General features: G+C 39.8%; 2 protein-coding genes across 2 annotated transcripts; both read left to right on the top strand.

Annotated features, from left to right (window-relative positions):
• The first annotated feature begins 10,326 nt into the window (after positions 1 to 10,326).
• LOC120914547 (mucin-5AC-like) lies at positions 10,327 to 23,094 on the top strand. The gene is made up of 6 exons (XM_040325224.1): positions 10,327 to 10,396; positions 11,340 to 11,366; positions 15,051 to 17,135; positions 19,710 to 19,778; positions 21,532 to 21,608; positions 21,735 to 23,094. The coding sequence occupies exons 1-6, from the start codon at positions 10,327 to 10,329 to the stop codon at positions 21,948 to 21,950; spliced, it is 2,544 nt and encodes an 847-aa protein (XP_040181158.1). The 3' UTR covers positions 21,951 to 23,094.
• A 9,194-nt stretch (positions 23,095 to 32,288) lies between these two features.
• On the top strand, positions 32,289 to 65,846 carry LOC120913478 (mucin-2-like). Its single transcript, XM_040323442.1, has 4 exons — positions 32,289 to 32,417; positions 56,920 to 59,535; positions 61,255 to 61,340; positions 65,079 to 65,846. Exons 1-4 carry the CDS (start codon positions 32,354 to 32,356, stop codon positions 65,280 to 65,282), a joined length of 2,970 nt encoding a protein of 989 aa, XP_040179376.1. The 5' UTR covers positions 32,289 to 32,353; the 3' UTR covers positions 65,283 to 65,846.
• The last annotated feature ends 6,243 nt before the right edge of the window (positions 65,847 to 72,089 follow it).

Raw genomic sequence — 72,089 nt, 5'->3', positions numbered from 1 at the left:
AGTGCTCTGTTCTGACTGGTTTCCTGTTCATTCACAAACTGAAGCATATTAAACAGTTTACTATGTTGCAGTTATAATTAAACACAGTGAGCGAGTGTGTTCATTTAGAAAAGGAAACGGCTGGTAAATTACATATTGGTTAGCCCCTTCCCCCACTTTCTATCTGGAAAACATCCCATGCAGCAGCTGGGGGTAAAGGATGGAAGCCAACACGGGGGGCTGGCAGTAGGTAAAATTGTCACCGAACACTGGGAACACCCCCTGCACATGCCTAAGAGATGAATGGAATCCTCAACTGCTTTGTTCATAAACAGAATGAAGTGGCTGGGAGTTGTCATTTTACCAGCAATAAGCACACTTTTTACTTTGTAAATGTCAGTGTTGCTGTACTAGAGTGTGTAAATCATACAAATGTGCCACTTCACAGGCTAGGTCAAGGCATCTCCCCAGGTATGTTATTTATTCATTACAAAAATCACTGCTTCTAGCAATTTTTGTTAATACTTGTTAACCTTGGCAGTGCCCAGCCTCCAAGCACTTTGTTTTAATCTCCCTTGCCTATTAGTCTAGAAAATGGGCAGAACTGTTTTTTAACATTCATCTTTAACATTCATCTTCAGCAGCCATTGACTTTAAAAAGATATATAACACCATTATTATCTTCCCATTGCACAAGTTCCTGGAAAAGGCATATAACAAAATGTGCCATGCTGAATAAAACAACAAGAAATCTATTCCACGTTGCGGAATAATCAGCAGAAAAAAAAGAAAATAAATGCTTCAATAATGTGCAGTGATACTCAAATAATATAATGTGTTATAAAGATACTATAAATATTCCAAAAATACATATGTGCACGTAACCATAAATAAATCTTAACTCAGTCCATGACAAAACGTGAAAGTCCTTCCAAAACGATTCAACAATCAACATCTGGGATCCGTCTTACCGGATAAACTAACTTTTATATATAAGAAGTGTAATTGACCCCCCCCCCAAACTCCTTTGAATAGAAACATTGGTTTCTTGTATGCTGTGATTTTCCAAAGTAGTGGTAGATGTCGGACATGCAATACATTTAAGAACAATGTGTGGAGGATAAAACAGTTTGAAATATATAGCACCAAGAGGTGATATGAATTCGGGATCTAATAATGTGTTATACTGAAAGTGCCCCTGCGGTCTACAATATTTTGTTGTTTCATTCAGCTTGACATATTATGTTATAAGCTTATTAGAAAGATATTTTAAGGAAATGCAGCTCTCTGTATTACATAAAAAAAATAAAAATAAACATGTGCCACACTGTTTTTACTTCTGTGTAAATACTATTTACAGATGTGCCAATACATAAAGTACAAATGCTAATGATAAAAAGTAAAGTGACAATATATATACTGATAATGCTGATGATAAAAAAATATTGTGACAATATAAGTACTGACTAGTGTGTAACCACTATATCTAAGTATCTCTATTATAGAACATAACCACTTAAGGACCACCTCACACCGATATACGTCAGCAGAGTGGCACGGCTGTGCATAAGCACGTACAGGTACGTTGCTCTTTAACAGCCCAGCCATGGGTCGCTCACGCTGCCGCCGGAACGCTCGCGACCCGGTCCTGAGCTCAGTGACCGCGCAAACGGGACATGCAGACCCAATCGCCGCCAGTGTCCCGAGTTCGGATCACACAGCTGAAGAACGGGGAGAGGTAAGTGTAAACAAGAAAAATAAAATCCCATAGAAACGCCAGACAGGGTGTACCCAGGGATAAGAGGGCTACAAAGGCAGTAACGGACAATCATATATGTTTACAAAAGGTTTATTTATAAATAAATAAATATAAGTATACAACTTAATGGAATGGATAGTATCAAAGGTTCAAAAAATTCAAGGAGTTTAATATTAACCAATCTTAGCTAAAATACCAACTACCTATGGCCGGCCAATGCTGCATCAATGAACCTAGTTTATTGCATGTTGCAAGCAAACAACACATAAAACAAGACTGGGACAAACATAGACAACATATATCTGTGGCGGTCCGGACGCCTTGTGAAGAGCACCCGTTGAAATTCCCAAGCGGTAAAAATTACCATCTATTGAGTCAAATGTATTAAAGAAATAAGGGAATTATCAGCGGGGCGTCCCCACGGGAGATTGGGTAATCAACTAATTATCTAGGGCAATGAGCAAGGTATACTGGTAATGAAATGATTTACTGGCGAGGTAATTGTTGTAACAAGTACGCTTCCCTCAATACCATCAAGGCTTGTCGTTCTGTTTTAGAGAGATTGTCCTGGTTATGAATTTTCCAGGGCAGTTACTCCAAATCTCTTTGAACCACCTCCAGGAAGATGTTCAACCACCTGAGAAAGAAAGAGACCCTGAGAAAGGACATGAAAGTCTAGTAGCGAAACACTTTGCACTATGTCATGAAGGAAAAACAGATGGGCTGAAAGTTAAAGGCATCTACTCCTTAAAGTTGCCAACTAGGAGGGGAGATTTCGATAGGATCTTGCTCCAAATGTAGAAATGGTGGATCTTCACCTTAAAGTCCCTCGTGCCCTTGGGTATGAACACAGAATTAAGCATGCAACCCTTTCTAGAATAGATATATAGGCCCATCTTGCGGTCCTCTAAACATAGAAGCGAATGGAGATGTTCCCCTCCATTTTACCTCACTGAGGCCATATAATCCAATCTATTTGCCTTTATTGCACTCCTGCTCTTGCTCCCTTTGGAAGTGTGTCTTCAATGAAACATACAAATATCCTGGTTTCTACTTCATAACAATTCCAGTTTCTTTCCTTATATGCACATAGGTACAAGTAAACATATGTGTATATTCACATATTTTCTTACCTTTTTCCTTTCCCATCTCTTTTTTTTCCTCTCTTTCTTTCTTTTCCCTCCCACCCCTTTCATTGAAAAGACTTGCGGGTCTGTAAAGCATATGTGTATTTACCTGATGAGTGTACTCACTCCTGATTCACAAGGGTGTGCAATTTATTAGAGAACTACAAGTTATTTGCACTACCTCTCTTTCGCCACTCACCCTCATAATTAGTACCAATGTGTGATGTCTATGTTACGTTTTTGTGTTTTCTGTGTGTTAGCAAAGATAGTAGTAGGGATACATGGCAATCAATGCATAAAATATAGGGAAACCTATTGGTCCACACTCCAATTTACCCTTTACTTTTTGAAAGCTGGACGTGCAGTGATAGGATAAAAAGGAGCACTGCACGCCACGTTTTGAATGTCCAGACGAAGCTACGCACCCTACGTTGCAAAACGCGTTGACGTCACGCGGTGTCGGATGCCGCAGAAGCAATTCCCCGTCTTAGCGGGAGTTTTGAGAAAACCTTAGGGCCTGGAGCAAAGAAATGAAAATGCAAAATACTAACAGCGTGTGCTAGACACACTACTCAAGCAGGCGTAAGGACTTTGAACTTTGGAGAAAGTACACAGGCACGCCGATAGCAGCACACCTTTCTTAGAGGATGTCAGATATGCGATCGAGCCACACATCACCTCACCCCTAACCACGGGGACTGGTAAGATCGTTCTAATCATAAGTTAGTCATTAACAACCCCGGTGCCTGTGTTTGTATGACACGACAGTCTTGACAGCTTAACCTCCCTGGCGGTATGATTCAGAAAAAAGATGCTGAAAGCGGTACCATTATTTGCAAGGAAATTTGGTGTTTTATACTGTAGGTCTGTAATTTTTAGGAATAACTCACTTAAATCTGACCAAACAAGAGACTAGTAGGCATCCCGGGTATGACATTTTTTTAAAAACAAAATTATAAATTATAATATAATAAATAATTATAAATAATTATAACAAATAATAATATAATTATAATAAAAATTATTCAATAATGTAATCAACTCAAAATCACTGAAATTTGCTCAGTTGCAGAATTGTCGCTGTCATTATTTTATTTTTTTATGACGAATTTCCCCACAAATCGCTATCGCACAATTCTGCAAGTGATTATAATTTATTATCGCTGTTTTCTAGCTGATCTAAAACCATTTTTGACATAAAGGGACACTTTTGGTTGCTATGGAGAATCTACAGTTTGCAGGGAGAAAGAAAGGTTTTTATTATATAAAAGTACATGTAGGACACTGGGCAGACCACTAGGGACAAGGGGGGGTGTGTATTTTTTCCATACAGTACTGTAATCTATAAGATTACAGTATACTGTATGTATTGTGTTTGTTTACTTTTTTGAATTTGGCGCCGTTCTCCGCTCCCGTGCGTCATAACGTTGCAGGGAACGGAGATCGGCGGCACAGGAGAACGCTGTGTGAATCGAGTGAGGTCCCGCTTGCTCACACAGTGCGGTGGCATCGCTGGATCCAGGGACAAGGTAAGTAAACACAGTCTGTGGATCCAGCGAGGCGAGCCCGAGTCTGACTCGGGGTTACCGATTTTGGTATGAAAATCTCACCCCAGTCAGACTCGGGAATACCGCCAGGGGGGTTAACTCACAAACTCTGGAATATGGCATATAAATGCGCTTTGCACCTAATAGAAATGAACGTATTGGGACTGTGAACACTAATGAATATGTGTGAACTTTTGGCTCCACATTGGCCCATATATAAGACAATCATCTCATTGCAATCCGCACGTGTACTACAGCTCTGAAACCTTCTTTGAACTGTGTTATTTCTCCATATATACTTGTTACAACAATTACCTCGCCAGTAAATCATTTCATTACCAGTATACCTTGCTCATTGCCCTAGATAATTAGTTGATTACCCAATCTCCCGTGGGGACGCCTCGCTGATAATTCCCTTATTTCTTTAATACATTTGACTCAATAGATGGTAATTTTTACCGCTTGGGAATTTCAACGGGTGCGCTTCACAAGGCATCCGGACCACCACAGATATATGTTGTCTATGTTTGTCCCAGTCTTGTTTTATGTGTTGTTTGCTTGCAACATGCAATGAACTAGGTTCATTGATGCAGCATTGGCCGGCCATAGGTAGTTGGTATTTTAGCTAAGATTGGTTAATATTAAACTCCTTGAATTTTTTGAACCTTTGATACTATCCATTCCATTAAGTTGTATACTTATATTTATTTATTTATAAATAGAATAACAGCCTGTAACAACACCTTGTCTGTATGTTTCAGTTTGGTATATTGCTTTTCATTTCTGTATCTGCTGGAAAACCTTAATAAAATATTTGAAAAAAAAAAAAAAAATTATAAATAAACCTTTGTAAACATATATCATTGTCCATTACTGCCTTTGTAGCCCTCTTATCCCTGGGGACACCCTGTCTGGCGTTTCTATGGGATTTTATTTTTCTTATGCATATGTTTAGGCTACGGCGGTGACCTCCATATTGGAGGAGTGACTACCTATATGTTCATGGGAACAGTATCTAAATTTGTTTATAAGGAGGTGCTCACCTTTTTGTGGTATTCATAGTAAGTGTAAACAAACCTTTCCCTGGTTCCCCGTTCTGCCTAGTGTGAGTGTCACTGATCATCTGTTCCCTGTCATAGGGAACGACGATCAGTGACGTCACACGCCAAGCCATGCCCCCACACAGTAGTAATAACTCTCTAGGAAACACTTAACCCCTTCACTGCCAGTGTCATTTTCACAGTAATTATTGCATTTTTATAGCACTGATTGCTGTAAAAATGACAATGGCCCCAAAATAGTGTCAAAAGTGTCCGATGTGTCTGCCATAATGTCGCAGTCATGATAAAAATCGCTGATTGCCGCCATTACTAGTAAAAAAATATATTAATAAAAATGCCATAAAACCATCCCTTATTTTGTAGATGCTATAACTTTTGCGCAAACCAAACAATAAATGCTTATTGCGATTTTTTTACCAAAAATATGTAGAAGAATACGTATCGGCCTAAATTGAGGGAAAAAAAATTATATATATTTTTGGCTGATATTTATAATAGCAAAAAGTAAAGAATATTGAATTTTTTTCAAAATCTTCGCTCTATTTTTGTTAATAGCACAAAAAAGAAAAACCGCAGAGGTGATCAAATACCACCAAAAGAAATCTCTATTTTTGGGGAAAAAAGTAAGTCAATTTTGTTTGGGAGCCACGTCGCACAACCGCGCAATTGTCAGTTAAAGCGAAGCAGTGCCGAATAGCAAAAAGGGGCCTGGTCCTTTAGCTACAAAATGGTCTTAAGTGGTTAAACAGCCAATGTGATACCAAAGTGTAAATGCTAAATCAAAAAGTACCTAAATACTGATACATAAATGAATAAATATATTGCAAATTATTGCAATTTTTTCTATAATTATTAATTCACTTCAAACAATCCAAAGAGCGATAATGTTTTTACTTTTTGCTATAATAATTATCCCAATTTTTTTTTCCTCAGTTTAGGCCGATATGTATTCTTCTACATATTCTTGGTAAAAGAAAGATCACAATAAGCATATATTGATTGGTTTGTGCAAAAGTTATAGCAACTACAAAATAAGGGATAGAATTATGGCATTTTTATTATTATTTTTTTTTTTTACTAGTAATGACGGCGATCTGTGATTTTTATCGGGACTGTGACATTATGGCGGACGAATCGGACACTTTTGACACATTTTTGGGACCATTGACAATTTTAGAAATGCAAGGATTACTGTAAAAATTTCACTGGCAGTGAATGGGTTAACACTAGCTAGTACTAGTACTTTGAGGCCCCATACACACGAGAGGATTTATCTGCAGATACGGTCCAGCGGACCGTATCCGCGGATAAATCCTCTCGAGGATTTCAGAAGATTTCAATGCGATGGCGTGTACACACCATCGCATTGAAATCCGCGCTGAAATCCTCTGCCGATGACGTGTCGCGCCGTCGCCGCTATTATGACGCGGCGACGGGCGCGACGCTGTCATATAAGGAATTCCACGCATGCGTCAAATCATTACGACGCGTGCGGGGAATCCCTTTGGACGGATGGATCCGGTAAGTCTGTACAGACGAGCGGATCCATCCGTTGGAATGGATTCCAGCAGATGGATTTGTTGAGCATGTCAGCAAATATCCATCTGCTGGAAATCCATCCCAGGGGAGATTTATCTGCGGATAAATATCCGACGGAGTGTACACACCATAGGATCTATCCGCAGAAACCCATTTGATGGGATTTATCTGCGGATAGATTCTATGGTGTGTATGGGGCCTAAGGTTCTATCTAGCCAGTGGAACACATAATCAGTGCAGCTAGCAATGGAGCACATTCATTACTTTTAGGAGCGCTCACTCCCAACTGTGAAAATATATAACCTCAAAATAAATAGGCACAATCCCCTTTCAGCAGAACTCATTTTTAGGAAGTAGCTATTATATAGGGTGGTGGTTCTCCCCATTTTTTTATTTATTTTTTGCTATTTTATGGTGATAGTATAAATTGTGTATGGTGGTGGTTCCCACCTTTTTTTTATTTTTGGAATTATATTAAGGATATTTAGTATTTAGGGAGTTTAATGTTTTTGTTCTGCCAGAGCTTTTGGATTTTAAGAGTACCATTTTGTGGGAAATAGAGCAAATTATTGGGATGTGTGGGCTATTTATTATTATTTTTCTAAATAATGCTGTTAATTATCACAGGGTTCTTAGTGCCTCCCATCTCCATGTAGCCTAGGCCGGGTGCCAATAGGATCTGATAATTATTTTACTATCACTATAATGCCACGTACACACGTTCGGAATTTCCGACAACAAATGTTCGATGGAAAATCCAACCGTGTGTATGCTCCATCGGACATTTTCTGTCTGAAATTCTGAGCGTGTGTACACAATTCCGAAGCAAAAAATTCCATGCATGCTCGGAATCAAGCAGAAGACTGGCTATTGAACTTCATTTTTCTCCGCTTGTCGTACATGTTGTACATCACTGTGTTCTTGACGTTTGGAATTTCAGACAACATTCGTGTGACCGTGTGTATGCAAGACAAGTTTGAGCCAACATCCATCGGAAAAAAATCCACGGTTTTGTTGTTGGAATGTCCGATCATGTGTCCGCTGCATTAGTGTTTTTTTTTTGGTATCAACTGCTTTAGGTGATTACACTTAACTATGTCCAGGACATTTATGATCCTATTGTGTATCAATATATAATAAATAAATAATAAAAATAAAAAAATAATAACAACAATAACATATAAATTATATATCTATATAATAATATCCATGATTTCATCAGGACGCAGTCGATAAATAATAAGTAATATGAATAATTATTACTACCATTAATTGTTATTTCCAGACCTCCCTGTACCCAGAGGGGCTATCTATGTATAATATACCAAGATGACACTGTGGGGATAGAACAGATGTCTCTTTATAATCAGGTACATGTTTTTATATATATATATATATATATATATATATATATATATATATATATATACACACACAAGTAATAATATCTATATTCCAATATATTTTACCACCTGGCCACTTCATGTGAACCAGAGGAGAATATGAATAAACTGACATATGTCCAATTTAAATATTTTACCCAGGTTGTACCAATTTATGTGGGTTGCTTCACTGGACCGGGTTCTTGGCCACTTACTTGACACACGGTGAGATTTTCTTGAATGATGGTTATTGGCAGATGGATGTACTCTTATCTAAATAACTGTAATAATAATATATTTTCCACAATGTATATATAAAAATACTAATGTTTATTTCCTTGTTTTTAGTTTTGTGACATATCCCATATGCATCGTTTAATGAATGATGTGCCTATGTATGGCTCCTGAGGAAGCGGACACCAAGTAACCGCGAAACATGCAACATGTAGAGTTTATATACACTGCACAATATTTGATGTTTTGTATACATCATTATTAATACAATGTTAATGATAAGCTGATTTATGGTTGTCGCAATCAATATTTTATTGTAAATGTTTAGAAACTTCTTTTACTTTGTAATAAAAATATTTTTACATTATAATTTTGACTGTCTATCAGTTACTCATACGATGCCATTAAAGTCCAATACAGCCTCCCTTTTCTTTACAATATTTTAATGGGACGAAGGCATCATTTTGTAACATTAATATACCTTAGCATTTTAATACAATCAATATAAGATATTGAAGTTTCATATCTGTCCCTAGGAAATTACTTAAAGTCGGCTATGTGCTGATTAATACAATTTGATACAATATTAAGGCTTTTTTTCCCTCTTTTTATTTGAAAAAGTCACTGATTAAACGTCTTCAATTTATATCAATAGCCCTGAAAAGGGGAACCCCTAAAACATGTTGGTTTAACCTTAAAGTGTAAGTTCACCTTTATAGAAAATCTGTAAGGTGAACTTACACTGGACCCCTCCCCATTCCCCCCCAGTTCCAACTGACCTGGAGTCCCGCAAACACGCTTAACCAGTCCAGGGTTTTGAAATGGCTTTCTCTCCTCTTCTCCAGGATGGTCTAGGTGGGTCCTGATTAGTCGGCACCATCCATGTGATGGCGACCAATTAGAATGCCTCTTATACGTACCATTACAAGGTATGTTTAGAAGATTAACCTGCGGAAATTTAAAATCCTCTGACTGGTGAAGCGGCAACCCGATGTGTCGTGTCACAGTGGGTAATTGCGGGACTCCAGGGGGGGGTGGGGGTCCAGTGTAATTTCACCATACAGTTTTTCTGTAAAGGTGAAATTACCCTTCAATGATTGCAAACAGATGTTATTCTAGACTTTTTTAAGTGTAGTGGAACTTCTTTATATTGTAGCAATAAAAACCTGACAAGGGTTTTAATCCTTTACCCTCCATCCACAATTTATTTAAACACATTAATAGAAGAATTCTGAAACCTCATTTGTTGCTATGGTTTACTGTGAATTCATGTTTTAGTTAGTTTGTTTGTGATTTATTCTCTCTGCCCTTATATCTCAATGAGCAATTGTTTTTTTCAGCAGTAGACACACCTCACATATCTTGTCTAAAACACCTAAACCATCTCCCTCTAAACTTCGTCATATTTAAGCCCAGTCCACGCACTTATTTGTGAAAAAATCACATATTTATTTCATGCATCATAGGTACTACTACGGTGATTGTTAAACTACTTATGACAATTGAATAAATAGCCAGAAGGCAGTACATTGGTTAAAAGGAGCATAGGGTGTGTTATGACCTAAACAATTTGTCACACCTGAGCATAAAACCCCTCTGTAGTTACTGCTCATATAATCTGTATCCTTCTTTGCACTGTGGCTATTGCTTGTGGATATCTAATCATTTTTATATTGAAGAAAGATTTTGGGAAACACCATGGGGATCTTGAATCTTTGTCTTTTGACTAGAACTTTATTTCTCATAGCCGTGTTCCTCAGCACTGCAGGTAAGCCAACAAAATTAGCTGCAAAAAAATATAGAAATTGTTAAAAAAAATAGCATTTAAGAATAATGAATAATCACTGCAATAGTTATATGAATTTTATCACAACATTTTTGAAACATATAAGAAGTCAGCTGTAAATATATGTTTTTATACTATGTATGTCTTAAGAAATGGTATACCAGAGAGTTGTTTTGGTTGTTTGTCAGTTTAATATTGAAACTATATTTTTTTAATAATTTTTATTTTAGTTTGTATATATATATATATATATATATATATATATATATATATATATATATATATATATATATATATATATATATATACATATATACTGAAATCCTGGACAGAGATATACAAAGGGTGGGGGAGTGAAAGGTCTGACTAGTAAGCGATCTTACATGAATTATGAATATAGGCAAAAAATAAGTAGAAAACAGTGGATTTTTTTAAGGAACTTTCCTATTTGACATGTATGTCACAAATGTATTTAATTATTGAATTAAAAAAGTCAAAATCACCTAATTCAGATATTTCATATATATGTAAGCCCTAACTGAATGATGTTTATTTTTACTGAAGCATTGTGCCTTTTCTGCTAATCTTCTGCATCCTCTTTCCAGTCACTTTCGTGCTAAATGCATCCCAAATACATATGGATGGCATTTCTAAATTCTTTTTTTAAATAAACTACGGTATATATTTATTTATTTTTACAACTGAGACTACTAAGACTAAGACTTTTAAGACTACTACTTATACAGATACTAATCATTATGCATAAATCAGTGAATGTAAAATAAATATATATATTATTTTTTTACTAGAATTATTATTAATATTAGCTAACTTGATTTCAATAATGAATGTATGCATTCTTGTTTTAATAAAAGGGGAATAGTCTGTTGTTATGTTATTAATCTTTTTTTTTTTTTTTTTTTAGGTGCCCAAACAAGCACAGCAGCAGGAGGTACAGTATGAGCATTTCTCAAATCATTCTTTTGTCTCAAATCACAATTTTTTCACAATAGAATATTTTTTTCTGTGATAAATTCCTCTAAGATTCTCAGCCACATCTAATATTTGTATCTATGTAGATACCCTCTCTACTTGCATCAGTTATTTAAGCATTAACAGAACTGTGCAGAATAACTGATACATCATTACCACAAAAACAATAGCTTTCCTTTACTTATTTAAGTGACTCTGCTGAATGTAAATACCTACCTACTGCATGCTCTGCTCTGTTTAAAAGAAGATACAAATAAAGGGTATGAGGTCACAGATCCCGGGACTTTGAAGGTGTCAAGTGGGTAACAACCAAAATCACTGATTGGCCAAAATAGATTTAGAAAAAACTTTTATTACAAAGAATTGATTAAATACATGAGATCAATACAAATCATATATCAATTGTTTCCTTTATACAGCATTTGAATAGACGATACTACTTTTTCTCTAAATGTTTTGCTCGGAAGAGCTTCTTCAGGAGATTAAACCATGGTGTCTATTATGCTGAAGGCAAACAGGGAAAATAAATGAATACTCACGTTAAACATTAAAAAACAATAATGTTACATGTTGGCATAGCCAAAATGAGTATGCAGTTTAAATCAAATGAATATATAATACTATTGTATTATATATTCATTTCCCCTGTTTGCCTTCAGCATAATAGATGCCATGGTTTAATCTCCTGAAGAAGCTCTTCCGAGCGAATCATGTAGAGAAAAAGTGGTATTGTCTGGTATCGTCTGTTCACATGCTGTATAAAGGAAACAATTGATATATGGTTTGTATTGATCTCATGGTTTTAATCAATTCAAGTTACCCACTTGACACCTTCAAAGTCCCAGGGGCCTGTGACTTCATACCCTTTATTTTTTTCTCCTTTTGGGATGTGGTGTTTGATATTTGCATTCCCCCTCTAAAGAGGAATTTCCAAGTGCAGTCTGCGCAGAAACCCAAAATATGGAGAATGTTGACATTCTGGTCCTCCACATTGCTCAGTTGTTTGCTGACCCCCATGTCACTACGGAATATAGTGGTGACATGGGAGTCGGTGGAAGGAACCACTGAGCACTGCAGGGAAAACCAGAGATTGACACTCCTGAAAGTTTAGGCTACTACACAAACATCAGACAACGATTCCTCTTCATCAAAGCACTTGTGACAATAGTTCACTTTAAAGGATAAGTGCACTTTTAAACAAAGTGCGCCTATTTTTTTTTTTTTTTGCCCTCCCTCCCCAAATGCAAACTTACCTTTAAGCCTCTGTTGCTTGTTTGCACCCTGTGCAGAAAGGCTTCCATGCACTGCCTGTGCAAAATAATGAAGCCTACCTTAACTACAGGGAGATAAGTGGACATAAGTATTATTTAAGTTTAAGCAGCCTTAAAGAGGAAGTAAACCCTGATGGGTGTGTGAGGCTCTGTGAGTGGCCGGAGTCGCGTGACGTCAAGTGATGGGAGCCGCCACTCACGGCATGACCCAAGTTATAAGCGGCACAGCGCGCTCTTTCTAACTCGCAGAAGAAACATGCGCAGAAGAAATCGCTGTACGGCAATTTGCAATCAGGTCTGGGAGATATTTCAAGCACCTATAAGTAAGCCTTAATCTAGGCTTACCTGTAGGTTAAAGTTGTTGTAAAGGGTTTATAAGCACTTTAAGACAATTAGCTAATTGTGCATGGGGTGAGGGTGCAGGGCCGGAACTCTATAAAAGGTCCATTCTGAGGTAAAATCTTCACTCACCTGTGGAATAACAGCTTCAGAAGACTTGCCTGCCGGCCCTCCCTGTTTGTTTAAGGTTGGTTATCACAGCTTTCACAGATGTTTTACCTTTCTAGTGTTAATGCTTCCTTTAAAGGGATATGGTCTTGAGTGGAAGTTTGATCAGTCTAATGTCTATCTGCCACTCATGGTAACAACAGGCCTTTTAGACTAGGTCAAGGTAATGTTCAAGAGTGCTCACAGTACAACTGTGACTGGCACAGGTTAATCCCCTATACTAGTTAGGTGTTTATGTTGGGAATGTCAAATTAAAGGGGTTGTAAAGGTTTGTTTTTTATTTTCTAAATAGGTTCCTTTAAGCTAGTGCATTGTTGGTTCACTTACCTTTTCCTTCGATTTCCCTTCTATTTTTTTTTCTTTGTCTGAACTTCTCACTTCCGGTTTCTTCTCAGTAAGCTTGCCCCCATCATCCGAGCGGTTCTGAATGGGGGCTAGTCTGCCAGAACAGCTTACTGAGGAGGAACAGGAAGTGAAAAAATTCAAACAAAGAAAACCAAGAAAAAAAACCATTTAGAAGGGAAATCGAAGGAAAAGGTAAGTGAACCAACAATGCACTAGCTTAAAGCAGAGGTTCACCCTAAAAATCATCTATATACCATTAGATCCAGCATACTGCTGACATCTACAGTATGCTGGTATTTTTTTTTTTTGCTGTACTTACCGTCTTATAGTTCTTTTCATCCGGCTCCGAGTTCTCACTCCCGCGGGGAGTAGGCGTTCCTATGAAGAGTGGTAGATGATTGACGTGCGGGTAAGGCACGTCACGCGTTTCGAAAATAGACAAACTAGGACTCGGCGCTATACGGCGCCTGCGCCTGCTGTGTAGAGCTGACTGCGCAGGCGCCGTATAATGCCGAGTCCCAGATCGTCTATTTTCGGAACATGTGAAGTGCCTTACCCGCACGTCAATCATCTACGCATCTTAATAGGAACGCCTACTCCCCGGGGCAGTGAGCACCCGGAAGCCGGGTGAAAAGAACTATAAGAAGGTATGTAGCGTGGAAAAAAAAGAAAATACCAGCATACTGTAGATGTCAGCAGTATGCTGGATGTAACGGTATATAATTGTTTTAGGGTGAACCTCCGCTTTAAAGTAATCTATTTAGAAAATAAAAAATTAACCTTTACAACCCCTTTAAGCTGTGGCCTTGCCCTTTCCAACTTAACCTGTCTCAAGTATAATTTTTGGGGCAAGGTTATTGGTTGATGTGGTTTTCTAGCTTTCAGCCTATGCTCCTCAACAGTCAAGACTTATATGGAGCTGAATTCATTGTATCTCAATGTTTGAAGTGGAACACATTAGAAGTCCTAATGTGCAAAACTTTACTTTGAACTGTGCTGTACAATTCCAATGAAAAGTAAAGGCACCCATCATAGTAATGTGACTAGAAGAGTATAGAAGCTCATCTAGAAGAAACACTAAAGCTTACCAATAAATATGCTTCAGTTAGTGTAGCTTTCAAAATTGAACTAGTATTTTTAAGCTTCAAAACTGTGTTATGTCGTCCATTCAAATCAGCTAAGACTTTTAAAGTACCCATAGGTATGGCTGACCTTTGGACAAGAGAATTTACATTTTGATTGCTCTATAGGGAAAAAAATAGCCTGGGCAAATGCACCTGTTTCAACCATATACAGACAGGTCACTGATTTTACCTCTGTGAAATATTTTTTCCCTTTAAATCTCCAGAACTTTAGACCTTGTAGTTTCTTCACTGGTTAATGGTGACCCATTAGCATATCACTGTTCCCCTACTAAACTCTATAAATTGCTTATAGTACTTCTGTACTAACAGGACCATCTCCCACAGAGATCACCAGAAACAGTTCTATTATTAATGCATTATTATTATTATCCTCAGCCAGTACAACTCCATCTACTACTACCGGAAGTACAACTATAACAACATCAATCACAACTGGCTCTACTCCTTCAACAACTACCACCACAATAGGTCCTACTACTTCAACAACCTCCTCCACAGTAGGATCCACAAACAGTGAAGCATCTACTTCAACTGCTACAACAATAGCACATACGTCTGCTACAACACCCACTACTACTAGTGGAAGTACACCTTCAACAACATCAACCACAATGGGCTCTACTACTCCAACAACTACCGCCACAACAGGCTATACTGCTACAACAACTTCCACCACAGTAGGATCCACAAACAGTGAAGCATCTACTTCAACAGCTACAACAATAGCACATACGTCTGCTACAACACCCACTACTACTACTGGAAGTACACCTTCAACAACATCAACCACAATGGGCTCTACTACTCCAACAACTACCGCCACAACAGGCTATACTGCTACAACAACTTCCACCACAGTAGGATCCACGCACAGTGAAACATCTAGCTTAACAACTACAACAGTACACACATCCCCTACAACACCCACTACTAGTACTGGAAATGCACTTTCAACAACATCTACCACAATGGGCTCTACAACTCCAACAACTACTATCACACCAGACTCTACTACTTCAACAACTTCCACCATAGTAGGATCCACAAACAGTAAAGAAACTATTTCAACATATTCAACAACAGCACTTACATCCCCTACAACACCCACTACTACTGATGGAAAAACACCTTCAACAGCATCTACCACAATGGGCTCTACTACTCCAACAACTGCCACCATGGTAGAATCCACAAACAGTACATCAACTAGTTCAACATCTGCAACAATACTTACATCTACTACATCACCCACTACTATTATTGGAAGTACAACTTTATCAACATCTACTACACTTGGATCTAGTACATTAACAGCTTCCACTACAGGAGGATCGACTAAAAGTGAAACAACAACTAGTCCAATTAATGCTACAACACTTGTCACTTCAAGTGGTTCCACGTCTAGTACAACAATAACTACTACTCAAACTACAACAGATAGCATGTCAATACCCATAAGTACTGTAACATCCCTCCCAGCAGGTTTGATTACTTTAACAAATTCCACTATAACAGGATCTTCTCCAGCATCCACTACCCCAATAAGTGCAACAAATGCCACCAGTACTGATGGTAGTACTTTAACACCATCTGTAATATCACAAACTCCAACTAGCTCCACAGCTAGTACAGCAGTTGTTTTAAACACTACAGCAGGATTGACTGGGAGTGAAACTACAAGTTCAACAAATGCTACAACATTTGTCACTTCAAGTGGTTCCACATTTAGTGCAACAACATCTACTACTCAGTCTACAAATTCTAGCATGTCAACACCCAATAGTACTATAACATCCCTTACAGCAGGTTCAACTACTTTAACAAATTCCACTATAACAGGATCTACCCCAGATTCCACTATCCCAATAAGTGCTACAAATGCCACCAGTTCCTTAACATCATCTACAATACCACAAACTGAAACTAGTACAACAGTGGTTTCAAACACAGGATCCACTGTGCCAGCGTTGACTGAAAGCACAACCAGCACTTCTTCTATTGTTGCACCTGTTGAACCTGGGGCCAACAGCAATACATCTACTACTCTTGGAGCAACAGTTACTGGAACCATTGCTACTTCCATTGCAACTACACTATTCTCAGCCACTGGGACACTTTTGAATACTACCACTATATCAGGATCCACTGCCATTGGAACTATGACCAATACTGATACATCAACCGGTACATCATTTGCCACTACTGGATCAACAATTACCACTTCGGGACCATCTTCCAATGAGACCACGATCAGCAGTAGTGCAACAGGAACTATTGTTTCTAGTGGCACGGCAACAACAAGTACGCAAACACCTGTTAGTAATGTCCCTACCATAAGCAAGAATAATAATACTGCTGCTGCAACACAACCTACAGGAACAATCACATCGGTCAATGTTTCTGTATCTGCTGGAAGTAATACAGCATCTATTTCTACAGGTCCCACTGGAATAGTCACTGGTAAATATATTTCAAAATATTGTTTTACATTTTATTAAAGTAGAACTCTGGACAAAAATATCAAAGCAAAAATACATATAGCCAGATTCAGAGAGAGTTACGCCGGCATATCAGTAGATACGCCGTCGTAACTCTGAATCTGCGCCGTCGTAAATTTAAGTGTATTCTCAAATTGAGATACACTTAAATCTAGCTAAGATACGACCGCGGGTGAGATACGCTACGCCTGCCTAACGTTAGGCATGGATACCTGAATCCAGCTAATAGCCCATTCGAATACAAAATAACAAAAAACAGCTTTTGCTGCAATATTCACCTAGAGATTTCCCACAGTATTTTTTTTTTGCTTCACTATACATCCTTCGTCTGATAGCCAGCATCATTTTGGCTGGCTTCACACTAGTGCAAATTGGATGTGGGTTTCCGTCATCCAATTTGCAATGGCAGGAGATTATTACTGGCTCTCTATGGAGCCGGTTCTCACATCTCTGCAGCTGCTCTGGTGCGATTTGCACAGGAACACTGTGTGTCTTTTGGTCCATTTCAGGTCTGAATTCAGCCAAAAATTCGGACTGAAATCGCATCTGAAATGGTGAATAAGGAGGCACCGACCCCCTGCTGTGAGCTGCTGCGTGCTAATATGTAACCCCAGCCTAAACCCACTTCCCATGAGCTCAGGTTGTCCTGTCCTAGACCTACTCCAGCCTGTGACTGGACTGTAAAAGGAAATGCAGCACAGTGATGAGCTCATCTTCCTGCCACTCTGCTTTCTCCTCTTCTCAGAATGCTTCTTGTCAGCTCATAAACTGAATGGGCCCTTTTGTTGCTTAGAGACTACAAAAGGCTGATATTAGGGCAAGTTCATTTACGTCATTACACTGTTTCATCTAAAAATATAACTGAATGGATGTGTGTCTTTTATATCTGTCTAATGTTCAGCTTTAAGTGTAAAAATCTGCACTTTAGTGTATCCATTTGAAACTTTTTGAATATTGATGGTAATATCATACCTATATATATATATATATATATATATATATATATATATATATATATATATATACACATATATATGGGTTCCTCTTTGCAAAAACTGCAGCTATGCAGAGACATTTTTAAAATATTTATGATATATATATATATATATATATATATATATATATATATATATATATAGTGCAACCTCGGTTTAAGAGTAACTTGGTTTGAGAGCATTTTGATTTGCGAGCAACTTTTTTTTTACATTCTGACTCGGTTTGCGAGTGTTGACTCGCAAGACGAGCAGAATTCAAGCTAAATAGGCCTGCAGTACCTCATTTGGCCTGAGGTATGGGGACGCAGAAGCCGAGCAGAGGCGAAAATAGGCCTGCAGTACCTCATTTGGCCTGAGGTACGGAGGCGCAGGAGCCGAGAAAAGCCAAACATTGGCCTGCAGTACATCATTTGGCCTGAGGTACGGGGGCACAGGAAACGAGCCGAAGTGTCCTCGGGCCTTTTCGGCCATTTTCAGCGCTCTCTGGCGCCCTCACCTCTGGCCGCATTCGGTAATGCATCCCATTGAAGTCAATGCGGTGCAAATTATTTTAGTTTCCATTGACTTCAATGGGAAAACTCGCTTGGATATGCGAGTACTTTGGATTAAGAGCATACTCCTGAAACAGATTATGCTCGTAATCCGAGGTTCAACTGTATGTATGTTTGTATATATACATATATATATATATATATATATATATATATATATATATATATATATATATATATATATATATACATACATACATACAGTTGAACCTCGGATTACGAGCATAATATATGCACATTTTAAAATGTGGACAAAGTTTAAGCAAGGTGAGACTCTGAATGAAGTTCAAAGACTGTGTTTCCCTATTCATCATAAACATAAATAAATCCCCACCTTATTGAGTATGCTTTAACAAGCAGATGAGCTGCCTTATTGCCTGCTGCAATTAAAATTCAGGTATCATACCCAAACACTAATCTAAGGCCTAGTACACACGAGAGGATTTATCCGCGGATACGGTCCACCGGATCTGGATCCGATGGAGTGTACTCACCATCGGATCGAAATCCGCGCCGAAATCCCCTCGCGATGACGTGTCGCGCCGTCGCCGCGATGATGACGCGGCGACGTGCGCGACGCTGTCATAAAAGGAATTCCACGCATGCGTCGAATCATTACGACGCATGCGGGGGATCCATTCGGACGGATCGATCCGGTGAGTCTGTACAGACCACCGGAGCCAATTCAAGCGGATAGATTTGTAGACATGTCTACAAATTTTTATCTGCTGGAATTGGGAAATTTCCGCGGATAAATATCCGCAGGAATGTACACACCATAGAATCTATTCGCTGAAACTGATCCGCTGAGATTTTTCAACGGATGGATTCTATCGTGTGTACGGGGCCTCAGGGTAATACCTATATTCATTTATATGCATTTTTGATCATTCTTTACATATTTTTTTAATCCTATAAAGACTATAGTACATTTGATAAATATCACTTCTTTTGTCTTTTTTTGTTTTTGTTCTTTTGTCTTTTTACCAGCACCAGGTGTATTCATAACAACTCAAAGCACCACAACCTTTTCCCAGGCAACTTCTGATCAATCAGCAAGTAAGTATTTTTTAAGCATATTAAGGGAATGCTAGACAAACATCTAAATATACAGTATAGTTTAAATACATGTGTATAAACGGTTTTCCCTATCCAAAAATGTTTAAGCCTGCCTAGCGAGTTTTTGTGATTCACACATTTTGGGCAATTGTGCAACCAGTTGAGTGACAACTTTACTTCTTGACTCAACTTTGTAGCTTCCAAAGTCACTTTTTCATCTTTAGCTTGCTCATTTGGGCAATTAATCAGGATCATAACATCTGACCAATAAGTAGGCAGATAACCCAGGAATCTGGAAATCTGAACTAAGGAACCAGTGCAGATGTCTTTGTATTTAGGCAGGGCTGCAAGAGTCCTGAAACTGAAGAGAACATCACATATGTATTTCAACTGTTTGGATAGTGTTGCAATTTAATTATAGTTTTGTAAATGTTCCATAAATCACAACATTGCTTATTAAATGAGCTGCATTTATTGCACGGTACAGGTCAATATTGTAAATAATAATATAGGTCCTGTTGGTATATTTTGTATCTGATGAACTTTATGGTGGGCAGGTAGGTTAACCTTTGTTTCTACCAACATAGATTATTCAAAAACCTATATATAACATTAATATAAGAACTATAAAAAAAATGGCCCAGCTCATTATAGTTTCCCAATGGAAAGTCATTACATGTATTTTAATGTTTTCACTGTGAAAGTATTAAACATTTCTTGAAATCAGACTCCTGAATATTTTACACAACAGCACTTGGGTAGAGTTGGGAAGCAGCAGACGGTGATTAACTTTTGCTGGAAGCACATGAGCTCTTGGCAAACATGCTACAGGGGTAAAGAACAGATTAAGTAGCACAACTAAAATCCTTATGTCAAGCAGTGGGCAGAGCCAGATCATCCACAAATCAACTTAAAGCAGAATACAACTCAAAAGTGGAACTTCTGCTTATCCGTCTCCTCCCCCTCTGGTGCTACATTTGGAACCTTTCATGGGGGGAACGGGTAACTGTTTTTTGATAGGTACAGTTCTGGGAGACTGGGCCACGGGTGGTTCCTCTGCCGCCGGATCAATTAAAAAGAGAAGCACGCTTCACGCATGCGCAGTAGGGAACCGACTGTAAAACCGAAAGGGTTCACTGATGGGTTCCCTCACCAGAAATGGCAGTGGCTGAACCCGACAGCCGATTCGAAGCTCGGCAGGGGTGCCGACATCGGGGGCTCCTTGGACAGGTAAATGTCCATATATTAAAAGTCAGCAGCTGCAGTATTTGTAGCTGCTGACTTAAAATGTTTCATTGGGGGGAGCTGGACCCCATTGGATGTCTAAGGAACCCATCTACAACCTTTTGTTTTATGGCAGTAGGAACAGCACAGTTGGTCAATGCTGTGTCAATCACTTTACAAAGAAGGAAGTACTTGTAGGTAGTGGATGACTGATGGGGCCCCAAAAGTACCAACAATGCAAATAGGGTGGCTTCTCTGTGAATATTTTAATTGTTAGCAATATCCTTTAAAGAAATAAAATGTCCAAAGCAGTGGGCTATATCCCTGGGGGTGGGGGGAATTAGTGTTTTAGTGACAATGCAATCTGAAAGGTTTGCTTGGATCACAAAACTGCTTTGCACAGGATTGCAAAAAAAAACAAATGACATATATAAATTTCAATAGTGAATTTATGTTCTGTCCTGCACCATACGATTTTTTTCTAAATACTATACTAAATACATTAAAACATTTTTTCTTTTCTTTACAGTGCCATACTGGGCAATAATTCTGATTGCATTGGCGGCCATCCTTGGCATCATTTTACTTGTTGGTACTATATTTCTGGTAAGTAGGCAAATATTTTAAATAGACAGTATCTGACATATCAAACTCAGCAATATGATTCTACTAAAGCACAATTCGTTCAGATACATTTTTTCGCAACTGATCTTTTTCTTTTTTTTTTTGCAGTTTCTGGCCGGCTGTTGTTCATCTGCATCTGCAGCCGTCGGGTATCCCAGTTACCAAACCCATTATGGTTGGCGCAGTTCTCCAAGACATTCTGTAGCCACGGATACAGAGAAAGGAATTGAATTAAAAGAACATGAAAGAAATATGTCAATTTCAAGGGCATCATATCAGCCACAAAGACCTTTCAACAGTGGGCTGTATGTAAATTACAGATGATCTCTAAAACTTGGATTGATGGAATTGATATCCACAATATACATTTTAGATTTTTAAACTTTGTTTGAACTGCTTTACAAAGGCTGGTGCAAAGTGCAAACAGGTATTAGCCCTTTTCTTGTCTTTGAATATAAAGTATTTATTGGCTGCTATGGGCTTTAATAGCCCCTTCTTATTTGTATTGCGGGCAATACAATAGATTCTTGGGCCATAGTGGAATGGAGGAGGAAGTCTCTATAATGCACATATTTATATCAAAATATTATATATCAAAAACTGATTGTTGTCTCACTGGTAAAATAATCCTAAACCTTCAGGCAAACATACAGCAGGTATTGTTTTTGGATGTATCAATCTATTAGACAAGAGTTTTTTTAAGCAGTTGTCTCTACCTCTTAACTTAAAATCATTGTCACAGTTTTAACCTATGAAACCCCTGTCCCTACATCAGCAAATTGCAAATCAGCTTTCTGGTGCTAAATATTTTGCTCTAAATACAAATTTTAAAAAAAATATTTTATTGCACTAAGGAAAGAGTAAAGTGTCATCTTTTTTTTTCTGTTAAGATTTCCATTCACTTTCTGACTCTGAGATGCATCTAGAAGTGAGGGGGTATCTCCCCAAAGTAAAGGGGATTCCCAAGTTGTTCAATTGTCTCCAGAATTTTTGTGCTCATTGGATGATTTAGGCTTCCTTCTTGCTCTCATGACAACTATAACATTTTGGATTTCTTTCTTCCTGAGGTCACCAGGACAAACAGTGTCCCCCCTACCACAGTACTGCCAGCTTCCCTCCTTTCCTCTTCTTCCAGCTGCTGTGGGGGATGTTTTGGGATGGAGTATTGGGCCTGTGCACACCATCCACAGCTCTAGTAACTGATACCATTTGCTGTCCTACTGAAACCAACCTCTGCCATACTGACAATGTCCACTGCTCCTACTGACATCATCCACTGTCCAACTGACACCAACTTCTTCCCTACTAACTGACAACATCCACTGTCCTATTGACACCAACCTTTGCCAAACTGACACGTCCACTGCTCTACTGTACTAACTGACAACATCCACTATTCTACTGACACCAACCTCTGCCATACTGACAATGTCCACTGCTCCTACTGACACCACCATATTTTAACCACTTGCTTACTGGGCACATAAACCCCCTTCATTCCCAGGCGAAATTTCAGCTTCCGGCACTGCGTCGCTTTAACTGACAATTGCGCTGTCGTGCGACGTGGCTCCCAAACAAAATTGGCGTCCTTTTTTCCCCACAAATAGAGCTTTCTTTTGGTGGTATTTGATCACCTCTGCGGTTTTTATTTTTTGCGCTATAAACAAAAAAAAGCAACAATTTAAAAAATATATATATTTTTTTTTATTTGTTGCTATAATAAATATCCCAATTTTTTTTTTTAAAAACTATTTTTTTTCTCAGTTAAGGCCGATACGTATTTTTCGACGTATTTTTGTAAAAAAAAAAAAAAAATCGCAATAAGCGACTGGTTTGCGCAAAAGTTATAGCGCCTACAAAATGGGGAACAGAATTATGATTTTTTTTATTATTATTTTTTTTACTAGTAATGGCGGCGATCTGCGATTTTTATTGGGACTGGGATATTGCGGCGGACGTATCGGACACTTTTGACACAAATTTGGCGCCATTCACATTTATACAGCGATCAGTGCTATAAAAATGCACTAATTACTGTATAAATGTGACTGGCAGGGAAGGGGTTAACACTAGGGTGTGAGGAAGGGGTTAACTGTGTAGCCTGGGTGTGTTCTAACTGTGTTGGGGGAGGGGGGTGACTGGGGGAGGTGACCGATGCTGTGTCTCTATGTACAAGAGACACAGATCGGTCTCCTCTCCTCTGACAGCACGTGGAGCTCTGTGTTTACACACAGAGCTCCACGTCCCTGCTGTCACCTGCCGTGTCACCGACGATCGCGTGTACCCGGCGGACATCGCGGCCGCCAGGTACACGCATCGGGTCTTCGGCGATGCGCCGGGACAGTGTTTACCCGCCGCGCGCCACCCAGTGGCGCGCGCGGGTAATGCACATAAAAGGCCGTGTTTAAACGGCCACTTGGCACTTGAGAGCCGCGCTGCGGACGTATTTTGTCTATAGCGCGGATCTCAAGCGGTTAATACATTTTAAATTGTATGAGCTTTGGGATGCCCATGCGAATGCAATAAGCTTTACACACCTATGTCTTGAGTTAAAGAGAATATGCCATATTTATAGGCGTATAACACGCACCGTCATATAACACTAACTTTAAGAGGGAAGTTTCAGGGAAGAAACTTTCCACAGACCCCTTGCACACTACACAGACCCCTTGCCCACTACACAGACTCCTTGCACACTACACAGACCCCTGGCACACTACACAGACCCCCAGCACACTACACAGATCCCCTGCACAGTACACGGACCCCCTGCACAGTACACAGACCCCCCCTCCACAGTACACAGACCCCCTGCATAGTATTCAGGTCCCTTGCCCATTACAAAGAGCCCTGCACAGTACACAGACCCCCTGCATAGTACAAATACCCCTTTCCCTGCACATCACACAGCCCCCTTTCATTTTAAAGCCCCCCTGCACTCTCAGGAGACCCCCAGTCTCCTGGGACAGCACTTCCAGCATACTCTAATGTTGAGAAAACATCACTGCCAGACCCTTCTCATACACCACTCCTCCTGGGTCACTGTCATTGTAAATACCTCTGATGTTTCACTGACAGTCACATGACCACTCTCCTCCTCCAATAAAAAGCTACACTCGAGGAGGAGGCGGAGCGAGAAGAGGAGAGCGGCAAGAATGAGCAGCAATAATTAAGGTATTTAGAGGCTTCGATTCACAATGAGAGTGACACCGGAGGAGCGGTGTATGAGAAAGGGCAGGCAGTAATGTTTTCTTAACTTCAAAGTCCCAGGGCCAGGAGAGGCGGAGCAGCCGGCCTAACACCCCCCCCAATGTGTGGCACTTGGGGTGGACCACCCGTTCATGGTCCTGGTTGGTAAAAAATAAAATATTGGCGTATAACACACAGGCACTGTTCACCCTCGATTGTCAGGGGAAAAAAGTGCCTGTTATACGCCGATAAATACAGTATATTATTTTCATTTTTATTTAGATCTAACAATAAAAAAGAGAGCACCTGGATGTAAATAATTGTGTAAACATGTCTTAAAGTAAAAAAATACTTTCTCTATACAGACAGGCTCTGTTTTATTCTTTGCAGTGCTACTCAATAGTTGTACTATAGTGTTTGTCCTTTTGTATTTAAAGCATTTAAAGTATTTAAACAGTTGTTGAGCAAGGATTTTCTTAGGTTGGTAAGCAGGGAGGTAGAGTGAATGTTATGAGAAATAGAAGGCAAAAAAGGAAAAGAAGCACCAGGCAAATCCTAGGGCAACATTATATATATATATATATATATATATATATATATATATATATATATATATATATATATATATATATATATATATATATATAAATATATATATATAAATATATATATATATATATAGCGTGGTTTTTTTTTTCAAATCACAATTTTTCTTATTGTACTGATTATGTTTAGCTGTTTTTGTGTGTGTGTTTTATATATTGCTATAGACATTAGTTATTTAGCATTTTTGTATAATACTTCACAACCTTCTTGAAACAAGCAGTATTATGGAACTTAAATATTAACTTCTTAAAAAGTAAGGACAGATGCTTGCTTTTTCCATCCCTTAATCCCAGTACACATGAGCCAAATGCTGGGTGACATCATCTAGTTCAACAAAAACTGCCCTTCATTCGGCATGTGTGTATAGAAGCCAATCCTACAAAAGCCATCTGTCCGACCAGCTTCTGTCAGATGGGTATGCTGGAAAGCCAGCAGCCAAATGGCTCCTAATCAGCACTCTCAGCCAATGGCTGGGAGCGCTGACCAGAGGGTTCTGACAGGGGGGGGGGCAGTCCCCCTGTCAGAACACAATAGCTCAACAGGGAAGATCACTGTACTAAAAACAGATTGAATGGAAAAAGAATTATAGTGTGTACAGTAAAACCTTGGATTGCAAGCATAATTCGTTCCAGAAACATGTTTGTAATCCAAAGCACTTTAAGAAATAATGGAAACTCAAATGATTCGTTCCACAACCGACATCTTGCTACACCCTACCTATGCCTAGGAAGCTACCGCGCATGCGTCAAAGTTATTTCAAGCATGCGTGGGTTTCCACAGCGACAAGTAAGTATACACACGCTTGGGTTTCTCGGCAGGAAAACACCGCAGAGAATCATGACGAGAAAAATGAGGGCAGGTTCTCTATTTTTCTCGTCAAGATTCTGGGCAGTTTTCCTGATGAGAAACCTGAAAGCCTCGTACACACGCACGGTTTACTCGGCAAGAAAGCTCTGCCAGCAGTTTTCTTGCTGGTTCTTGCCGAGAAAACCGTGCGTGTGTACGAGGCTTGACACCTTTTTTTGGAACAAATTGGAAAAGAACTGAAGGAAGGAACACAATTCTCTCAGAAAATAATGTTACAGACGCTGTGTTTTTTGTTTATAAATAAACTGGGTTACGTAAAATAAGAAGCCAATGGAGGGAATGGTTGTCAAGTGATTCTGAGGTGGTAATGGTTTACCGAAATTAGTTGACATTCGATAGAGCCCTACACTGTGCACATGAATGTCTTTTTTGATTTTAACTCTGTTTGTGTGTAAAAAAAATCCATATACAAAAACAATTACTTTAAGAACTAACTGTTGGGTGATGGAACCTGGAAGTGCTTGAAGCAACAGTAGAAGAATATACCTAGATAAGTCATGTTGATACAACCAACTCACCCATTACCTAAAATATTGTATGATGTTTATAATAAAACCTTTTATTGTTGTTAATGTTAATTTTGTTTTATTAAACATAACATTTTGCAAATTCGTTTAACATGTGTTCTTGATTTGCACAGATAAAAAGGCTTCTCAAAGGAAATGTTTGATTAGGTTCAATATTAGTTTAACATTTCATCAAATAAATCATATTTATATATATATATATATATATATATATATATATATATATATATATATATATATATATATATATATATATATATATATAAGAAACCTGTACAGGATTGTTACAACAAGCACTACAGCACTCCCAAACTGCCCCAAAGATGCTGCTTGTGGTACTTTTCCTAATGTCCAGTAAGCACATCGCCCCAATGTGAAAAGACACACTGAAATCAATGGGAGGCAGTTTTCAGGCACTATTTATAGGCTATTTATTTTGTTCCTAATTGAAATTCTGAATTTCCAAACTGTATGTATCCGAATTTCTGAATTACAATAGTAATACATTTTAAAAAATCTGATAAAATAAGACAACATTTTCAGACAATATTCCAATTTGAATAGTTTTTAAATAGAATTTTAATTTTCGAAGAAAATAAAATATAATAGAAAATAATAGAATAGAATATAACATAGTAAAAAATATATATATAAAATAAGAGAATAGAGTAAAACAGAACAAAATAGAATAGAAAATAAAAGAACAGAATGAAATAAAATAGAAAATAAAGGAATAGAATAAAATAGAACAACAAATAAAATGTAAAATTTAATTTGCAACTTTTACATTAATAAACTTTGATTGTGAAAAAAAAAAAAAAAAAAAAAATGGAAAGAATAAAACCACCTTCTGTAATTTGAATTTCTAATAGAATGATATCACATTTGAATACAATAGTAAATAAAATAATAGAATAAAAAATAATAATATTGAAAAAAAGAATAGACTTGAACAGAAAAGAATAGAATAGAATAAAAGAATGGAATAGAATAAAATAGAAAGAATATAACCGTCTTCCGGAACTGGAATTTCGAATAGAATGCATTCAAATTAAAGTAGAAGAGAACGAATAGAATAGAAAATAAAAGAATAGAATTAAAAAAATATAATAAAAAGAATATAACCATTTCCTAAACTTCAAATAGAATACATTTGAATAGAAAAAAAGAGAATAGAAAAAAAATTGAATAAAATAGAATAGAAAGACTAAAACCATCTTCTGAAATTCAAATTTCTAATAGAATAAATTTGACTAGAATACTAAAGAATAGAATATAAATTAAATTCTGATTGTGTGTATAAGGCTTTAGAAGGCTTTAATCGTTAGAAGGATCAAGATTACCTTGAAAAATCACAGTACTGTTGTATAATGCTGCATCATTTCAAGAGGAACTATGAGTAAGATCAAAAATGTCATCTATAGTATACAAGTAAGGATGAGCTCCAGCGTGTTCGCATAGTACACGTGCCGAGCCCGCCAGGAAGTCTGCACGGCGCTGCGCTAATCACAGCCAGGGAGACATTTCCCGATCTCTGCAGCCGAGCATCGGGAAATGTCTCCCTGGCTGTGATTAGCGCAGCGCCATGCAGACTTCCTGGCGGGCTCTGCACGTGTACCATGCGAACACGCTGGAGCTCATCCTTATATACAAGTTAATGCAATCTATCATTGGCAGTTTTTGTTTCTCTGATTTCTCTGTTTATTATGCTTTAAAGTGCTGCAGCATTTACCTACATGTAATTTTAACATTTTACAATAAACTACTAACTACACTATACAAGTATTTTTGGGCTCCTCGCTTTGGCAAGCTCTTCATATGCAGTTTGTGGGTTCCTGGAAGAAAGAGATGACGAGGAGTGCCTACTAAGGAGTATTGATAGGAGACATTTTTTTTTTATTTCTGGTGAGTGCTTGGACAAGTCTCATGATCAGGAGGAGACTCATGTGCATTGGATTTTCTCACAACTTCTGGTACATCTTGCTGGATATCGCTTACTGCTAGATGCATACCTCCCAACTTTTTGAAATGGGAATGAGGGACACCTATCAGCAAAAGTATACAGGCATAGGACACACCCGTTTCCACACCCCCTTAAAGGAGAATTGTACAAAAAAAAACAAGACAAGTGTATTTTTTACCACTACTATTCCTTTATATTGGCTTTTGGAATTTACAAATGCAGCAATTTATAATTCAGAAAAAAAGATTTTGCGCTGGAAAACATTTTTTGATAGATAAAAGGTGCATTTTATATACATCTATATAGATCAGACCAAAATGAGGGACAAAGGAGGAGGAATGAGGGATGGAGGGACATTGCTCCAAATCAGGGACAGTCCCCCCATATCAGGGACAGTTGGGAGTTATGCTAGATGGTTTGTTGCTCTGGTGAGTTTCTAGTACACCAAGAATTTATATACTGGAGGACACTCCTTTCACAATTTTATTTAGTTCACTTAAAATTTTTGGGGTCTTTCACCTAATTTTTTATATATTTTATATGAATTTAGGACATCATATTTATTAGGCTCTGCACTTACAGTATAATATTCCTATTAAAAATAAGTGCCTAAACCGTTCAAAATCCAATAATACACTATCTCACCCTGCTTTGCACAAGCTCAGTTGCTCTATATCAGGGGTCCGAAACTGGCAGCTGTTGCCCTCCAGCTGTTGCTAAACTACAAGTCTAATGAGGTATTGCAAGGCTGACAGTTACAAGCGACTCCCACAGGCGATGTCACTGATCGTCCTCTCATCGGAAGCAGCAATCAGTGACTTATCACAGTAAGCCACGCCCCCTGACAGTTAGAATCACTCTCTAGGATACACTTAACCCCTTCCCGCCCCCTAGTGGTTAACCCCCTTCACTGCCGGTCACATTTATACAGTAATCAGTGCATTTTTATAGAACTGATCGCTGTATTAATGTGAATGGTGTCAAAAGTGTCCTATGTGTCCGCCACATAGTCGCAGTCACGAAAAAAATTGCAGATCGCAGCCATAACAAGTAAAAAAAAAATGCCATAAAACCACCCCCTATTTTGTAGACGCTATAACCTTTTCACAAACCAATCAATATACACTTATTGCATTTTTTTTTACCAAAAATATGTAGAAGAATACGTATCAGCCTAAACTGTGAAAAAATTAGCTTTTTTAAAAAAAAATTGGGGATATTTATTATAACAAAAAGTACAAAATATTGCTTTTTTTCAAAATTGTCACTCTATTTTGGTTTATATTGCAAAAAATAGAAACCTCAGAGGTACCACCAAAAGAAAGCTCTATTTGTGGGGAAAAAGGACGTTAATTTTGTTTGGGAGCCACGTTGCACGACCACACAATTGTCAGTTAAAGCAATGCAGTGCCGAATCAGACTAGTTAAACTTCTCAGACTTTGACCAAGTATGGTTATTATCAGAGGTCTTATCATAAGGTTGCTCATGCGACCCAACCTTATGAGATGGGAATTCAGAACAACTTTTAGTTCTAAATTTTTAGACAGAGGACTTATATCTATGATTCCCCTGATCATGTACACCAAGAAGGACTGACACACTTTACAGTCAGTTTCTATGGGTTAGGAGAATTGTTACCAATGAGGAGTTGGTGGATTAGGGCCTATAGAGAAATTTCTTGTGTCTTGTAAAACCGGTTCCTTCCCTTGTTTGATTTGCTTTCAAAATTCCCACATAAAATGGAAGAAACATTGAGTCTGAAGGGATACCCGTTGGGTATACTAAAAAAAAAAAAATGGAGTGGGGGTCCCCCCAAAATCCATGCCAGGCCCTTCAGGTCTGGTATAGATTTTAAGGGAATTCCCCCACCAAATAAAAAACAAAATGTTGTGGGGGTTCCCCCCAAAATCCATTCCAGACCCTTATCCAAGGGAAAAGTCCCCCCCTTCCTGAACCGTACCAGACCACATGCCCTCATCATGGGGTTACAGATCTCGGTACCTGCCTGATTTTGGCAGCCAGGGGATCATGTGATCGCATAGCACATAGCGAATGATCACATTATCACAATGTCCACAAAGCTTTTATAAATTAATTTCATTCATAACAGCTGTGTTTCTTATATAGTGATGCTGTGATTGACAATAACAGCACCATGTACCATATGAATGGTATGCAGATAACTAGTAATCACAGTTGTTATGAATGTAACCCATTCAAAACAGTTGAAAATATTGCTGTTACAGTGATCATCGTAACAGCAATCAAAGTTGCAAAATAAAAAAACCTGACCCCCCCCCCCAGAGTAGTACAGTGTTACTGTGGTGACACTCAACTACTCTGATGAGAGTATGTAAAATAAAAAAAATGTAAAAAAAATAGTTTAAAACTGTTAAAAAAAAATGTTAAAAAATGTAAAAATGTTTTTTATAGAAAATAGAAATAGAAAATGTATATGCTAGAAAATATCAAGGGTTTTTCAAATTTTCTGTCTTTTTTTGTTTTTAGTAAAAAATAAAAAACCCAGTGGTGGTCAAATACCACCAAACAAAAGCCCTATTTGTGTGAAAAAAATGTATATAAATGTACTTTGTGTACAGTGTTGCATAATGACACAATTGCCAGGTAAATTAGAGCAGTGCTGAATAGCAAAAAATGGCATGGCCATGAAGTGGGCAAAAACTCCCGGAGGTCAAGTTGTTAATGCATACTGAACCTTTTTCTTTCTGCTGGTGTACCAGTCATAATTGCTAATTTTGCACTAATATGAAATGAGCCCCTTAACCTTTTTTTCTCTTGCCAGCAATGTGTTCCTAATATTGTACTTCATCAATGATTTGTTTACTCTGCAAGAGGATCTCACAGGTTTAGATATGTCCTATCGGGACTTACATCTACATTTATTATGCAGGGAATGCTAATCATATTCTCTGATAACAAACAAGTGTGTAAAATTATGAAGGTCGCAACTAAAAACAACTTTTAGGTACATAAAACGTTATTGATCTTCATGTGAACTCATTGGACGTAGATTTTGTTCAACAAATGATTGTAGTTTTCTTTGCTAGTTCCACAGATGAAACTGGCAAGAAGGTGTCATTGGTGTTAGTAACAATGTAAAGACTGCCGTAAGCCTTCACCTCTTACTATATCATTATTTTAATATACATTTTATGACAATAATCATGAGCATCTTTTATGTGTCATAACTACCTACATTATCTAATTATTCTACAGTTTGTCCTGGTTAAAGCTTTGAAAAAGGGCTGTTCCCATAAATTCTACCAGGTAAGAGTCACATCTACTGGGCACTCACAAGAGGATAATTTTTATAGCTCACATGATATAAATAAATAGAATATTCAAAGAATGACAAAAGCCTAAAACCAATTTATTACACATCTCATTTTGAACATTGTCTAATTTCTGTATCTAATTATAAACTGATACTATATTATAATATATGCATATGAGTTATTCTTTGAAGGATATAAAAGAGGCAGGGTTGATGCTGAAGACAATTTTGGACCTCTGCTGTTAGCTCGGATTGCTCCTAGACAATAGCACAAGCATTATGGGACATACAAAGATGCTGATGATTAAAGGATTTCTATTCTTACTTCTGGTGATCAACACGGGTAAGTTGGGGATTTGACTAAGGAAATTAGGTTTCAGAGTTTATTTTATAGATTGAAAATATTATAAAAGCCATAAATGTAATAAATATAGTCTATATTTGGGGCAAAAGTGTTAAACAATTCCTGCAGAAAAATGTATGTAAAATTTTAGTGTACTACAATTTAATATAAGACCAGATTGAGTGGAACAGTTAGATTTAATTTGCATAATATACTTTATATGATTTTAAAAATTAACTAAACTTCATCTTTCAAAAACTTTGAAAGATGTCAATATCAAAGTTTATAGTTTATACTGAGAATTTTGGGGAATTAAAAATTCTAAAATTTTATTTTTAGACAAATCTAAAAACTTAAGAAATCACTGTCTCTTGTGTAGCTTATTTGTTAATTTGCATAATGACCTTTTGAAAATTGAGAATGATCATTTATTGTACAGTCACAAAAGTTACTAAACGGTATTTATTGAATTTTTACTTTTAGAATTTTGCTAATTATTCTTGGGTTATTTCCTTCTAGTATATATTTATTGAATTATTATTTTAAACCGACCATTATTGAATAATTCATTTAAAAAAATGCACATTTAAAAAGAGAGAACTCATTTGTCTTTATATAAAGCATAGGTTTGCATCTGTTATGTGGGAAGTGTACAAATAGGGAAAATAGGACAGAAAAGGGACACTTCATTAATAACCTATTTCTTTCCTTGATTAACTTACTAGCCCTAAACCTAGGACCAGGCTTATGAGTGAGAGGACATTAGTCCATAGTACATGTCTTTTGACTTTGCTGGGAAATGTAGGAAAGACTGTTACAGAGTCCTTTCAATTACAATGCAGCAGGGTCAGCCTTGTCAACTGATGTAGAAAGACTTCAGAGCGATAGTGCCCAGATAATGAAAGAAGTAATTGAGTAATTAAACCTACTGGAAATCTCTCAAGAATAAAATGTTAGTTTTTGGTGGACTGACCCATTAGTCCAATAACTATAGGATTTCATGCACAACTGTAAGAATGTGCCTCATGTAAAAACTATGTTCTAAAGATGTTTTGCTACCTATAACAATCCATGGGCTCCAACTGTAATTTTTACAGTCCAATTTTGAAGCTTCCAGATTTCACAGTGATCTACTTGTCCACACATCAGCAGTGAAAGCCTCCAGTTAATGTGAGGATGCTTGTCTATATAAGTAGAGAAGGGACAGAATCCCAGTAAAGTACACACTATGAGAAAATATAGAAAGAAATATGAAGAACGATCACTCGATTTTTGTATAGTGTGCACACTACTTTCTATACCCAATTCAGATTTTTCAAGTGAAAATTTCTGAAGGACAAACTCTAAAAAAAGTCTTGTACTTGAGCAGAACTAACCTTTTTTTTTTTTTCATGTGTACTGTTTTGTTTTGAAAAAAATGGATACAAAAGACAGAAACAATAAAAAACAAAAAAAAGCTTTTGTTTTTTGAAAATTTTCATACAATTAGCACCATTTTTTTATTACCATCCTCGATTTCGACCGACTGTAAAACATTGAGGAAAACCAGACAATCTTTCAATTTTCTTATAGTGTGTACTGGGAGATTTAACAATTTAAAGACACTTTAAATAACAAAAAATGTATCAGAAGGACTGAAGTTTTTGTTGCAGCTGGAAAAGAAGAAGGGAGGGTAAAGAAGGAATTTTGGTGGGAAGAGGAAGCTTTAAAAATGAATTCCAGTCAAAATGGTTAGTGGTTGTGTTGCTGTCTGTGACCCTATTGGGGAGGGATTTCACAAATCCAAACAATAAAAAAAACTATTTTGTCATTCATTTATCCAAAAAACACCTGTAAATGAAACATTCGATTTGGATACTTGAATGACCACAGACTTTTAGTGCTTTGCAATAGCCAATATAAATAAAAGTATGATCAAAAAGACAATAATTTGAAAACCGTTTTAAGAATGCAATAGAATAACTGAGGAGTAAAAGATAATTAGCAATTGAGTTTGCGAAGAAATTACTTTTTTATAAATTACTCTCACCATTTTAAAAAGTATCAGGTCTGCTCAATGAAGGCATTCCATTGGATTACCATAAAACAGTGAAATTATAATCCAGTGGAATAATTGGAATAATTATCATAGTGGTGACAAATGTATTAAATCTTGGTTACACCCCAAAACAAAAATGTTATGTACATTTTACCAAACTTTAAGTGTGGTAGCTGCTTTAGTGTCTGGCTATTTTCCTTTAATTTCACCTGGTGATCCAGCCAGTAACACCATTCCTGTTTAGGGTGTCTCCACTCTGGTTGGAGGCACAATGGAGACACTTTAGCAGCAGCCATGTCTCGTCTGTGGAGAGGATAATGTTAAATGTGCTGGCAGATTTAGATGAACAGTAAAACCTTTTTTTCCCCATTTGGGATAAAGGTTTTACATAAATGAATAAAAGCTTACCAATGTAAGCAGCCCTGTCACTGGTAAATGGTTTATCTAAACCCTCTAATGCCCTGTACACACGTCTGATGGACCGTTTTCATTGGCCGAACCGATCGTGTGTGGGCCCCATCGTTTTTTTCCCATCGGTGAAAAAAATAGAACCTGTTTTAAAATTTCCTGATGGTTAAAAAACCGAGAGAAAAAAACGATCGTCTGTGGGCAAGTCCATCGGTTAAAAATGAACGCATGCTCAGAATCAAGTCAACGCATGCTCGTAAGCATTGAACTTAATTTTTCTCAGCACGTAGTTGTGTTTTACGTCACCGCGTTGGACACGATCAGATCTTTAACTGATGGTGTGTAGGCAAGACTGATGAAAGTCAGCTTCATCGGCTATCTGATGAAAAAATACATTGGTTGGTTTTCATCAGACAAACCGATCGTGTGTACAGGGCATAACTGACTTACTGGCCAGATCACTAGATGAAAATAAAGGAAAAAAGACAAAAAATAGATCTAATGCAGCAACCACATCTAACAATAGGTAAACTGCAATATAATATATTTACGTTTTTGGGGGGTTTAATACCACTTTAAATTTATCTCACATTTTAAATTTATAAAATTACATTGTGAACTGCAATTAACTGCAATTATATGTAATTTGCCTAGTAATATAGGTATAAATAGAAAATGAATTATTTTTTTAGCCCTACATTCATATTTAAAGAATCTTTAGTGATATATGAGTCAGTAGATGGAACCAATTGACATAATAAGTATATCAATTGGATAACTATTTATCTCAGTTTTTTGTGCATTGACTCACTGCAGAAAAAAATTAACATTCTATAAAATATTTGTTCTGAAGCAGAAAATGAATCATGTCTCATGCAAACTCTTGCTTCAGTATGTTCTGAACACAATTAGCCATTATAAGGAATACACCAGTGAGCCCACTCCCATTTACAGTGTATTCAGATTTTATCAGAAACACAATGTTCCCCAAATTTTCCCCCAAATTTTATTAACACAATAGAAACCCAATTTTCCAAAAAATATATTTTTTTCTGAGTGATCAATGCCCAAATAATCAGATTGGTATGAGTGCAGATTTAAGCCTAGTACACACGATGAGATTATTAGATGAATGATTGGCTATTTTTTTTGCACACTAGTCTCCATATCAAAAATGAATAGGTTACTAAAGTACGAAAATTCTTGTACGACAGAATAAATATATGGAAGTGGTGTAATGTATTTGTATTGTATTTGTGGACAAACTGTACTGTACTGTTTAACCACTTAAGACCTGGACCTTTAGGCAGCTAAAGGACCTGGCCAGTTTTTGCGATTCGGCACTGCGTCGCTTTAACTGACAATTGCGCGGTCGTGCGACGTGGCTCCCAAACAAAATTGGCGTCCTTTTTTTCCCACAAATAGAGCTTTCTTTTGGTGGTATTTGATCACCTCTGCGGTTTTTATTTTTTGCGCTATAAAAAAAAATAGAGCGACAATTTTGAAGAAAATTCAATATTTTTGACTTTTTTGCTATAATAAATATCCCCCAAAAATATATAAAAAAAAAATTTTCCTCAGTTTTGGCCGATACGTATTCTTCTACCCATTTTTGGTAAAAAAAATTGCAATAAGCGTTTATCGATTGGTTTGCGCAAAATTTATATCGTTTACAAAATAGGGGATAGTTTTATTGCATTTTTCTGAAAAAAAAATTTTTTTACTACTAATGGTGGCGATCAGCATTTTTTGTCATGACTGTGACATTATGGCGGAAACTTCTGACAATTTTTACACATTTTTGGGACCATTGTCATTTTCACAGCAAAAAATGCATTAAAAATGCATTGTTTACTGTGAAAATGACAATTGCAGTTTGGGAGTTAACCACAAGGGGGCACTGAAGGGGTTAAGTGTGACCTCATTTGTGTTTCTAACTGTAGGGGGGTGTGGCTGTAGGTGTGACGTCATTGATTGTGTTTCCCTATAAAAGGGAACACACGATCAATGACGGCGCCACAGTGAAGAACGGGGAAGCTGTGTTTACACACAACCCCCCCCTCCCCTCCGGGGACGGATCGTGGGACTCCAGCGGCGATCGGGTCCGCGGCTTCCGCGGTCACGGTCACAGAGCTTCGGACTGGGTCACGGGCGCACGCCCGCGACCCACGGTTGGGCACTTAAAGAGGACGTACCTGTACGTGCTTGTGCCCAGCCGTGCCATTCTGCCGACGTATATGTGCAGGAGGCGGTCCTTAAGTGGTTAAACATAAATCGTACAATCTAGTATTTTCATGTTTGTCTCTTTAGAAAATTTTGGACGAAAGCTGTATACTAATGATCATATTATCATACGATCACTTAGAAAGCTGTATTTTTTGCACAATATTCTATTCGTGTGTATGGGGCTTTAGAGTAGGAGATTCTGACATGCTTTTTTCAATATTCAAACCACAAATTAAAATAAATGATGCAGTACGCTTTCAACACTGCCTATGTAATATTACAAAATAATATATTGTTTAGGAGTTGGTAAAACAAATCATAACCTTTTGAGGATTTTATTTATTATTACTTAAAGTATTTATTAAAAGAGCCCCACCATCTCTTTAATCCATATAGGCTTTTAATGCAACAATAGCGCTGCCTGTAAAATTAGGGCAGTGCTGATCCTTCATCCTTTTTTGAATTGTCATGCTCTTGCGTTTGTCCAAAAAAATTTATAAAAAAGATATAAAAAAAAACTAGAAAGCTAATAAATAAGGTGCCACATATGCTGGAGAAAAAAAGGTGACTCAAAATATGAAAAGGGGCTGGAAAATCAGCAGTAAGCAAAAAATAATGCCCCATTTCCAAATCTGCTGTTTGTTTAAAGCAGAAACATTTTTGGATTTAAAAACTGCTAATGAATGCAGTTATGTATGCATAAAAAAACAAAAAATGTACGAATAAAAAAATAACATGTATTTTTTTTAATACAACTAGTGTAAATGCCTAAATTTTAGTTCACATTAATCTTCTGTACAGCAGCACTCAAACTGGAAGACTTGAGTACAATCTGAAGTACTACAGTTACTTTACTCCTTCACTCTCCAATTAGAGCAAAGGTCATGTCATTTGTCTGCCTGTATTTTAGAAAAAGCTGTGTGAATCTCAGCAATGTATGGGTAGAAATATAAATGTTCTGGTAGGTAAAGCATCTTCAATATATGGTAATCAGTGGAAAAAATTGGATTTTAAATAAAAGAGACTGAAAATACGAGTGTTGTTATATATAAAAAAGAATGATTGAATGTGCTATGCATGTTTTAATATTCTACAACCTCATTTAAAGCATTGTGTATAGAATGCTTTGTAATAACTCATAATCAAAATGATTTATTTATTTATTAATGCATTTATTCAATTTGTCAACAACAAAAAAAAATACTAAGATCATATAACATACTATGATTTTTTTACTGCCACCAACATAATTCTATGACAAAATTCCGTTTTTATTTAAACATGAATATTAAATGCATGCAACAAGCATAAGGAAACAATGCAACTTAAAGCAATATACAAGATAAAAAAGACTATAATCTGCATAAAGACACTCACACAAGGCTTTGCACCTTACCTTCAGGTGTATGGAGACATTCTGATTCAGTTTTAGTTTACACTATTATTCCAAAGCGAAGATTTGCTGACCTGCTTAATTAAATAAAACTGACTCATACGTTATGAAATGCAAAAAGTCATTTACAAGCTTTTCACACTGTGCTCAAACTGCAAAAAAAAATTGTATCTTGGAATACATCTCAGAAAAGCAAAATCCTATAGATAGCCAGTTTTTCTATTATTTTTCGTTTTTTTAAATACTTTTTATTTACTGGCAACAATGACTGAACAGTGTGCATAACTCTTGCTAAATATTACAGGAATGATTTTGCAGAGTGAAGGGAAGGGCTGATGATATGTTCACACTGTCCATGTTAATTTTGCAAATTATGGTCATTTAGAGTAATGTAGGCAGAAATTAGCTTGAATAGAGTATGTTAGGGAACATTGTAAAACAAAATTAAAAAATGACACCCTGCATTTGTGAATGTGCTTCCTTGCAAGGTCCCATTTAAGTCAATTAAACAGGATTGTTTTCAAATATATTCAAGAACATGTAGCAACAAAGGCATGTTAGCACAGTGCATGTTGTTGTGGCGTGTGAAAGAGACACGAAGTGTCCCACAATAGCTGGAAAGCATATGAGTACACATATACTGTACATTACATACACACATGTACAGTACATTTTAAGGGTTCTACCAAACTTTAATGCAGTTTCTTACCTATTTCTATTGTGAAGATACTACTCTAGGCCTTGCCATCACACTTTAGAAAATGATTGCTAAGTGTGAGGATTTGCAGCCTAAGCATCACTTAATATGTAAATTTTGGATGGAATCATATATCGTATGTAGTGGATGACTGGCATTCACCCCTGCAATTCTAATTAGTTGACACAGGAGGCATATGTGTGGAGCGAGTCCGGTTGAAGCACCCCAAACACAGCACACTAAACAAATTTCTAAATTTTAATAGGATGCAGAGCCTCTTTGCCAAATAACTTGCCCATGTTCAGGGTAGGCAGCACTGGTCATTGGCCAGGTCAGAGGCTAATGATTATGTTAGACAATGCATGTTCTTGGCAGGGGTACATGATTTGATCAGGGTAACCAACACAAATACTTGACCAGGTCATATGCTCCCAATCATGGTAATAGGCACAGGTTCTGGGCCAGGTTACATACTAGTGATCACAGTAAACAACATGGGTTTTTAACCATGTTACAGGTAAGATTCAAGGTTTGGGTCACATATCTTTTTGGTCAGGTTTCAGGCCCATGATTTTGGTAGCCAGCACATGTTTTTGGTGAGATCGCAGGCTCATGATCAGATTTGTTAGCATGGGTTCTTAGCCAGGTTAAAGGAAGAATATCTTTTGGTTAGGTCACAGAATCATGATCATAATAGACAGGCTATGCACTTGACTAGGCTACAGGTCTGTGACAGATAGATAGTACATGCTTTGGACCAGGTCATAGGCTCATGATGAAATTTGTCAGAACACGTTTTTAGCCAGGATACAGGCTTATGATGAGGGTAGGCTACACAGAATCTTGCGATACGAGTGTTGCTGGCGCAAGTCAAAACCAAAATTATTCTATAATGGTGGGTGTGCTGCAATCAGAAAAAAAGGGGCAAGACACCCAATGGTGTCTCGTCCTTACAAAGAGTGTGGTATGTGAATTGCGCTCCCCTGGTGGTTAATCTATCGCCACCTACTACTGGGCAATATTTTTGATTATTAACCCCAATACATATTACCTCCGTTGACAATACACCAAATATGTATAAATGTGTACACAGAATCTTGGCCAACCCACAGGCTTGGGAAAAAAGGGTATGCGGCACGAATCAGAGTAGTGAATGTGCAAAGTTAGATCACGAGTCATGTTATAGCATCACAAGTCAAGAGCCTGTGTCAATTAAAGCAGCACAGGGTCACCATTTAGGTATTGGGAAAAGTTGAACAACAAATAAGCAGCAAATGATTAAAACAAACAAGGGATGGGACCAAGCGCCACCTTTACTAAAATAAGTGGTTTGTATGGTTCAGAAACTGTAATGTGTTAAAATGCTGCTAATAAAGACCTTGAGCAGTGCAAAACAGCCTAAAGTGTAACTAAAGGTAAAACTATATATTTTTTTTTTTCATTTTGGATAAAGGGGGAAAAGGGAGGGTTATTACCCCTGACATTTTTTAGGGAATACAAACAACACAACACTATCTCCTGCGCTCGGGGGCTTAGTCTATGAGTAGGTGGTGTAGTCAACCCTTTGGAATAAAATATGGCATGTCAAAGGTCTTGCTGTCCTCCTCAGAACAATGAAATAGAACAATAGAACTGAAGCATATATAAAGAAAAGGAGAGCGCACCGGCCTTGTGCATTACCAAAGATAAAATGTATTGAAAAATATAACAACAAGAGTAATACTCACAAACAGACGTTATAAAAAGGATTATCAGTGCTCCAGCAATTGAAACCCTGCCATTAAACACCTGCAACCTGGACCGGGTGTTAGGAGGAACTGGCTTATGCGTTACGAGGGAAGACCCTCTTCTTCAGAGCCACAGCAATAGTAGACTCTACTATTGCTGGAGCACTGATAAGCCTTTTTATAACGTTTGTTTGTGAGTATTGTTCTTGTTGTTATATTTTTAAATAAATGTTATATTTGGTAATGCACAAGGTCGGTGCGCCCTCCTTTTCTTACTATATTTTTTAGGGAATTCCAGGGTGTCACCAGGGTCACAGAACTAGTGTCACCATTGGAGAAATTCCCCTCTATTGCTTTCTTTGGGGATTTTGTTTTACTTTCACTTTCAATGATAATTGTAAACAGAACAAATAACGAGGGTAAATCTCCTTTATTAGGACCAGAGCCGGTGCAAGGAGCTTTGTCTACTTAGGCGAAAAAATATTTTGCCACCTCTTCACCACACACCATCCTTCTGTCCCACCCACCATTGTGACAGGAGGGCATTTTTTCAAAAGGATAATTTTTTTTTCAAAATAAACAGTTTCATTACATTTTTGTGCACACAAAAAGGATATCATTTCCCCTTCACATTATTTCTCTATAGATCAGGGTTCCCAGAGTCCCCCCCCTCCCTTACACCAGAGTGCTACCCCTTACATAAGGGTCCCCCTCTACATCAGAGTTCCCCTCCCTTAAATTAAATTCTCCCCAGCAATTCCCTCCTTATATCAGAGCCCCCATTTGTTTCCCCTTACACCCACAGATTTTCTTATACATCAGAGTCCACATAATTCCTCTATTCATTAGAGTCCCCGCTTAAATCAGGTTTCACAGAGCCCCCTTTACATTAGAGTTATATCAGATTCCTCAGAGTTCTCCTTTACACTGTAAGGGGGAACTCTGAAGACTCTATTGTAGGGGCAAACTCTGGGGACTCTGATGTAAGAGGAGTTCTGATTTAAGGGGGAATGCTGGGGACTCTGATGAAAGGGGGAATAATGTGGACTCTGGTGTAAAAGAGATCTCTGTAAGGGGGGTCTTTGATCATCAGAGTTCACAGAGTCCCCCTTACATCAGAGTCTTCAGAGATTCCCTTACATCAGGATTCCATTCTCTCTTGTACTGCCGTTCCCCAGTCACCCACAGTGTATGGCACTACAAGTCTCAGCATAGCAGGCTGTCATACTTCAGTCCCACACAGAGGGCACTGCAAGTTCCAGCATAGTAGGCTGCCATTCCTCATTGAGGCAGCCCACTATGCTGGGGTTTGCAGTGTCCTCTGTAGGGCAGTGCGATATGGCAGCCCACTATGCTGGCACTTGTAATGCCTTCTGTGAGGATTCCTCAGTCTCCCACAGTCTAGAGCACTACAAGTCCCAGCATAGCTGACAGCCATATCTCAGTCCCCTTCAGAGGGCACTCCCAGCATAGTGGGCTGCCATTCCTCAGTCCTGGCTCTCCAAATTAGGCAGGATTTCCCTGTGTAAACCATAGATTTTACTGCCCTCCTCCTCCTGGCACCCTCAGGTGTCTGCTTAAGCTGCCTATGGCTCATGCTGGCCCTCCACATACCGCCAACCTGATCACACCCCCACCCCACATACCTCAACGCCTCTGATCACACCCCCAGACCCTTCCATTCTAATCATACTACCCATCCTGATTACCTGCCAAATACCCCCCTCCTCCACTACACACACCTTGGGTTTAACAATATCCCCCATATCTCTCCAGTCCTGCAGCTCCTCTAGATGGCATCAGTGTCGGGCATCCAGGGCAAGGATGATTAGCTGTGTCCCGGCAGTTAGGAGAAGATCTCCTCCAGGATCTCAGGTGGTGGGGGTGGTGGCGGCGGAAGCTGCAGCAAAGAGGAGCGTGGAGCCTCCTCCACCCCTCATATCTGGGCGCATACTGCCATCCTTGAGATTGCCTGAAAGCAGGACCCATCTTTGCATACACCTGGGATCTGCCTACTGCTCTGACCTACTCGACATCCTTTGATTCATTCTGACAGAGGGGTAAGCTCACCACCTCGCTGAGCCTCACTGCGCTCTCCTGTTCTCCCAGCAGCTTAAATAGCAGGCAAACTAAAACTTCCACTCTGCACCCTCTCTCCTACCGGGAACACTGTGGAAGTTTTAGTTTGGCTGCTGGGAGGACAGGTATTTTAAAAACCTGAATCGCTAGCATAGTGGCTTGGGATATGGATTTTACTGCAAAACCACAAGCTCAGCGCCCTAAGATGGCTGCCTATGCTGCCTTATGGTGGCACCGGCCCCGATGGAGATACAGACAGCGATAAAAACTGAAGGTGTTCTAATCCCTCTCCACTCTATCCAAAAAAAAAAAGGTTTGCCCTTTTCTAGAAATGGCACTACACATGAGCATGTGTGCACTGAGACATGTATATTGCATGCCTTTAAACACCCTGACAAACATGAAAAAACATTGTGATATATACTGTATATTTTAAAATTAAATCATTTACTAAAATATTGGCATCTAATTTTATTATGGTAATAAATGTAAAGCGCACTGTCAAAAATAAGTGCATAAGCTCATAAGCTTATATAAATGTACCATGTGCAAATAAACAGTTGATGCAAAATTACAAAAAAAAAGTCTTGAAGTAAATGAAAAGATTCTGGTGCAAAGAACTTCTAATTAGTGGATTCATAATCTGGTTATATTAAAAACAAGCGTATAGTTTAATTATTCTGTGCTCACCCAACTAACAATGCAATCAAAACCATAAAATTGTTATGTGAAATAAGAAAGTGATAAAAAAAGAAAAAAAAATATATATATATATGTATGCTGCTATCTCCAAGAATTAAAAACTCAATTCATAACATACTGTGTATATATATATACTGTATGTATATATATATATATATATATATATATATATATATATATATATATATATATATATATACACACACACACACACAAAAAGAGATTGCGCAAAAACCCAAACATATCAATACATAATCGTGCAAACGCAATATACAATGTGAATGAATGAACTAATATATCAAGTGAGTAGGATAATCAATAATTGATTAATTAATTATTATTGTGTTAAAAAGACATAAAAAAGGGGTACATTTAAGATAAAATAATCCACAAGGAATACGTATGTTTAAAAAAGCCCCAACAGAAACAAAAATGTATTCGAAACCAGGTGATAATGAAAGCAACTTCTGATGCTGCCCTTCACAATCTGCAATGGCGACTTGTCAAATGCTTAGAATCTGGAGGGAGAAGTGAGCTAAAAAAAAGCCAGATGGCCTCTTACCAAATTTGATGAACCCCAAATTATAGGGGTCAAACTCGCCTAGTATCAGCAGTAATCAGCTGTGATGTTATAAAAGGGTTTACAACCCCTTTAAGTTACCAGATGACTTGGGTAGCATTGTACATATTGGGCTAGATTCAGGTAGCCCTGCGTAATGTTGTGTGGGCGTAACGTATCTCCGATACGCTACGCCGCCGTAAATTAGGGCGCAAGTTCCGTATTCAGAAAGAACTTGCGCCCTAAGTTACGACGGTGTAACGTATGTGCTCCGGCGTAAGCCCGCCTAATTCAAATTTGGATGAGGTGGGCGTGTTTTATTTAAATTTAGTGTGATCCCACGTATTTGACGTTTTTTACGAACGGCACATGCGCCGTTCGTAAAAGAATCCCAGTGCGCATGCTCAAAATTCCGCCGCAAATCGTCAATGCTTTAGACGTGAACGTAACTCACGTACAGCCCTATTCGCGAACGACTTACGCAAACGATGTAAAAATTTCAAAATTCGATGCGAGAACGACGTCCATACTTAACATTGCGTACACCTCATAATAGCTGGAGCAACCTTATGCCGAAAAAGCCTAACGTAAACGACGTAAAAAATAGCGCCGGGCGTACGTACGTTTGTGAATCAGTGTATCTACCTAATTAGCATATTCCTCGCGTAAATCGACGGAAGCGCCACCTAGCGGCCAGCGTAAATATGCAGCCTAAGATAAGACACTCATGCCAGTCGGATCTTAGGGAAATCTATGTGTAACTGATTCTATGAATCAGGCGCATAGATACGACTCTGCAACTCAGAGATACGACGGCGTATCTGGAGATACGCCGTCGTATCTCCTACCTGAATCCGGCCCACTGTATTTTATTCCTAATGTGGAGTTCTTTTTTAGACTTGCTTAGTATTCCTGGTTGTCAGGGATAGATTGTTACTGAGACAAGTCCTTCTGCAGCAAGCAGTAAAACTGTGTACCGTTACCTCCCTTGTACAGTATTTCTTGCTGCGGGTTTGCTGCAAAGCCAGTGTCACCTCATCCTAGTAGCCAGTCATTGCAAAGAAGGTAATGGGGCACAGCTGAGGTAAGCGTTTTTCTTTCAGGTGCATTGGAAGTGAACTATGGACTCTCGCCATTGAGTCGCACCGGAATGGCAGGCATCATGCACTGCCTAAATTGGGTCTGTGCCACTCATGCCTAGGCAGGCAAGCCCTGTAGCTGGCCATACACGTGTTTCCACTCACCCTGTGAAAAGGGTTAATGAGCAGTCCTCTTGAGATTTTTCTAAAGAGAAGATACGGATGAACATGACTGCAAGAATGCTGCCTTGTTCAAGCAACCAAGGATAAATAGGACAACACCTAACAGGTTGTCACATTCCTTAAGCCTGTGGTCAATACACTCTAAAGAAGTGTTTTCACTCACCCTGTGAAGGGGTTGCTGAGCAGTCTTTAAAGCTTTGCCAGGCAAACCGTCCTCTTCAGACTCTCCCAAAGAGAAGACACAGACAAACATGACTGCAAAAATGTTGCCTTGTTCAAGCAACCAAGGATAAAGATGACGACACCAAAGAGGTTGTCACATTCCTTAAGCCTGTGGAGTGTTTCCATTCACCCTATGAAAGGGTTACCGAGCAGTCTCCAAGCCTTCCCAGGCAAAAACAATCTTCTTCAGACTCTTTGAAAGAGGTGATTTGGATAAATATGACTGCAAGAATGCTGCCTTGGTTAAGCAACCAAGGATAAAGATGAAGATGACACCTAGCAGGTTGTGACTTTCATTAAGCATGTGGCCAATACACTCTAAAGGAGTTGTTTATCCTCTCCCTGTCAAGGGACAGGATCCAGGAAATTTGCACATGTCTCCTACCTAGCTCCTATAAAGTATGGGCTGTCCATCCTGCTCTGCTGGGGTGTTGTCCCTCTGTTTACATGCTAAATGCATCATTTATCAGGGAGCCCCTCTGCTGGTCTCTGGGGCGGCATATGAGGTGTAAATCAATTTTAATGGGGAAGCTGTGCAATATCATGGCTGGATTGGACACTTGCCTTATTTCAGGGATACTGGGCTTTCTTTTGGATGAGGCACTGCACTGCTGCTTACTAGTCATTGAACAAGCTTCTGCAGAAAAACAAATGCCAACCCCAAATAAAGACCAGCGCTACCAAAGAAGGTAGGGGACAGTGCCCGTCTGCTTTCTAGGCAAGCAGCCCTTTCAGCCTCTTCCAGAGAGAGATGCGGATGAACATGACTGGATGAATCCTGCCTTGTTCAAGCAATAAATGATGGAGATGACGATGATCAAAACACTGTCACAATTCATTAAGCATGTTGTCAAAACACTCTAAAAGAGTTGTTCGAACTCCCCTTTTACAAGAGTCATCTGTTCTGTCAAGGTCCAGTTTTCCTTCCAAAACCAGTAACTGATCCTTGAGAGATTTCTCGGGTCAACCAACCTTCTTCAGACTCTTCCAACGAATAAGATACAAGTGAAGATAACTGTCAGGAAAGGTTCCATCCGCTGGTAATATCTATCATTTGGCATGCAGTACTGAGGTCCACCAGCAGGTGTCTTCTGGCAGTTTTGAACTGTCAGGGGAACTTCTCCCTGCTGGTGTTATGTCATCCTTGGGCCGCAGTACTGGCGTCAACCAGCGGATGGATCCTGGCAGTGTGGAGCAGACAGCACCTTTTGCACTTAGGTGTGACTTGAGGCCAATTACAGGCATTCCTATAAATACCGGGCAAGTGCAAACATACCTTGCCCTGGTATCGTGCTCGTGCCCTGCTCTGTACCTGCTGCCTGATTATCTGAACCTGTTCCTGAAATCTGCTACCTGAGTTCCTGATCCTGTCTCCCTGTCCTGACCATCCATCCTCTCCCTGTCCTGTGTTCCTTACCCCATCTGCTGATCTCCCTGTGTATGACCTTGGCCTGGCTAACGTTTATGTTTCTGGAATATCCCATTGTCCATCTGCCCATCTGCTGTGTATGACCCTGGCCTGGCTATTGTTTATAATTCTGGCATTTCCCATTTATTCTACATATCTGTCTGTTGTTATTTGTGGGTCTCTGTCTGTTGGTTGGTTTGTTGCACTGTGTCATATTGGAGGTGGTTGTATTTATATTATTCACTTACCTAAAAAAATCATTATATTTTCACGTATATGTGTTTGGTGTTCCTCTGTTGCTAGCCACACAGTTCTGGTCACACCTGGTACATGACAATAACCTTCATCCAGTTTTTCTAGTGAGATGCCTCAAGATAGGACAACAGTGGAAGTATTTTTCAAGTGTCTCCGAAGACTACTTTGCAATTTCCCTATGGTGACTGAATTAAGGCTCATTCTAGAGGAATGGAACAAAAAAGTATGTTTTCACAGCAGATGTCAAAATGATGACTTTGTGAAGAGAGAGGCATCAAGCATTTGGAGTCACCCCCTTTGGTCGGTGTGTCCCTTATGGGTTTGAATAGATACATAACTTTACCATTAAAAGATGATGTGGCCTTCAAGGCAGAACTCATCACTGCATTTGTTCTTAAAAAATTAAGCTTAAATTGACGGCAAGGTTTTGTGATTGTGGATAGTCTGGCTTCCTGCCTCAAGATACAGTACATGTCTGAGTTGGCGGCTGGTGAATAAAGAACAGGGTCATCTGACCCCTACACAGTCGTTCTGTAATTAGAAGCCCAACTAATTATGGTTCAAAGTATGCCTTTCTCTGCTGCTAGAGAACATACCGGTGGTAAGGTACTGAATTGTCCTCTTTTCACTACAGACCCCCACAGCACAGGGTTGTCAGGAGGAGACCCTTGTCCCAATCAACATGGATACAAGGTACTTTTAGGTGCCCAAAAGCACCCCCCCCCCATGCTTAGGGCATGTGGCCTAGTATGGTTGCTCATTGGCCCTTTCCTGACAGGCTGGTGCTCAGAGTCTTGTATAGATTTGGGGGGGGGGGGGCGCACACCGTTTTTTTTAATTTAGAAATGTAATTCTGGCTGCAGCATGTTCTATACATGTTACACATGTGCCACTTTACAGGCAGACTAAGGGGACCCCCAAGCACTATAGTTAAAGGATTTTTTTTTATTTTTATTGTTGCACTTTAAGCATCATTAAAATCACTGCTCCTTTTAAGAATTTTTTTTTATTTATTTATACATGTCCCCCAGGGCAGTACTCGGACCCCATAACCTTGCCAATTACTTTCATATAAGCCTTCAAAATGGGCATTTTTGATTTCTTGTGTTCGGCTCCCATAAACTTTAATGGAGTTTGCGGTTCAGGACAGAACTGTTGACCTGTTCGGGAGTTTTGCTGCAAACTGAACAGAGGGATGTTTGGCAAATCTCTATTTGGCTATTTGTCTTCAATAAAGTGGATTTTTCAGAAGTGTAGCCATCCGGAACCCTTTTGTTTCTTAGGCCAAAGTGTATTCTGCTTTATTTCTTTGGTAAAAACACAATTCAGTGTACCGTATATTATTTAGTCTGTAGGAAAGTTATAGAGTCCACAAACTATGGTGTATATACATATATGTGAAAATTGATCAATCCTGATGTACTGATGGCTTCATGTATTGACGGCATCTTATTTCTTGAGACCCAAAATATCCCCCCATTGACCACTTTTTGTAAAGTACACAGTCCAAGGTATTTAGTAAGAGGCATGGCAAGTTTTTTAAAGATGGAATTTTTTGTCACAATTCTTTTGAAAACTGAAGAAATTTTCCAGTTTGCACAATTTTTACATACTGTCACTAGGGATGGGCGACCGGTTCGGCCCGAGCATAACTTCAGGCTGAACTTTGGTTGCTTGGATATTTGGGCAAACAACGAACAATATGCAGAGTTTGGGGCAAATTCGAAAGCTGCAGAACCACATTAAAGTCTATGAGACACTAACATGAAAAACCAAAAGTGCTAATTTTAAAGGCTTATATGCAAGTTATTGTCATAAAAAGTGTTTGGGGACCTGGGTCCTGCATGTATCAATGAAAGAAAAAGTTTTAAAAACTAATGTTTTCCGGGAACAGTGATTTTAATAATGCTTAAGGTGAAACAATAAAAATGAAATATTCCTTTAAATTTCGTGCCTGAGGGGTGTCTATAGTATGCCTGCAACGTGGCACATTTTTTCCGTGTTTAGAACAGTCCAGCAGATTTTCGAAAGGAAAAACTTATATTTTTGTTGTATAATCTTTATTTTATATTTTCAAATTTGCAAAATAACATACATAGAGAAAAACAAGACACAAACAATAGGTGCCTAGGGGGCACAGAGAGGAACAAGGGGATGCATTGGGTTACAAAAAGAAAGAAACCTTTGATACCGGTATCTAGCTTCATATGACTTCATCAAGTTATACAATAGAGGGGCACTCACATATAGAATACAACACCACGATTGCTGTATCCATTATAACCCAAAGTGAAACAGTGGGGGAAGAAAAGAGGGGGGATGGGCATAGCTAAAAACAATGAACCTAACAATCAAGTAGCACAACAGCAGTGGGTGTAAGTCCGTAACCTTTATAAACCTTTTTAAAGAGTTTGTGGCATGCAGGTCTCACCCTCCACGAACTTATGTACTATCCTTCTCTAATCAGCCTGCCTGGGGGTGGCAAGATGGTGTCTGCATCATGTTAGACGTATAATGTATTCAAGTGGCCCAAATAGCATGGAAGTTATCATAACTGTCCTTGTACTTCGCCATCCTCTCCTCTGCTGCCATAAAAGAGTTGAGCAACTGCACCCAGTTGGGTCGCCCCTGAACATAGGCAGACTTACAATGTATCAGAATCAGACACCGGGCAGCATTTAAGAGGCGTGGAAGAATCGATTTACGGTAAAGGCTGAGAGGAGTGGATGGCATGCACAGCAAGAACTCCAATGGGGAATCTTGTAAATCCACATCCAAAATAATTTTTATCTGGGCCCTGATATCCTGTCAGAAGGACCGAAGCCTCGGGCATTCCCACCAAATATGTAGGAAGGTGCCCCGAAGATGATATAGATGACTCAGCTGAGTCCCCGTAAATGTATGCTGCAGGTCCCTCTCCCATACCCATATTTATTTTGGCTTAGCCTGGGACTCTGCAGACTGCAACATCTCATAGAGCACAGAAATAGAATGAGGAATGGGGTCCAAGGAGACTTGCTCATGTAAAAACCTCCCACATTGCGTCTCCCTATCTCTTGCCCACGTGCAAGTGATGGCACAGGCTGTGACAGCAGTCCCTGTGCATTTAGTGTATCCCATAGACTCAGCACATGGACAGAGACTGGAGACACAAAATCCAAAAGGCCTCGGCAGTCCTGGCGGAGCCACGAAGCCTGAGACAAGTCAAGGGGCACCCAAGATTTAGTGGTAGTATGATGCTGCCAGTTGAGAATCCTCTGCAAGGCAACCACCTCATAGTACCCTCGTATGGCGAGGACCCCCAGCCCCCCTAAATTCTTAGGACACTGCAGTGTGTGGAGGGCCAACTGGGGTGTACAACCCTGCCATATAAATTTTAGGAACAGGCTGTTGAAGGCTGAGAAGAAAGATCTGGGTAGTGCTATAGGTACCATCTGAAGGTAATAAAAGAGAGGAAATGGGGAGGGGGAATAGCCTAAGGGGAGGCTAGTTAGAAAGGGGTTACTTTTAGCAACAATTGATGATCTAAACAAGAGTATGATACAAATTATTTTTATTCCCATATCAAAATAGTATAAAAAGTGCAGTTATTATAGAAAAATTGGAATCATTTAAAAGAAATAGATTACCATGGACATAAATGACAGACAGGACTCACATGCATCCGAGATGCAGCTACGCCACTAAGCATGGCGAAACGCATCGACATCATCACCCTGCGCAGTCACGTGATGCCCCCCGTGAGTGAGACGGACGAGAGTTAGTGAAGGAGCCACAGATCGCGGAAATGCAGTAGCCCAAAGCAATATCCCCGTCATAGGGATTGGATCCACACTACAGTGGAAACTCGTCACTGGTAACATGAAATTGGTGGATACACAGCCAAGACTGGTTGCGAACTGCGATATACCTTGTCATCTCTGCACTCACCTGCCTGGCAAATTCATCACTACTGTGGGGTGCGCACGTCTCTCCACTATGAATAGCTGCCTTAGTAGTGAACCGGCAAGTATAAGAGTGACAACAAGCAAAACGTCTGTAACGTATTAACTCCATCACTTATTACAGTTACTGATTACCAACCTAATTTTGGCATTACGTATACCACCATTACTTCCAGTGTAATACCCACCTTGTTTGTCCAACCATACCTGGGTAAAAGCATTTCTTTCCCAGCTATTTGCGATAGAACTGTCATTGCATGGCTAAGGCAAGCTAAATTGATGAACCAGATCCAACACCAAATAGAGGATATTAACGGATCCAACGGTAACCTTTAACCGGGACTGTTTAATTAACAATACTAACGATCTTCCTGTAGAACTGCTTGATTTATTTCCAGCTTATTCTTCCGCTTTCTGACAACTAGGACTACCAACTAACAACATGGTTTAACCAGTGCACGCACACGGCCTTTACTCTTATTACCAAGATAAGGCAATCTAGGAAGCCCTTTAACCAATTATTACTGCTCCTTCTCTTCCTTTCCCCCTCCCTCACACACTGGGTCCAGCCACTAGTGAAAGAACCCATTGGCTCTGTTAAAGGAGGGGATATCATGTAATATTTCTTGAACTTACTAACCGCCCCCCCCCCCCCCTTACATTTTTTTGACAGTCAAATTTACGAATCCACAATTGGATGGTGTGCATATAAACTGTGGCTGAATCAATCACGTCCGGACTAGTGCTTTGTCTATGTTTTGTAACATGTGAGTCCTGTCTGTCATTTATGTCATGGTAATCTATTTATTTTAAATGATTCCAATTTTTCTATAATAACTGCACTTTTTATACTATTTTGATACTGGAATAAAATTAATTTGTATCATACTCTTGTTCAGATCATCAATTGTTGCTAAAAGTAACCCCTTTCTAACTAGCCTCCCCTTAGGCTATTCCCCCTCCCCATTTCCTCCCTTTAATAGCCATACATATTGGTTACAGAAACAAAACCCAACAGGGTACATGATCAATTATAGGCATCTATACTGATTACCTATATACCAGTGGTTAACTTGCCTTCCTTTCCCCCCAATTTTTCCCTTATATTTTTTATACCATCTGAAGGTAGAAAAGAATTCTCGACGGAACATTAATTTTCAAGATACTGACTTGGCCCATCCATGAGAAGGTGGTACAGTCCCATTGCAAAAGATGTGCTTTAATCTTGTTGAGCAAAGGGGCAAAGTTGCACATGTATAGTTGTGTAAATTCAGCTGGGAGGTAAATGCCCAAATATTTTAAGTAGGAGTCACACCACGTGAAGGAGAAGGAGGCCTGTAGTTGGGAGCACATCTCAGGAGGAATAGTAAGGGGAAGGATCTCCGACTTACTATAGTTGATTTTAAAGTTGGAGAAAGAATGGAATAGCCGGAGTTCCGCTATAATGTTAGGAAGGGAGATCAGCAGGTCCGTAAAGTAAAATAGAACGTCATCAGCGTACGCTGATAGTTTATGTTCCGTCCCCCTCACTGTGAACCCCTTGATATTAGGATTGGACCGTATCATATTGAGCAGCGGTTCCAGGGTGAGAAAGCATCCCATTTACCTTAACCTGGGCTTCTGGGGAACTGTATAAGGAACCTATCCACCTGAGCATATGGTATGTCCTAGGCTCAATCTGGATAGCATTGCCTGAAGATAGGCAAAGTCCACCTTGTCGAAAGCCTTTTCGGCATCTGTGGCTAATAAGAGACAGGGTCTGGGCTGGGCCCCTGCAGGTTTGCCCAGTGAATCAATTGGATGTCTCGATTGGAGTTATCCCTAGCATCCGTCCCACCGTTATAAATTCCGTCTGGTCCGGGTGAATTACCACCGATAGGACGGGTTTTAGTAGATTCGCCAAGACCTTTGCTAAGATCGGTATTCAACAATGAGATCGGGCCTATAGCTGCTGGGAGTGGATGAGTCCTTTCCTTCCTTCGGGAAAACAGCAATATGCGCTAGCAGTGCCTCTTTTGGAAAGGAAGTGTCTGACGCTAGGGCATTAAAGTATGTGCACATGCGATCGGACAGGAGGGGTGAAAATTTGCAGTAGTAAGCATCGGTGAACCCATCCAGGCCAGGACTCTTGCCCAGCGGAAGGTCTTTAATAACTGCTTCAATATCTGTTACAGCTATAGGCCTGTCAAGCTGCTCACTAAGTTGTGTCGACAGTTGGGGGGGCTACTGCATCTTCTAAATATTGTGAAATGCTTTCTGTTTTCTGTAAAGGCGTATGAAGCAGGGAGCTGGTAAAGTTGGGCACCGAAAGGTGTCCGCAATTTTGGAGGACAGTACCGTTTGGGAGCCTGAGGCAGTTTGCAGCTTATGAACGTGTTCCGACGTACATTGTTGTTTAAGGGCCCTGACCAGTAGTCTCCCACATTTGTTTCCAACCTCATAAAATTTATGAGAAACATATCTCAGTCTATCCCATGTATGCGTTTCTAACAAAGTGGAAGCTTTTCCTTAAGAGACGCAAGCTGCACATTTAGGGATGGTGTCATTTGGCATTTGTGTTTAAGTTCCACGGTGTGTAATTGGGCCAGTAGGGACTTAAGTTCCCCATTGCGTGCCTTTTTAAGCCTGGATCCCTGGGAGATGAGTTAATTTCAGATTACGGCCTTATGTCCCTCCCATACAGATGCCATCCCTGTCTCCTCCGTCATATTCTCTTTGAAATATAAAGAAATGGTGTCGGAGACCTGCTTTTGTGTCACTGCATCATCTAGCAGGTTTTCGTTTAATTGTCGTGTCCATTGACGGGCATACGGAAATAGAGGAGCTAGGGATACGAAGATGGATGCATGGTCAGAGTTTGACAGTGATCCAATCGATGCACCGGAGAACCAATCCAAAAGGCATTGGTCCACCAATAAGAGATCTATCCACGTATACATGTTATGTGTGGTGGAATAGTAACTAAAGTCTTTTACGGTGGGGTGAAGCAGTCTCCAGCAGTCGACCAGATGATTAGCATGTAGGGTCTTACGGAACCGTTTAAGAAAGGCAAACAAGTGTGTAGAACGACCAGAGGAGGTATCCAACTGCGGGTCAGGGCAGACATTAAAGTGCCTTTTAAGAAGACAAATCTGTCTTCTGGATCCGCATAGTGGTCCAGGGGAACGAAAGGGGAATGTTTATGTATCGCAACCACCACTCCACCAGATATAGGTTGGGGTGAGTTGCTGAGATACCATTGGTTGTACAGGTGTGTGGGGAGTGCTGATGCGCAAAATAAACAAACAATAAATCATCAAATAAATGAAGCAAAATGTGCACAATTCATATCTTTTCAAAAAAGTCCTCTTATAATTTTCAAATGAATAAATTATTTGTGATGGTGCTTCAAATAAATCCACAGTGACATCCAACAAGTGCTCCCCCCGATGTGACCGCACAACTAAGTTTGGTCTACAACACAGTTGAACCACCTCTGGGCTCTTTGATAAGTGGAATTTGCAGATTCTTAAGTTGTTCAATGGTGCTGTCCTCAATACATGTATGAAAAAATAGGCTGGGATAGTGTTTTATTGTTTAAAATCACCATTTATTAATAGACAAATGTTCATGGTACTCACACCTTCTGGGTGTTTACAGCACACCACTCTACAACAGACAGATATATATAATCCAGTATGTCTATGTGTCCGTTTTGGTCATTAACAGTTTCTGTGTTGCTTGCTGTACCACTCTGTCCCCTCCTCAACCTGTGTCGACACAGGGATATGATGTGTCTTCCTCAGGGGGATAAATGATAATGATTTATCCCCCTGAGGAAGCATTTATGAATTAATGCTCACTGATGTTTGCTTTTATAGCACAGCACATTATTTTGGTTTATGATACATTGGGCACAAATATATGGGAGTATGATTAGTGCCAGCAGCTTAAAATCTCTGCATAGTTTATTGATATTGTTTGTTTATTGAGATATATATATTTATATATACATATATATAGTTGTGATATCTAGTTGTGATAATCTCTGTTAGCTCACAAGATTTTTATTTTCAGTGGTTAAAATTTAACAATTTTCTTTTCACCTTTATTACATTTCTGAAACAAATCTTTAATTTTAAACCTCAATATCATCACAACATTTATATTATTTTTGTTATGGAAGTGTTTATTTGTTAGCTGGTGGATGGAAGGGGGAAATACTTACTGTACATAGGTACATCGGAGTTGTAGGTAGGAGGTGGAGCAGTGACAGCAGCTTTGCAGAACATCAGTCTTCTTAAAAATAGTGACTCCATTTGTATGGCATGCAGGCATATAGAAGAGCAGGAGTGAGAGGAAAAACAATGTACAGTAGTATGTATTGCTTTGCAAACATTTTGTCAGATAAGATAATATTTGTGTTGTATATTTAGCCCTATATTTGTAGCAGTTGTAAACCTTCTGTCATATAAATATATATATATATATATATATATATATATATATATATATATATATATATATATATATATATATATATATATTGTGTGTACAGTATATTTTAATAACCATTTATTAAGTTTGTTTGTTTGTTATGGGTACAAGAAAATGGACTTTGTAGGCATTAATTGTAAAAAATTCACAAGTATATTTATTAACAACTTTGATAAAAAAAAAGTTAAAAAAGAACAAAAGCACAAAATTAAAAAACTGTAGTAGAAGACTACAGTAACAACACGTTATTCCAAGTCGCTTCTTCATGGGTTAACAAGAATTTGCGTTTGGTAGTGCGGCTTGGTTAAAGGTAATATTAACAACTGTTAATTAGGTGGTCTGCCGCACCATCTATGGCAACACCTCTTTACCCGGACGTACCTGCAGCCCCTTCTTATTTGTGGTGTTCTTTTACAGTAACTGCCTGCATCACAACTTTTTTACTTATATGCCAAACACCAGGCCTATCTCTAAGGACTCCTGGCATTCCTTTATGGTTTTAAATGGCTAAAACTTCCTGACACTATTACTGTTGCTTTGCACATCACATTATGACTGGTTTATAGACAGAACTTTTTCAGTAACATATGGATTAAGGTGCATCTTGAGGTTATAGCGGCAGACCACCTAATCATCAGTTGTTAAAATTACCTTTAACCAAGACGCACTACCAAACACAAATTCTTATTAGCTCCTGAAGAAGCGACAACACGCGAAACATGTCGAGTTAACAATGTTATCTATTATGGTCTCACATGCTCTTTGCAACATGTGATGACAACTTTGACCTTTATTTGAATAACTTGTTGTTATTGTAGTCTTCTACTAACGTTTTTTTTATTTTTGTGATTTTGTTCTTTTTTTAACTTTTTGTATCCAACTTGTTAATAATTATATTTGTAAATTTTTTACAATTGATGCCTACAAATTCCATTTTCTTGCACCCATAACATACAATCCAGTATTTTTGGGACATGGCATTGCGCTATCTCAGACACCCACAGTCCATCCTGTGCTGGTGTTTTATTGACCATTCATTTGATAAACATTACCGTAGCACTAATTTATAAATATATAACTAAATATCTTTTTATATATATATGCAGATGCTGAGACCACAACCCCTGCTGTAAGCACTCCAACCCCTGTCGGAAGCACCACAACCCCTGCTGAAAGCACCACAACTGCTGCTTTAAGTACTACAACCCCTGCCGTAAGCACTACAACCCCTGCTATAAGCACTACAACCCCTGCCGAAAGCACTACAACTCCTGCTGTAAGCACCACAACCCCTGCTGTAAGCACTCCAACCCCTGCCGGAAGCACCACAACCCCTGCTGAAAGCACCACATCTACTGCTTTAAGTACTACAACCCCTGCCGTAAGCACTACAACCCCTGCTATAAGCACTACAACCCCTGCCGAAAGCACTACAACTCCTGCTGTAAGCACCACAACCCCTGCTGTAAGCACTCCAACCCCTGCCGGAAGCACCACAACCCCTGCTGGAAGCACTACAACCCCTGCTGGAAGCACTACAACCCCTGCCGGAAGCACTACAACCCCTGCTGCAAGCACTACAACCACTGCTGTAAGCACCACAACCCCTGCTGTAAGCACTACAACCCCTGCTGGAAGCACTACAACTCCTGCCGGAAGCACCACAACCCCTGCTGTAAGCACTGCAACCCCTGCTGGAAGCACTACAACCCCTGCCGTAAGCACCACAACCCCTGCTGTAAGCACTACAACCCCTGCTGTAAGCACTACAACCCCTGCCGGAAGCACTACAACTCCTGCCGGAATCACTACAACCCCTGCTGTAAGCACTACAACCCCTGCCGGAAGCACTACAACCCCTGCTGTAAGCACCACAACCCCTGTAGTAAGTACTACAACCCCTACCGAAAGCACTACAACTCCTGCCGGAAGCACTACAGCCACTACCGGAAGCACCACAACCCCTGCTGTAAGCACTCCAACCCCTGCTGGAAGCACTACAACCCCTGCCGGAAGCACTACAACCCCTGCTGTAAGCACTACAACCACTGCTGTAAGCACTACAACCCCTGCCGGAAGCACCACAACCCCTGCTGTAAGCACTACAACCCCTGCTGGAAGCACTACAACTCCTGCCGGAAGCACCACAACCCCTGCCGTAAGCACTACAACCCCTGCTGTAAGCACTACAACCCCTGCCGGAAGCACTACAACCCCTGCTGTAAGCACCACAACCCCTGCAGTAAGTACTACAACCCCTACCGAAAGCACTACAACTCCTACCGTAAGCACTACAACCCCTGCAGTAAGCACTACAACACCTGCCGGAAGCACTACAACTCCTGCCGGAAGCACCACAACCCCTGCAGTAAGCACTACAACCCCTGCTGGAAGCACTACAACCCCTGCTGGAAGCACTACAACCCCTGCCGGAAGCACTACAACCCCTGCTGTAAGCACTACAACCACTGCTGTAAGCACTACAACCCCTGCCGGAAGCACCACAACCCCTGCTGTAAGCACTACAACCCCTGCTGGAAGCACTACAACTCCTGCCGGAAGCACCACAACCCCTGCCGTAAGCACTACAACCCCTGCTGTAAGCACTACAACCCCTGCCGGAAGCACCACAACCCCTGCAGTAAGTACTACAACCCCTACCGAAAGCACTACAACTCCTGCCGTAAGCACTACAACTCCTGCCGGAAGCACTACAACCCCTGCCGGAAGCACCACAACCCCTGCTGGAAGCACTACAACCCCTGCTGGAAGCACCACAACCCCTGGTGGAAGCACCACAACCCCTGCCGGAAGCACTACAACCCCTGCTGGAAGCACTACAACCCCTGGTGGAAGCACCACAACCCCTGCTGGAAGCACCACACCTAACACTGGAAGCACTACACCCCCTGCCGGAAGCACTACAACCCCTGCTGGAAGCACTACAACCCCTGCCGGAAGCACCACAACCCCTGCCGGAAGCACTACAACCCCTGCCGGAAGCACTACAACCCCTGCTGGAAGCACTACAACCCCTGGTGGAAGCACCACAACCCCTGCTGGAAGCACCACACCTAACACTGGAAGCACTACACCCCCTGCCGGAAGCACTACAACCCCTGCTGGAAGCACTACAACCCCTGCCGGAAGCACCACAACCCCTGGTGGAAGCACCACAACCCCTGCTGGAAGCACCACACCTAACACTGGAAGCACTACACCCCCTGCCGGAAGCACTACAACCCCTGCTGGAAGCACTACAACCCCTGCCGGAAGCACCACAACCCCTGCCGGAAGCACTACAACCCCTGCCGGAAGCACTACAACCCCTGCTGGAAGCACTACAACCCCTGGTGGAAGCACCACAACCCCTTCTGGAAGCACCACACCTAACACTGGAAGCACTACACCCCCTGCCGGAAGCACTACAACCCCTGCTGGAAGCACTACAACCCCTGCCGGAAGCACCACAACCCCTGCCGGAAGCACTACAACCCCTGCCGGAAGCACCACAACCCCTGCTGGAAGCACTACAACCCCTCCTGGAAGCACCACAACCCCTGCTGGAAGCACCACAACCCCTGCCGGAAGCACTACAACCCCTGCTGGAAGCACCACAACCCCTGCCGGAAGTACCACAACCCCTAATGGAGTGACCTCAACCCCTGGTGGGAGCGCCACAACCACAATTTCTGGTGGAGATGCCCTAGCACTAAACACTGGTAAGTATATTTTGCTCTGTGCTGTAACAAAAGTGAAATTTGCCAGTAAAAGCTGTAATTTGCAATTAAAAAAAATTATTAAATATTAATAATAAGTAATGACACAAAAGGTTTGCTTAAATCTTTTTCCCTCTTCCTTCTTCTTCTTTTTCGTTTTTCTTCTTTCTTCTTTTTCTTCTTCCTCCTTTCCACTGAAAGTAAATTACTATCATTATTAATAAAAATAGAAATAATAATAATAATATGCAAGGATGCATTAGTCTCAGTTTTTCTTCCCAAGTTGAATTACTTATTATATGGAAATATATGTTATCTTTTCTTACTGTCATGAAGAAAAGTTTCAAATTTTCGGTTAAAATACACAGCAATCTTTGATTTTAAATGCCACAAAATATTTATAAAATAAAACAAAGGCGGATCATAGCGGGCCACTCATTGACTCCTATGGGCAAGCAGATGTCAGCGAAGATGTGTCCGCTGACACCTGTCTGCCATCCGATCCTCTAAAATAAGACTATGGCGGATCAGTTCAAATGAGATCTGAAGGAAACAATATTTTTACCTTTTTGCTATACCGTATTTGCCGGCGTATAAGACGACTCGGCATATAAGACGACCCCCTAATATACTGCTAAAAACGGTGGTTTTGTGGTCTACTCACCTTATTAGACGACCCCCTTCTGCGGTAGTAATTCTTTTAAAACGTAGAGGCCTCAGCCGCCGCCGGGTGCTTTGTAAGGCTGTTTGTAATGCCTTTTAAAAACGAAAATGCCGCCGCTGGGTGCTGTATGTAGTCTGTATATGCGCCGCTCAGCCAATCCCGATGCACTGTGTTGATGACAGAGCATGCTAAGCCTGCTCGAATTGTTAGAGGTTATTACTCCAATCCAAGCAGGCTTAGCATGCTCTGTCATCAACAGAGTGCATCGGGATTGGCTGAGCGGCGCAGAATACAGAGTTACAGAGCGCCCAGCTGGCTGATATCGAGCGAGCCGCTGCTTAATCCGGCGTATAAGACGACCCCCGGTTTTTGGCTGTGTAATTCCGATGTAAAAGTCTAGCAACAATAGCTGAATTCAAGCCAAAGCTGTGTGCAGTACCGCATTTGGCCTGAGGTGGGGGAGGCGCCGGAGCCGTTCAGAAATGCTCGGAAAGACTAGGAAATACTCGGTTCCCGAGCCTTTCTGAGGTTTACCGAGGTCAGCCGAGCTGTCCTCTGGCCTTTCTTTCCTCTGACCATATGCGGTATTGCATGCCATTGAAATCAATGCGGAACAAATTATTTTCGTTTCCATTGACTTCAATGGGGAAACTCGCTTTGATATGCGAGTACGTTGGATTACAAACATTCTCCTGGAATGGATTATGCTCATAATTTGAGGTTCCACTGTAGTTTGGAGAACTCTGTATGATCATAAGTGCTTTAATAATTAGAAGAACTTAATAATTTTTTCCTCCATGATAGCCCTTATAATCCGATTCTTATATAGGTTTTTTAGCAGACCATCAAATAAGGGTCTTGATCTAGTCATTGATCACCGCCCTAACAAGGGCTGTAAAAAAAATTGTAGGAGATTACAGCAGATCCAAGTAATCCTGCAAAGCCAAGGACACAGACAGATGTTTTACTTCTTGTCATAGAGTTGTTCAAAACATAACCCAGTGACCCGTAATGAATATACAATATAATAACATTTTTCTAATGTTTTTTTTTTCTAGGTATACAAGATAATTTCTGGAAGATTATCCTCATATGTTTGGGATCCATTCTAGCCTTTGCACTGTTTGCTTTTGCTGTATTTAAGGTAAGCATCATTTTTTTTTCATAAATAGAAAATGTTTTCACATAGGTAATCTCTCGAATCCACTAGATATTATACAGAACAAAATGCATAGTAATTTTGGAGATTTTTTCTATATTAATTCATTATATAGACCAAAAATATAAAAATAAGAACATTTCTACTTTTGTTTTAAATCAGATAAATAGAAAATGCTGTATAACAATCCCAACAGCAATTCAAAGATCTCTTATACACATAGGGCCAGATTCACATAGAATTGCCGTGGCGCAGCGTATCAGAGATACGCTATGCCGCCGTATCTTACCTGGCTCTAAGTCGAATCCAGGAATATTTTGCGCCGTAAGTTACGGCGGCGTAGTGTATTTCTCGGCGCGTATTTCAAATTGGGTGGGTAGGGGGCGTGATTCATTTAAATGTGTTTCGAAATTTCCCGCCGAGCTTTGCGCGAAATGACGTCGCACCGACGTCATTTTTTGAACTTAGACGTGAGTTACGTCCTTCCTATTCACGGACGACTTACGCAAAAAAAAAATTCAAAATTCGATGCGGGAACGACGGCCATACTTTAACATGGCAAGTCTATCTATACGCCACGAAATAACAGCTTTAACTATACGCCGGGAAAAGCAGACTAGCGACGACGTAAGAGAATACGACGGCCGCGCGTACCTTCGTAGATCGACGGAAAAAGCTAATTAGCATACCCGACGCGGAAAACTACGCAAACTCCACCCAGCGGGCGCCAAAGTATTGCACCTACGATCCGAAGGCGTACGAAGCCGTACGCCTGTCGGATCGAAGCCAGAAGCCGTCGTATCTTGGTTTGAGGATTCAAACTAAAGATACAACGCGGCAAATTTGAAAGTACGCCGGTGTATCAGTAGATACGCCGGCGTACTTGCTCTGAGAATCTGGCCCATAGAATTAACTCCCAGTACATCAAAACGCATAAGGCATGTTCTTTTATTCACTGTGTTTTTTGCTGCCAGCAAAGAATCTTGAAACCTTTAGGACAGCTCGCTTACACCTATTTGCTTTGCTGTGCTACTGCAGGCTTTTTATGGTGTGCTACTGCAGCCTCGTTATGGAAATGCATTGGATTGAAACATAAAGTAATAGCACATCAACACATAGCACAATGCTTGGTGTGCTATTGTGCTTTTTGGTGACACACACATTTTTACTGTATGAATAAGTCCTTAGTGTACTCACTCAGTGGCCCCTGGAGAAGCCTGTTTATAGGGATAAGTGAAGTCACAGTCAGGGGTCAGGTTTGGAGACCAGTAGCTAAAGTAGTGTGAAATTTGTCAGTTTTTTATCCTGTACCCTGCTGTGGTCAGTACTTTTGTGATTTTGCACAATAAAGGCATTTTTATTGGAGTGCGGCTGTCCAGACCTTCCCTATTCTAATAGTTAAAGTAGTAAAGAGGCTCTCATCAACCATCAGGATAGGTGTAGAAGCAAGTCACTCTGGAAGATGATCCAAAATCACCCAAGGTGCTCCAGAGCACCTTGAGCTCCTGATGTAGCAGATGGGTTTTACTGTGTGTAAGTGCCAAGTTGTGGTCCTCAAGATTGTCCCACCAGGAGGTGAGCAAGCTGGGGTTAAGTAGCAGAAGTAGTAGGTAGACATCAAGCGGAAGTGTAGTCGAGGAACAAGCCAAAGGTCAGTTAATAATGGTAGCGCAGATATGGATGGCAGCAGGAGTGACAAGAGCAAGATATTGTCTGAAGAGAGCACAATATACTGGCAAAGGAAGTGCAAGGCATGGCTTAACCACTTCAGATCCGTGACAGCTGATCATGTGATGTAAACAAAGTTGGTAATCCACTATTTTAAATATAAAAAAATAGCCAATCTCCAACGGCTGTCAGAGGGACATTGGACATCGGGACCAATGCTCATCTGTGCCACCTGTGCCACCTGCCATTGCACAACAGTGCTGCCTACCAATGACAATCAGCGCCACCCATCAGGGCCCAAAGTTCCGCCCACAGTGACACTCATCAGAACCTACAATGCCAGCTATCAGTGTCACCTACCAGTGCCATCCATCAGTGTCCACTACCAGTGCTCATCAATGTTACCTACCAGTGCCCATCAGTGCCATCTATCAGTGCCTATCAGTGCCCCATCAGTGCCGCATTATCTGTGCCCATCAGTGCCGCCTTATCTGTCCCCATCAGTGCCGCCCTATCTGTACCTATTAGTTCCCACCAGTGCAGCCTATCAGTGCCCACCATTGCTGCCTCCTCATCGCATATCAATGAAGAAGAAAAATTACCTGTTTGTAAAATGATATGACAAACTATGAAACATAATTAAAAAAAAATTCAAAATTTTCCATGTTTTTTTGTTTGTTTAGCAAAAAATAAAAACCCCAGCAGTGATTAAATACCACCAAAAGAAAGCTCTATTTGTGTGAAAAAAAATGATAAAAATTTCATTTGGGTACAGCGTTGTATGACCACGCAATTGTCATTCAAAATGCGTCAGCACTGAAAGCCGAAAATTGGTCTGAGCAGGAGGGGTGTTTAAGTGCCCAGTAAGCAAGTGGTTAAGTAGGAGGTTTGTGAGAGGGACAAAGAATTCAAGGTTCAAGAGAAACAAAACTCAAGGCCAGGTTGTTTAAGAAATCAGGCAGTAAGGTGTCCAGCATCTCAGGTGGCTCAGTAAGAAGAGATAGTACCAGACATAGCAGAGGTTGCAGGTCCTGACACACACCAAACATAAGGTTTACCGATCACACCTTTTTCTTATATTACTATCACAAATCTCTACTGATTTTAATTAAGCAATTGTTTTACACAATGTAGGGACTTTCTTTAGGCTTTTTTTTACATTTAAGACATGAGTGAATATACTGAATGCTTCCACATAAATGTCCAGGCGATAAGAGGTGTTGGACACAATGGATTTGGGTTATATATTCACTGATGAACTTTGAGTTCATTTTATGTACAATGTTTTTTTTTGTTTTGTTTTGTTTTTTGTGTAAGAGGTATTTTCTGATGTTTAGTTCATGGTGGAATTTTTATTGGTGGTGTTATATCAGTCAACTACATACAGTACATAGCTGGAGTCACACAGGGAGAGACAAACTTCCCTCCCCTATCCTAGTTGAATCCCAGTAATAGAATAAACGAGTTTTCTTTTTTTTTTCACAAAAGTTTATTGAGTTTTAAAATACATTACACAATAGAAGCATATGGTGCAAGTATACTGTACATATACAATCAGTTAGATGAAACACAATTAGATGATAAAGGTAAAAATGCAGAAAACACCATAAACCAGATACATAACATACCAAAAATGTTATAAAAAATAGAACAAGACATGTCCATGAAAATATGAAGGTTATAACAAATGCTATATGGGAAGTCCTCTAGAGCACGCTAAATAACAGTTCCTTGCAAATTGAAAAAGGAGCACAGTTGCTTGCAAATTGAAAAAGGAGCGCAGTTGCAGGACCCCATGTCACAGCAATGTAAGAAAAAAGAGGAATGAAATAGGAAAAAGAAAGAGGGGGATAAGGAAGGTAGAGGGAAAGGCAATCCATGGAGCCGGACCAGGTAAAAAGCCAGTTATGAATTCCCATCTACAAAAGAAGAGAACAGTCATGGTTCTTTTCTTTTACTTTTTAGGGGCGTGGAAGTGTTTGAAGCTCTTTCAATGTTTTAGTACTTTCACGCAATTTTTCTATCTCTCATCAACTTCCTTCTTGTTCCCTACAGTGGTTAAAACCAACGTGTGCCACAAGCACTTCATCTTCTTATTGCCCAAACCGTGCCAACCGAGAGGCATGTGTATCTAACCGAAGAGAGGGGGAATACCACACAAATTATCCTTTCTCAATGCACAACAATATGGAGATGGGTGGCGTATCTAATATGGGTGGTCAATATGATGTGAACCCAGTAATATGTCAAAACGATTAGGAGGTTCCTTTTTTTCTATAATTTATAATATTTTAGGACAGTATTTTACAGCCCAACTGAATTATGGTCCTGTATTGATTATGTTATGAACTGCAATTCTGATGCCATAATTTGCAGTCATGTTTAATTACACTGTGCAACTGCTAGAGCAGGGAAGTAAAGATGTAAAGTCTCATACAACAAACAGCAGACCACATGTGGCACTAAATTCTTGCTGCATAATTTTATTAATGGGTACATCACAAGTGATGTCTCCCTTTAAAAATTAAGTATATTTAAATGGAGGCTCTTAGTACAATATTTCTCTGAACATCTATTTCACTAACTTCAGCTGAGCTTTAGGTAATAGGTGCCTATTATTTTTTATAAACAAACATTTAAAAGCCACAGTTTATAGTCACACGGTAATAGAGAGATATACCCAGAATTGCCAAATGTGTAAGGCAGGCCATACATTATGCAAGTTTCATTCCTTCAACTATGGTTTAAAGGAAACAAAATTGTTTGATTACCCCATTAACACAGTCAGTGTTTATGGGGGAATCCCTCCTGTTGAGCTATTGTGTTCTGACAGTGGGAGGTTTCCCTGTCCTTGGAATACAATGATCACTGCTGGTGGCTATAGCTGCCAGCAGTGCTTGGATTTAAAAAAAAACAAGGCAGTGTGGTTGTTCTGAAGTCAATTGATATACTGTATCGACTTCAGTACAACCAGCCTGCCCATAGATGGATTGAAATTCAGCTAGTTCCGTCTGAACAGGCAGCATTTTGCTCCGTCTATGGCCAGCTTAACAGTAAGGATTAATATTGTGATGAACTGTGAGCAGTTCTTTTGATCTATTTATTTAAACAGAATGTATAGTGACATTGTACATAGTTTCCTTATTTATTAAGGTCTAGACTGGTAAAAAATAAACTTTTTTTATAATTTATTTTTTAAGCAAAAGGTCAAGCTTTGGCCCTTTTTAAATGCTTTACGTGCCCTACTTTTCCCTTTTAAAATAAAATAAAAATAAATCAGTTAAACACAAAAATCATAGGAGTAGCACGCCTCATATAAAAGGGATATGTTTGAGGCTGCCAGTCTTGTGCCATTTATTATTTGTGAAACAAAGATTAATAGTAGAGTATTGTACTGTGTTAACCATCAATTAAGGCAAAAAAGTTTTGAGTTTAGGTCAATGGTCCCCAACCTCCCAGGCTCCTGTCAGTGGGCAGCCCTTTAATGATTGTAGGGAGGCAATGCAGGTTTTGCTGGCTCGCTCAATTATTGCCCAGCCCCCCACTGTTCTGCCAATCCCCCAGCCGGCCAGCCCACTGACCGTCACTGGTCCGTGATTTGGGGGGGTTGGGGACCTCTAGTTTAGGTGATGCATTTAATTGTCTAATTTAAGTTGTTAAAGTGCAAGCTGAAGTAGGGGTCTAAGATTCTGAAATACTTGCATCTAAAACAAAAATTGTATATGAAGTTAAAACAGATATAAAGCATCAATTTTAAAACTTACACATACCAAGCAATCAATAAATAAATGAATACATAAATAAACAGTTCTCCCAGATATCTTAATTACCCCTTAAAGGAAGGCTGAATAAAGTTGGAACTTGTGTCTAAACCCAGTAGTAGAAGGTTAACTCCAATCAAACAGCTAAATACAAAGACAAAATCATTATAAATCATTCAGTGTATCCCTAAATAGAATTAGTAGACGTGCACACTGAAATATTTTGTTTCAGAATTTCGTTTTCATCCAAAAAATACATTTATTTAGTTACTCCCAAAATTAGTTTTTATTTATTTTGTTTCGTTAAAAAAATGCATTAGTTTGAAAATCCAAATTAAGGTCGGATCTGTCAATTGAAGGCTCGTGGTGTCTGTCGAATGATCTAAGAAGATTCGAGGAAGCAGCTAAACTGTACGATGCCGCAATCGTACATTTCCAGTCGAATGTTCCGCCCACAAGCTATAGTAGAATTCTAATGTTGTATGACTAGTAATAATTATATTTATTAATTATTGATACTGGTCAACCAACATTAGAATTCTTCTATAGCCTAAGGGCAGAGCATTTGACCATAAATAACCGCTCACGGAGATCGTATGTTTTTAGCTGCTTCGTCAAATCTTCATGTCTCTATAATGTCAAATCTAACCTCTAATAAGGTTATGCCGCGTAAACTCAACCGTTTTTCATGACAGAAAAAATGCAATTTTTTTAATTGTTCTTCAAAAACGGTCGTGTGTAGGCTCCAGAGCATTTTTCTTGACGACAAAAATGGGCATTAAAAATTTAGAACCTGCTCTATTTTTTCGTGTCGTTTTTCACGTTGTCGTTTTTCTCGGCGTGAAAACGGTCGTGTGTAGGCTTTAATGAAGGAGGAAAAAATGCACATTCTCAGAAGCAAGTTATGAGAAGGGAAATTTGCATAATCAGCCCAAAGGGTGGCGCCATTCGAATGTAACTTCCCCTTTATAGTGCTGTTGTACGTGTTGTACGTCACAGCGCTTTGCTCAAGCATTTTTTTTCACGATCGTGTGTATGCAAAGTCGGCTTGACAAGAATCACGTCGAGAAAAACGTTGTTTTTTTCACGACATTAAAAACGGTCATGTGTACGCGGCATTAGGTTAGGCACATTCAACCGCAGGTTCGATAGACACAGATCATGTTGTCACTATGTCGAATCTTCTATCTATATCGAACTGTTGTCACAACAAAATGAAATAAAGCATTTTTTATGTCGGATCTTTCGCATTTCAGATTCTGCATGTTCGCTAGCTATGCATGCTCGTTTAAAACGAGCGTGAAAATCACAGAAATTCGGACGAAAATACATTCGGACGAAAACAAATGCACATGTCTAAGTCTAAGGCCCCGTACAGATGACCGAACATGTCTGCTGAAACTGGTCCGCGGACCAGTTTCAGCAGACATGTTCGGTCGTCTGTACAGCCGAGTGGACAGGATTCCACCGTACATTTGCCCGCCGGGCCTTTTTCGAGTGGGCAAATATTTCTAAACATGTTTAGAAACATGCCCGCTGGAATCCTGTCCGTCGGACATGTTCGGTTGTCTGTACAGACACATGCGTGGAAGCATTGAACTGCCAGGGCCGCGCACGTCGCCGCGTCATCGTCTTGGTGACGGCGCGGCCTCATCGCCGCGTATCGAGTACGCGCGGATTTCTGGATGATGGTGTGTACAGACATCATACAGAAATCTCCGGGCAGACATGTACGCTGAAAACGGTCCAGCGGACCGTTTTCATCGTACATGTTTGCTCGTCTGTACGGGGCCTAAGTGCTTGACACTATGGCCCAGATTCACGTAGAATCGCGGCGGCGTAACGTATCGTAGATACGTTACACCGCCGCAAGTTTTCATCGCAAGTGCCTGATTCTCAAAGCACTTGCATGAATACTTACGCTGGCGGCCTCCGGCGTAAGCCAGCGTAATTCAAAGGGGCGTGTTTTTAAATTAAATTATACTTTCGTATTCCCGGACGTCTTACGTAAAAACAAAAAATTTTCAAATTTCGATGCGGGAACGACGGCCATACTTTATACAGCACATACATGTGCTGTGTAAAGTTAGGGCAGCAAAAACGACGACTAACTTTGCGACGGGAAACTAGACTAGCAGCGACGTAGCGAACGCGAAAAACCGTCGTGGATCGCCGTAACTACTAATTTGCATACCCGACGCTGGTTTACGACGCAAACTCCCCCCAGCGGAGGCCGAGGTATTGCATCCTAAGATCCGACAGTGTAATTCAATTACACCTGTCGGATTTAAGGGCTAACTATGCGTAACTGATTCTATGAATCAGTCGCATGGTTAGGAAGACTCTAAAACAGAGATACGACGGCGTATCAGGAGATACGCCGTCGTATCTCTTTTGTGAATCTGGGCCTATATTGCTATCAGGCCTCTGTCATGCCCTGCACAGCAGCAGGATAGAGCAGAGTGATAACATCATCAGTGTGTTGCAGTGTCTTCACTGTCAAATCAGAAGATAGATGGTGTATTCTTTACCAAGCACTGCTTCTTCTGTAATTGAGATCAAGAACCTGACTATGCCGTCTGGCAGGGAACTTGAACCCAGAAATGACTGTACAAAATAAAAATCATTTGGTTGGTAAAGCAGCTCAGCTGTATATTTAGCTATGAGCCTGCAGTCCATTTTTACTTGTACAAGCCCTATTAGAATATTCTTGTAACTAATGCTTTCTGTTTCTAAATTGAATATTCACTCATGTATGCTTACAGTATGTTATAGTAAATGTATAAAAACTTGTTATGTAATATATCCATTTCAGTATTTATTTATTTGTACCAATTCGTGTCCAAAAATGGCAGGTAAAAGCCATTGTTGTAACATAAATAAACTCTCTAAAACAATTTTTTTTCAAGTATTTTTTTGCTAAATGAAATGTGTTTTTTCTCTCTGATGCTGATAAATACACCATAAAAAAATGTGATGTTTATTCAATTTTTATTCTCAGTTTATCAGTGGTTGTTCAGCAATGCTTGAAGAGCACAGTGTGGTAAAGAGACTATATACTGTGCTGTACAGCATTATATAGTGTCAGGAGTATGTCGGGGCCAAGGCTTTTTTTGAGCCAGGACGTGGCAGAACAGAGTTCCACCACCTCCCAAACCAGCTTTGAGCTCACTACTATCTGCTGTCACTTCTAAACACAGAACTCCAGCTTCTGTGTTAGCAAGTGATTGCCAGGGCTACCTTTATCAAGTGACAGCCATTATAAAAAATAAACTGATTTGTTCCGATGAAAATAAGCCATCTGAAAGCACAGTGGGTAGAATATCCTGTGTTTCCACTCTGCAGCACAGCTTCCACCTACTACTGCTGCCTACTGCTGTCATCGCTAGTGGTTGGTTGCTAGGACTGTCCAGTGTCAAAACAACCATTTTCATGCTTGCCCCATCCCTAGGCCTTGAAATTCAGAGGAAGAGAATGATGGAATTCCTCCTGCAGATCTGCTTTGTTCCAGTGCCCCACCTCCCAGCTTCCGCCAGTCTTGTAGCTGCATGCTGCACTGAGATGGAATGGACTTTGATGTAAGGGGGAGGTAGATTCTGGGGACCCTGATAATGCATTGCAGATCAGTGACCAGACCTGACCCCTGCAGCTCTCCTACAACTTGTGTCTATTTGCCCCACATTATCACTATATCCAATGAAACATTTGCATTTTGCAGATCATAGTAGGGACTGGCCAGAGTGGTATTACTTTGACACAATTGGCCAGCTTAAACATGTATTGCAATGTATGAGAGCTAAAAATACCTTTTTTTTATATTGCAAGATTTGCTACAAAGGGTGTTTAGCAGTGTGCAGAGGGTTCGTCTAGAATTTCTAGTGTTAACATGTGGTCAAACCGCTTTAACACCTAAAGGATTATGTACATAAATAAGCTATTGGGATTTAAGCACAAGTATATCTTGCTTCTATTGCATTGCTGGCCAGTGACCAGACCTGAACCTTGTAGTTCTCTGACCTGTCTTCGGGATCCTGCCTACCTGTTGTGACATCGGTTCATACCCTGACTCTGCATCTGCCTTACGTTCCTGGACCCGCTGCCCGGATGTGAACTGACCCCGGCTTGTACCCTGACTAGAGGTGCAAGAGAAACCCGCTCTCCAGCTCAATCCCCATCAGGTACATGACAGATTACTTTGACACAGTTTGCCAGCTTAAATATGTATTGCAATGTACAGTATGTGAACTAAAACCCCCTGTTTTTTATTGCACAATTTGTTAGAAAGGGTTTAGAGCAGTGTGCAGAGGGTTCGTCCAGAATTTCTAGTGTTAGCATGCGGTCACACTCCTTTAGCATCCAATTGATTACATACATGTAGAAGCTATTGGGATTTGAGCACAGGTGTATCTTAGGCCTTCTGATTAATGGGGGAGAATCTGGAGGCCCTGATGTAAAATGAGAGGACTCTGGGAATCCTAATGTAAGTGTGGCAGACTCTGGGGGACCTTGGTGTATGGAGGGAGGGAGAGCTCTTGGGACCTTGATGTAAGATGGAAGAACTTTAGGGACCCTGATATAAAGAGGAGGGGACTCTGGGGAACCTGATGTAAGTGTGGGGGACTCTGGGAACCCTGATTTAATGGGGAAGCTCTGGGGGCCCCAGTGTACGGAGGGCTTTGGCGACCCTAATGAAAGGGGGTACTCTCATGTAAGAAGAGGGACTCTGGGGACCTTTCAACTTGCTCTGGCTTCATTCCTGCCTGCTGATCAATGTCTCTATGTACCGTTCTCTGGTTCCTACCTGGTGATCCATGGTCTTCCCTGTTCTGCAACCAACAGCTGCCACTGCCCACTACATCAGCCTTCCTGCAACTTAGTGTCCTCAGCCCTCCTGTTACCACTGCCAGAGGTGTTGGACAAGAGCCCCCTCTCCAGTTTAATCTCCCTCAGGTAGGTGACAGATTACTGTGACACAGTTGACCAGCTAAAACATGTATTGCAATGTACAGTATGTGAACTAAAAATCCCTGTTTTTTTATTGAAAAGTTTGCTAGAAAGGGTGTATAGCAGTGTCCAGAGGGTTCATTCAGAATTTTTAATGTTAAAATTTGGTAACACTCCTTTAGCATTTGAAGGATTACAAAATAAGCTATTGGGATTTGATCACAGGATATCTCATGTCTTCTGATTAATGGGGGAGACTCTAGAGACCCTGATGTAAAGAGAGCGGGCTCTAAGGACCCTGATGTAAGTGGGGCATATTTGAGGACTCTACTATAGGGGAACTCTGGGGGACCCTGATGAA

The sequence above is a fragment of the Rana temporaria genome, chromosome 9 (assembly GCF_905171775.1).
Source record: "Rana temporaria chromosome 9, aRanTem1.1, whole genome shotgun sequence".
NCBI classification, from domain to species: domain Eukaryota; kingdom Metazoa; phylum Chordata; class Amphibia; order Anura; family Ranidae; genus Rana; species Rana temporaria.
This window is presented reverse-complemented; position numbering and strand designations above follow the sequence as displayed.

What these genes read in the sequence shown, in the direction of transcription:
- LOC120914547 (XM_040325224.1), top strand. Translation starts at nt 10,327, where the DNA reads ATGGGGATCTTGAATCTTTGTCTTTTGACTAGAACTTTATTTCTCATA. An exon ending in AACAAGCACAGCAGCAGGAG is followed by an intron (nt 11,367 to 15,050) that starts GTACAGTATGAG and finishes TATTATCCTCAG; the next exon opens with CCAGTACAACTCCATCTACT. An exon ending in AACTTCTGATCAATCAGCAA is followed by an intron (nt 19,779 to 21,531) that starts GTAAGTATTTTT and finishes TTTTCTTTACAG; the next exon opens with TGCCATACTGGGCAATAATT.
- LOC120913478 (XM_040323442.1), top strand. Translation starts at nt 32,354, where the DNA reads ATGGGACATACAAAGATGCTGATGATTAAAGGATTTCTATTCTTACTT. An exon ending in TGCCCTAGCACTAAACACTG is followed by an intron (nt 59,536 to 61,254) that starts GTAAGTATATTT and finishes TTTTTTTTCTAG; the next exon opens with GTATACAAGATAATTTCTGG. An exon ending in TTGCTTTTGCTGTATTTAAG is followed by an intron (nt 61,341 to 65,078) that starts GTAAGCATCATT and finishes TGTTCCCTACAG; the next exon opens with TGGTTAAAACCAACGTGTGC.